The 72,089-nt window shown below is 37.9% G+C and overlaps 2 long non-coding RNA genes and 1 pseudogene across 2 annotated transcripts in view; 1 reads left to right on the top strand and 2 right to left on the bottom strand.

Annotated features, from left to right (window-relative positions):
* Window positions 1-2,202: 2,202 nt before the first annotated feature.
* LOC147378333 (large ribosomal subunit protein eL31 pseudogene) lies at window positions 2,203-3,292 on the bottom strand (annotated as a pseudogene).
* A 21,612-nt stretch (window positions 3,293-24,904) lies between these two features.
* On the top strand, window positions 24,905-58,397 carry LOC147378332 (uncharacterized). The gene is made up of 3 exons (XR_015146106.1): window positions 24,905-25,093; window positions 38,856-38,925; window positions 58,010-58,397. It is a non-coding gene; the product is annotated as an uncharacterized LOC147378332 (long non-coding RNA).
* An 8,734-nt stretch (window positions 58,398-67,131) lies between these two features.
* LOC147378331 (uncharacterized) overlaps window positions 67,132-72,089 on the bottom strand; it is a 7,006-nt gene continuing 2,048 nt past the window's right edge. The window contains exon 2 of the long non-coding RNA XR_015151908.1: window positions 67,132-72,089. This exon is cut by the window's right edge and continues 445 nt beyond it. This is a non-coding gene — a long non-coding RNA (uncharacterized LOC147378331).

The following is a 72,089-nucleotide window of genomic DNA, read 5'->3' as shown; positions in this document are numbered from 1 at the left end:
GCATTTGTATTTTGTCAAACTCTGACATGAGAGCTAAAGAAATGATTCAGTCACATTTACAAGCCTGGTCCATTTGTCTTAAACATGTAGAACTTGAGTCTGAAGTCAAATACCTTCAGGAACCAGTCACATAATGTAAATGAATAAATCAATATAAAGCAATAGACTGTGGACAGTACAAATGCCACCTAATGTCATTTAAATTTCAGCCAAATAAAACAGGTTTGAGGCCAAGGTAGGCTCTCACTAATCTGCTCTTCACTTTGCATTAATTTCTCCTCTTACTGATATTTTAGTACAAAAATCAGATGCCTATATACCAAACAGAAAGATCTTTGTTTTTATGATAAATAATTAATATCACATGCTATTAACACTGAATTAGTATATGCAATCTCCAAAATCTCCTTTTCTAAAATGTTCCAAAGTCTTATTTAGGACATACACTGACATTCCTGATGAACCCTCTTTCCATTCTCATTGGACTTTGTCAGCACAGTCTTGGAGCCTGGGACTTAACATATTACCACTAAGAGGTGTTGGTATGCATATTAGGAATATGTAATGAATCTTAATAGCATTAACTTATTATCCCAGAATGCTCAGTCATACTCATGCAGGTTTGCACTGGCGTACACATGCTCATAATTAAGGAAGGGATATTTCTTCACCCTGGTATCTGGGCTTCTCTGATAAGTTGTTATGCAGCTGGCATTCAGTGCAAATTGGAGTTTGCTGGCTTCTGATATCCGTACATGCACTCATCAGCAGATTACTTGTGTGGAGGCTGCCCATCTCTAACGCTATGCTGTCACATTTAGAATAAATAATAGAGTCTTGCTTTGAATTTATAAAATACTGAACTGTCTAGTTCAGACTCATAAAGTAAGCTTGGTGAATATGGTTTTCCTGTGTTAAAAAAAAATTACTGGACCTTGTAAAGTCTAGAAAATGAACACTATCATTTCATTATAACAGTGAGTACAGCTGAACAAAATTTGTCATAAAGTGCTTATAGGAACTAAAATACAGAAAAATTATTAATTAATGTGGTCCCTCTGGTCTGGACTAATGAAACCCTTTCTGAAAATGCTAAATATCCCCCATTAACAACTAGGGAATTAAATTTAAAATATCTTTTCAGACTTATTTTAAGCTACTAAGGCTTCATTATAAAAAGTGTCATTAACTCAGACTGATGACTTTAGTAGTATTCATTGATGATGAATGAAGAACTGTTGACAAGAAAGCAACAGGTTTCTGAATAAATGATAACACTGAGAGCAAAATTTTAGTAAATACAATTGAAGATTTTTTTGGTGAAATTTTAAATAAGCTGAGAGATCAAAACAGTTAGATTTCAGAATAAATATTAATAAAAATATGCACTACAAATTGGGTCAGAACAATGATAAACTCTAGACTGACTTTGTTAAAATAATCCTCATAATGGTTCAGCATGGAAATTTTTCTTTTTAGATGAGAAAACTGAGATTCGTAGATGCTGTTATTTACTCAGCTAATAAATGGTCAATTTATACTTTTATCTGCTGGACTCCTGAGTGTTTTCTTTATCACTATCCATAATCACTAGACTGTCTTGGTGGCAGGTTGAGAACAGAGTTAGGTTAACAGAGAAATGTGAAGCAAGGATCTTGAAGAGGACAGGATTTTTCAGACTACTGTTTACATGCTGCAGCTTAATGCTAAATGAAAACATGCTTTCAAATCTTTTTTTTATAAAAATAACTCTTGAGTTTTCAATGAGGCTCTTCTAAAACAATTTAGCTAAAACCAGAAAGTTGTTCAATACAAGTGAAGGCAGATGTTGAATTTACAATGCTAAGACACCTGTAAAACATACACACGTACTGCTGCTGCTGCTGTTGCTGCTGCTGCTAAGTCGCTTCAGTCGTGTCCGACTCTGTGCGACTGCATAGATGGCAGCCCACCAGGCTCCACCGTCCCTGGGATTCTCCAGGCAAGAACACTGGAGTGGGTTGCCATTTCCTTCTCCAATGCATGAAAGTGAAAAGTGAAAGTGAAGTCGCTCAGTCGTGTCCAACCCTCAGCGACCCCATGGACTGCAGCCCATCAGGCTCCTCCATCCATGGGATTTTTAGCAGATGTCAACTTTATCCCTAAGAACCAGTTTCTTTTTTCTTTTTTGGAGGTTCAATAACTTTATTGGACAATCAGCAGTTAGTTCTCATCCACATTAACTAAAGATTTTCTAAGGTGATGGCATGCTTCTAGGTAACCAAAGTGTAGGGCTTGTTTGGGGAATCTTTGTCTTCATTACATTTTCCGCACAACTGCACGAAGATCCGGTATGGGACATTCCTTATTCCTGTGGCCCAGATGCGTTTGTTGAACCTGGTGTTGATGCTCATATCGGTCTTCCCATCTCCTTCATGGCACATTTCCAGATTTCTTTGAGTGTCCTAGGGGCACACTTCTTGAAACCCACTCCATGGATGCACTTGTGAATATTGATAGTGTATTCTCTGGTCACCACCTCGCTGATGGTGGACCAGCACTGCTTCTTCTCACCACCCTTCTTTGCAGGAGCTGGGTTTGGAATGACAAGATCCACTTTTTAACCTTTTAGGAAAGAGATTCAGTTTCTATGAGTGGCCTTCTAATAAATTACCATCATGTAGCAATGGCACCCCACTCCAGTACTCTTGCCTGGAAAATCCCAGGGATGGAGGAGCCTGGTGGGCTGCAGTCCATGGGGTCGCTAGGAGTTGGACACGACTGAGTGACTTCACTTTCACTTTTCACTTTCATGATTGGAGAAGGAAATGGCAACCCACTCCAGTGTTCTTGCCTGGAGAATCCCAGGGACGGGGGAGCCTGGTGGGCTGCCGTCTATGGAGTCGCACAGAGTCGGACACGACTGAAGTGACTTAGCAGCAGCAGCAGCAGCAGCAACCATGTTTACTTTTAGTGTCTCCAACTACTAAGGGACAGTTCCCCCTACTCTGGTTTCAATACCATTTAAATAGACAGTGTCACTCTAGATTATTAACACATTTATGCTGGTGATTATAAATTTAAATATACATGTGCCAGATAAAGAAAAACAGGTAGAGGTTTGTGGGAAAACTTTTTTAGATGACACGTACTCTTAATACTTTTGGGATAATCCTATTGGGTGAATTTTGAATAGTAAAAGAGAGAAATTAGTATTTTCTGAAATGTAGAATTTTCAATGCTGCGTGTATTCAGATACCAAGGCAGATGGTCATTACCAAAAACTACCTTTAGTGTTGATAGTGCAGCTCATCTTTGTGTCTTGGCTATATTTGTTCTTTGTGCTCCATAACAAAATTACTGCACACTCAGTTGTTTAAAACAACACCCATTTATTAGCTCAGGGTCTCTTATGTCGGAAGCTCAGAATGGCAAAGCTGAGGGTTCTCACAAGGCCAAAATCAAGATATTGGGGGAACTGAGTTCTTATTTGGAGACTCGGGGGGTGGAAATCTCCTTCTAAGCTTATTTTGTTTGCAGAATTAAGCTACCCATGACTATTTGGCCCAAAGTCCCCACTGCCTTGCAAGTTGTCAGTTGAGGGCTGTTTTCAGTTTCTAGAGGATGCCCTTGGTCCTTTGCATGTGGCCCCCTTTCAGCTTCAAACCAGAAGCCTTGTTTCAACTTCTCATCCCTGAAATCCACCTCTCTTCCTCCTTTGCTACTCTCTACTCACAAGAGAAAACTCTGCTTTTAAAGGGATCATGTGATAAGGTTAGGTCTGCCTAGGTAATTTGATTTTCATTTTGATTATGTGTATGTATGTGTTCTCAGTCATCTCCAACTCTTTGTGACCCTGTGGACTATAGCCCATGAGGCTCCTCTGTCCATGGAGTTTTCCAGGCAAAATTATTGGAGTGGGTTGCCGTTTCTTTCTGCAAGGAATCTTACCAACCCAAGGATTAACCAAAGTCAATTTAGTGGTAATCTTAATCTGCAAAAATCCCTTTTGCCATTTTATTAGAGTTATTCAGGAATGAATAGGATATTGAATCCAAACATGGACCAAGCCACTTGAAACTTTGGTCCACCCCCTACGCTATCTAGCTCAAATGTTATCAGGAACCAAGTGGTCAGTCCTGAGCAGTGGTAGTGTAGAAAGGATCAGAAAAGGTTAACCAAAGGTGAACTCAATCTAATTACAAACTGCTCAGCCAAAATTCAACTTGACTTTTGAAAAAAAACAAAACAAAACTAAACTAAGTCATCATCTATGTGCTCTAATTGCCAAAGAGAGGAAAGAGCTTAAATTCTCTAGAAAATAAACAAAATAAAGTCCCCCCCCAATCGTATCTTAAGCCTCTATTATTTCTTTATTCACAATGCTTGGAATTCAGTTATATGAAACATACAAAGAAGCAGAAACAAGTGGCGCAAAATCAGAAGTAGTCAGTAAGAGCAGACCCACAGCACTTGGGAATCCCAGAAGAAAAAGAAAGTCATGTAAAGTACATTTCAATAAATAATAGTCTATTTTTTGAAAATTTAATTAAAAATATTGACCCACAAGTATCATAAGCTCAATAAATGCTTTTCATCAGATGAGCACCTTACACCATACACACAGAGGCATATGACTGTCAATCTGCTGAAATCCAAAACAATAGAGAAAAACACTGAAAGCAGCAGAAGAATAAGCACACATTACATATACAGGAACAATGATATAAATTTTGCCTAATTTGTTATCAGAAACAATGGAAGCCAGAAGATAATGGAATACCATTTCTGAAGCACTTAATGAAAAAGAATTGTCATGATAATTATGTGCATAGTTGAAATAATCATTTAAATATGAAGGCATGTTTTCAGATTAGCAGAAGTTGAGAGACTTGTTGGCAATAGACGCACATAGCAGACATGCTGAAAGAAGTTCTTTAGGCTAAAGGATCATGTAAATGCAGAAATTTGGATCTATAGGAAGGAATAAAGAGTGGTGGAAATAGTAAATATATGGGTAAATAAAGAATAATTAAATTAACAAGCAATTAAAGCAAAAACAATTTCAATTAATTTGGGTTATATAATTAATACTATATATGATGACAATAGCACAAAGGACAGGAAAGAGGTAAATTGAAATGTACTGTTACAAGTTTCTTATACTATATGTGAAGGGTATAATAATAAGTAAAGTTTGATTATTATGAGTTAAGGAAGCATAGGGCCAGCATGAGAGTATCCATTAAAACATTAAGACACTGAAGTATAGCTAGAGAACCAATAGAAGTGATAAAATCTATTAATAAAAAGTTATCCAAAGGAAGTAAAAGAAATAAGGGAAAAGAAACAAGAACAAACAAGGGGTATAGAAAACAAATATAGTGGTAGTCTTAAGCACAATTTAAGGTATCATAATTAAGAATCAATAATTTAAAACTTAATATTATATTCTATGTCAGTTCAGTTCAGTTCATTCACTCAGTCCTGTCCAACTCTTTGCGACCCCCTAAACTGTAGCATGCCAGGCCTCTCTGTCCATCACCAACTCCCAGACTTCACTTGAACCCCTGTCCATTGTGTTGGTGATGCCATCCAGCCGTTTCATCCTCCATTGTCCCCTTCTCCTCCTGCCCGCAATCTTTCCCAGCATCAGGGTCTTTTCAAATGAATTAGCTCTAAGTATTGGAGTTTCAGCTTCAACACCAGTCCTTCCAATGAACACCCAGGACTGATCTCCTTTCGGATGGACTGGTTGGATCTCCTTGCTGTCCAAGGGACTCTCAAGAGTCTTCTCCAGCACCACAGTTCAAAAACATCAATTCTTCGGCGCTCAGCTTTCTTCACAGTCCAACTCTCACATCCATACATGACCACTGGAAAAACCATAGCCTTGACTAGACGGACCTTTGTGGACAAAGTAATGTCTCTGCTTTTTCATATGCTATCTAGGTTGGTCATAACTTTCCTTCCAAGGAGTGAGTGTCTTTTAATTTCATTGCTGCAATCACTGCCTGCAGTGATTTTGGAGCCCAGAAAAAAAAAAAAAAAATCAGCCACTGTTTCCACTGTTTCCCCATCTATTTCCCATGAAGTGATGGGACCAGATGCCATGATCTTCGTTTTCTGAATGTTGAGCTTTAAGCCAACTTTTCACTTCCTCTTTCACTTTCATCAAGAGGCTCTTTAGTTCTTCACTTTCTGCCATAAGGGTGGTGTCATTTGCATATCTGAGGTTACTGATATTTCTCCTGGCAATCTTGATTCCAGCTTGTGCTTCCTCCAGCCCAGCATTTCTCGTGATGTACTCTGCATATAAGTTAAATAAGCAGGGTGACAATATACAGCCTTGACGTACTCCTTTTCCTATTTGGAACCAGTCTGTTGTTCCATGTCCAGTTCTAGCTGTTGCTTCCTGACCTGCATATTCTATGTAAATGATTTAAAAACTTAAAAGGCGCAGATTGTTGCTGCTGCTTCTAAGTCGCTTCAGTCGTGTCCGACTCTGTGCGACCCCACAGATGGCAGCCCACCAGGCTCCACCGTCCCTGGGATTCTCCAGGCAAGAACACTGGAGTGGGTTGCCATTTCCTTCTCCAATGCATGAAAGTGAAAAGTGAAAGTGAAGCCGCTAAGTCTTGTCCGACTCTCAGCGACCCCATGGACTGCAGCCCATCAGGCTAATTATTAGGATTAAAAAAGGCAAAACCCAATCCTTGCTGCCTACAAGGGATCACCTTAAGAGACAAGTAGTATCCTGTGAAATAAGTAGCATACTGTGAAATAATCATGAATCATAAAATCACAGGTGAAATTAGAAAATATTTTAAACAAAAGACCAAAATATCAAAATATGTGAGATGCATTTACAGCAAAGCTTTGAGGAAACATTATATCTCTAAATGCCTATATTAGAAAAGAAGAAAAATTCAAGTTACAAAGGTAATAAAAAGAGTAAATTAAACCCAAATAAGTAGAAAAAAGGGCATGACAATAAATGGGAAGTCAAATAGAGAAAAGGAAAAAAGAGAAAAATCAATAAATCTGAGTTAACTATTTGAATGGAATAATGAAATTGACAAATTTTTGCAAAGATGATGAGGAGCAAGAGAGTGAGGAAGAAGAGAGGAGATGAATTAACAGTATCAGTACTGAGAAATCCTGTAAATGTAACACATAATAATGAACTATTGTGAATAACTTTATGCAATGCTTAAATTCCTTGAAAAGCTCAACTTACATAACTGACACACACACAAAAATAAAATGTTGATAGCCCTACATTTGTGAAAGAAATTGAATCTCTAATTAAAAATTTGTCCCAAAGAGACCTCCAGGCTTAGATCCCTTCACAAGAATTCTTTCAAATATTTAAGGAAGAAATAATACAAATCTTACCCAAATTATCTCACAAACCATGGTAACAGGGGACAATTCTAACTTATTTTATGAAACTAGCATAAACTTGCTATCATAATCTTAATGACAAAGACACAACAAGTAAATAAAATTATAGACCAAAAATGGGTTATATTTTTAGATGTGAAGCATCATCAGTCAAGTAAGCAACTTTTATTCGTGGCAAGTAACGCTTCTGTGAAAGTCGGTGTTACTTGTCATTGCAGACAGCCATCTCATAACGGTGAATTCAGCTCAGTGGAAAGTCTTGTCTTCTTGGTCGATGGGTTGTCTCCCCCTAGACTGCTTTTGATGGGAAAATATGGCAAAAATTGAGTAGGCACTGGCAAGTTGAGCCTGTGTGTGTGTATGTGTCTGTGTGTATTTGTAGGAGTGTCATGGTTCTGAATATCTTATTTGAGATAAGTTGAATATAAGGATTGTGGTGAAGGATACAATCTTTCTTATGTAAAAAGGATTTGGTTTTGGACTGGGTTTATGTAAATGTTTATTGTTTGCTCACTATTACTAAAATACAGTAGCACCCAAAATCAAAAAAGTAAACTCTCTGTGATGTATGGGAAAATTTCAAAGATTGCAAAAAATTTGAATTAAATGCATTCTAAGCATATCCCTTCAAAAAAATAGAGTTTACTTTTTAGAGCAGTTTTTAAATTTTTAAAATTTTTTATTGAAGTATGGTTGATTTAAAATACTGTGTTAATTTTAGATGCACAGCAGTGTTTCAGTTATACATACATATATGTCTATTTTTTTCAGATTCTTTTCCTTGATAGGTTATTACAAAATATTGAGTATAGTTTCCTGTGCCATAGAGTGGGTCCTTGTTAGTTACAGCAGTTTTAAGTTCGTAGTAAAATTGAACAGAAAGTGCAGAATGCCCACATAGACCCTGACTCCATACATGTGTAGGCTCTCCAATTATCAAGATCCCTAACCAGAAGGGTTGGAGAAGGAAATGGCAACCCACTCCAGTGTTCTTGCCTGGAGAATCCCATGGATGGAGAAGCCTGGTAGGCTGCAGTCCATGGGGTCACACAGAAGCGACTTAGCAGCAGCAGCAGCAGCAACCAGAAGAGTACATTTGTTACAAGTGATGAACCTACATTAACACACCATTATCACCCAGAGTTCAGAGTTTACAATAGGATCCACTCTTGGTGTGTTGTATATTTTATGGATTTGGATAAATATATAATAACATGTATCCATCATTAAAGTATCATAAAGAATATTTTTACTGCCCTAAAAAGCCTTGTTCTCTGCCTGTTGTCTTCTAGGAGTTTTATAGTTTGATGTTTTACATTTAGGAGTGCTACTGTGAATGGTGTGTTTTAATAATTCTACTTGTTCATTGCTGGGACTGGTATATAGGAAAGAAATTTACTTTTGTGTATTAACTTTGTATCCTGCAACTTTGGTATAATTTCTTATTAGTTCCAGGAGGTTTATTGTTGTTGATTCTTTTGGATTTTCTACTTCGACAAGCATGTCATATGTGAGCAAAGACAGTTTTATTTCTTCCTTATCTGATCTGTATACCTTTTATTTACTTTCTTGTTATATTTCATTATCTAGGACTTTCAATACAATATTAAAAGGGAATGATGTGAGAGAACATCTTTGCCTTCATCCTCAGGTCTCAGACAGAGGGTTTCTAATAGATTCTCACTATTAGTATAACATTAGCTGTAGGTTTTCTGCAAATGTTCTTTATCAAATTGAAGAAGTTTTTTTTTTCTAATTTGCTGAGTGTTTTTATCATGACAGGGGTCAGATTTTTTCAAATGCTTTTTATGCATGTATTGATATGATCATTTGATTTTTCTTCTTCTTCTTTGATATGAGGAATTAACATTAGTTGATTTTCAAACATGCTACCAACCTGCATACCTGGATAAATGCCATTAATCATGATATATAATTCTTCTCATACATTGTTGGATTCGATTTGCTAATAGTTTGTTGAAAAGTTTTATGTCTGTTTTCATGAAAGATATTGGTCTGTAGCTTTCTTATTTTGTAATTTCTTTGTTTGGTTCTGATCACCTGATGTGAAGAACTGACTCATTTGAAAAGACCCTGATGCTGGGAAAGATTGCGGGCAGGAGGAGAAGGGGACAATGGAGGATGAGATGGTTGGATGGCATCACCGACTCAATGAACATGAGTTTGAGTAAACTCCGGGAGTTGGTGACAGACAGGGAGGCCTGGTGTACTACAGTCCATGGGGTGGCAAAGAGTCAGACACAACTGAGCAACTGAACTGACTGAATTTCTCTGGTTCGGTATTAAGGGTCGTTCCAGCTTATTTCACTTATATGCAGAGTACATCATGAGAAACGCTGGGCTGGAAGAAGCACAAGCTGAAATCAAGATTGCCGGGAGAAATATCAATAACCTCAGATATGCAGATGACACCACCCTTTGTAGAAAGTGAAGAGGAACTAAAAAGCCTCTTGATGAAAGTGAAAGAGAAGAGTGAAAAAGTTGGCTTAAAGCTCAACATTCAGAAAACGAAGATCATGGCATCTGGTCCCATCATTTCATGGGAAATAGATGGGGAAACAGTGAAAACAGTGTCAGACTTTATTTTTGGGGGCTCCAAAATCACTGCAGATGGTGATTGCAGCCATGAAATTAAAAGACGCTTACTCCTTGGGAGGAAAGTTATGTCCAACCTAGATAGCATATTCAAAAGCAGAGATATTACTTTGCCAACAAAGGTCCATCTAGTCAAGGCTGTGGTTTTTCCAGTAGTCATGTATGGATGTGAAAGTTGGACTGTGAAGAAAGCTGAGTGCTGAAGAATTGATGCTTTTGAACTGTGGTGTTGGAGAAGACTCTTGAGAGTCCCTTGGACTGCAAGGAGATCCAACCAGTCCATTCTAAAAGAGATCAGTCCTGGATGTTCTTTGGAAGGACTGATGCTAAAGCTGAAACTCCAATACTTGGGCCACCTCATGGGAAGAGTTGACTCATTGGAAAAGACTCTGATGCTGGGAGGGATTGGGGGCAAGAGGAGAAGGGGATGACAGAGGATGAGATGGCTGGATGGCATCACTGACTCAATGGACAAGAGTTTGGGTGCATTCTGGGAGTTGGTGATGGACAGGGAGGCCTGGTGTGCTGCAATTCATGGGGTTGCAAAAAGTCAGACACGACTGAGTGACTGAACTGAACTGAAGCCTCATAAAATGAGTTAGGAAGTATTGCCTCTGCTTCTATCATATCAAAGAGATTGTAGAAAATTGGTGTAATTTCTAACTTAAATGTTCAGTAGAATTCACTTATGAATTCATTTTTGGTCTGGTGTTTTCTGTTTTAGAAGGTTATTATTGATTCAATTTATTTAACGGATATAGACCTGTCACATTGTCTAATTCTTCTTGTGTGAGTTTTGGCAGACTGTGTTTTTTGTGGTATTGGCCCATTTCATGTAGGTTATCACATTTTCTCTTTAGGTAATGGTTATTTGTGTGTCTAGTGCAGTAATACTTATGGTTAATTGTTGATAATCCTCAATAACATCTTTAGGATGTGGGTATCAATAAACCAAACTTCCTATTCAGAAAAAATAGCTAAGAGAGTTTTCATAGACTGGGACTGCATATTATGATTATTTTGTAATCTCAATAGATACTAATCTTATCATTAGGTATGCACATTTATTCATACATTAGAATTTTGAGTAAGTATCTTGGAAAGGCCAAGCTCTATCTTAAGGTTCAGGGACTCTGGGTTAGGTACCATTGAGTTGGCATAATATATTAAACACAGGCTATTCACTTTAGGAAATTAGTGTTTTTACCTTTTGGCCAAATATATATCCATGGTTTTCAAGCAAGCTTGTTGCAGCTTTTCATGGATCAAACTGTTGTATCTCATATGTAGTCTTCTTTTCAAAAAAAGAAATATATATATATAGTATAAACAAATGGAAATGTTCTAATTTCAGACTATTGTATACTATATAATTGTGTTTTTTGAGCCATGGGCCAAAACCCACACATTGTTAAGTGGAGGATTTTTCCCTGAAGGGAATAATTGTTAGCCTGGAATCAGGGATTAAGGATCACAATGTTGGCCTTGCATTGAAGGGAGGAAAATCATTTACCTTCTCTTGAGGGTTTAGAAGCAGATTGGCCCAGATCTGAAGCCCTGAGATGCCTAGAACATTTGTACTGATGGAAGGTGAGGGTATGGGTGACGGAAGTTGTCAGCTGCTCTTTAGCACATGATACATACCATGCTGGAAACAGAGGAAGAGCTGTCTCGGAAGAGTCTCTAGAATGATCTGAGTCTGACAGGAGTTTAGGCTAATTTATTATCCTTGCACCTTTCATAAGGTCTTGTTGAAAAGTATAGCCCAGTCTCTCCTATGCCAAGAGAATGTTAGGAAAACACTAGTTTATATTTGGAGAGATTGATAATAGTATTGCATTGTTTTCCATCCTTTTATCTACTTTCAATATTGCCCACTGGTTATGCCCATTAAGTAGCATGGATCCCAGCAGAGAGCTCATGAGAGTCAATTGAGGCAAGGAGGTGGCAAGTTAAAAAGGCTGAATTGAAAAACCTGATGGACTTGTGAGAGGAGAGGCAGACAGCTGGGACAAAATTCAAAGGGGAAAATTTCAGGCATAAATTCAGAGAAGTCTTGTGGCTTGTAATTTGTATTATATGTGCAAATACACAAACCCAAAGATTATCAAAATGTACCATTGACACTCACAACACCATCACAGTGGTTTCTGCCTCATGAGTTGTTACCTGGATGGGTTGAGTTAGGACACGAGACAGTCTGCATTTAACTTTTCCTGTTGTCTCACTTTTGCTATCATTGTCCTTCTTTTTCTAAAGTATTATAATTTAAAAAATATGATTCATCATTTTCGTCCCATCTCTAGTTATCTAATTAAAGATTTTTAGAGAGAAAAGAAACACAAAAGAATTTAATTATTTATAACCAGTTTTTATTTCCTTTCTCTTCCTTTCTTCCTCCCTTCATCATCCCTTGTTCTCTCTCTTTCTCAGAAGAAAACTTAAGTTTATTAAACATCTGCCATACGCCTAGCTCCGTCACATACATTCAGTAGGTGCTGACAACAGATTACTGTAAGTAGCATAGTGCTTAAGGGCCTGCTAAATAGTCAGTTTGATTGGGTTGAAATCCAGGCTCCACCCTTATTAACCAGTGATAATTATGGTACAGATAATACTACATTTAAGTTTCATTTGAGCAAACAGAAAGACTACATGACTCCTTACAGTTAGAAGGTAACCTGTGAATGATTTTAGCCAATAAACTTTAGCAATAATTATATATATCACTTCTGAGTTGGGGGAGTTGTGTATTTAGTTTGCCTTCCCCGTGTTCTATACCCCTCAACCATCTCTACCTGCTGGCCGAGTGACACTAGTGTGAAACTGAAGGTACAGGAAAGCAGAGCCCCAGGAAGGAGGGAGCCTGGATCCCTGCAAAACACCTAGAACAAAGTTGCACAGGAGAGCTCCTTTAACCTTGGGTTAGAACTGGACCTTGTGTAAAGCCACTGAAGTTTTGAGATTATTTTACATCAATTAACACTGATTACTCTAGTACATTACCTCTGGCAAATTACTTAATATCTAAGCATCAATTTCTTCATCAGTAAAATGGAGATAAAATTAACACTTCACAGAGAGTCATTACAGATATTAAATGGAGTAAAGCAGCAATTGTCTGAGTTACAGTAATTTTGTAAAGCAGTAACTTTTATGTTCAATTTTACAAGTTAGGACACCAAAGCATAGACATATTTGGTAGGTTGTGTCATTGTTGCTTATTTAAGCAAACAGAAAATTATTTTATTGCTAGATATTTCAGTGGGTGAATCTGGCTGTCAGACATATCTGGATTCGGAGATATAAACAACGTTATAAGGAGCTCTCTATATTTCTTTTGATATACATCCTCAGCTCTACTTTCTTTCTTTTGAAAGAAATTAGAATTTCTTTCTAATTCTCATTAGAAAGAGAATTAGAATTCTGGCTTAATAGCAAAAAATGGCCACCATCAACTTAGCAATTACATCCACCAGGGAGAGTCTTTTTTTGACCTGGCCCTGTTCATATTCCAAACCCTGGACCTGTCACTACTTTGCAGAGGATGGCTTACAGGTATTGACCATTCTAGCCTTGAACCCAGTGACTGGCAGAGAAGCTTAGACTGTGTATTTTACAGCTTCACCAAGACTGCATGTTATCAGGATGGGAGGACTTCTCAAAGGAAAATGAAGACACTGTGACTCAGGAAAAGAGTAGAGGCAAAAGCAACAGATGACCACTGTAAAAGCTGGCAAAGGCCTGTGTATCACAACAAGAATATCAACCTAGGCTTGTGTGATTTTGAGACCAAGCTGCCACTAACAGACATTTTGGTTGGTGATAGACTAACTTGTAAATGTCCTGAACTTGTCTCCAGTACTCATTGCACTGTTAAACTTGAAAGGGCAGTACAAGACAGAGAGTTGAATTTTAGGTACTCAAACTGATACTTTTCCTGAAAGGATAGCTGCTTTGTCCTAAGTGTGCTCTAAAACTATAATTACAATAGTATTGATTTATTCATTGCCTCTTACTGTTTATGAAGTGAGGAATACAGATTATACATATTACTTTCCTAAGATTTTGCATCATCTTTAAGCACAGAAGATTAGTTTAACACCTTTGGCATATATTCCAAGTAACAGAATATACTCTAATTAGATCTGCAAAAGCTGTTACCTTGATTACCAGATATACTAGTTATCTTGTCTGTCATTGATCTTATAATTATAAGGGAGGATGTTGTTATTTTCAAATGATCTGGGCTAAATTCTGCCCTTGAGTTCAGGGGCTTTAATTGAGTCTCAGCTCAGTAGATGTTTACTGCTATTTCTGTGCACACAGCAATTAGCTGCATTTCTTTATCCTCAAGGCTTTAAAATTAAAATACTTTACAATCATACCAAATAGGCTCAAATCACCTAATCCCATCACCCTAACATAACAATTTAATTTTAAATCCATAAAAGGTAAGATGAAGAATTATATTCAGTCTTTAATTAAATTAGCTTAATTTTAATCCGTAGATATTATCTGTAGGTTTTTCTTAATGTGTATCACAGTTTGCATAGAGTGTTTTACATTGTTGATTGAAAAGATAATGGTCTTTTTTTTCACTTATATGGGATTTATAAAGAAGTGTATTTAACTCAGTTATGTTGTGTATTGCTTTCAGAACATATTACATATACAGTCCTTTTCTGTCGGAATAAACATATTTTACCATATCACCATACATCTTCAGGCTAGCAGATAAATGTTTTCCTCTTTGTAACACTCACAAGCCTTAGGACTTAGTTCACATTATTAAGTGCAATACATATCTTCCACCTCCTTTACAGAACAGGTGTGATGACTGGGCATTTAGAAGCCAGCAACCACAATAGCACACTATTCTTTAAATTCTTCAAACATCTCCCGAGCTCTACTTTCCTGGCCTGTTGACTTTTACCCAGACACTATCAACAAGCAACCCATTTTCAGGAAGGCCTCATTGTTTACACTGAGCTAGAAATCTGATTTGTTCAACTTTGATAACTTTTCCATATTGACTTAATGGATTTGATATGACCCCTTGGGTGACCGCAGCCATGAAATTAAAAGACGCTTACTCCTTGAAAGAAAAGTTATGACCAATCTAGATAGCATATTGAAAAGCAGAGACATTACTTTGCCAACAAAGATCCATCTAGTCAAGGCTATGGTTTTTCCAGTGGTCATGTATGGATGTGAGAGTTGGACTGTGAAGAAAGCTGAGTGCCGAAAAATTGATGCTTTTGAACTGTGGTGTTGGAGAAGACTCTGGAGAGTCCCTTGGACTGCAAGGAGATCCAACTAGTCCATTCTGAAGGAGATCAGCCCTGGGATTTCTTTGGAAGGAATGATGCTAAAGCTGAAACTCCAGTACTTTGGCCACCTCATGCGAAGAGTTGACTCATTGGAAAAGACTCTGATGCTGGGAGGGATTGCAGGCAGGAGGATAAGGGGATGACAGAGGATGAGATGACTGGATGGCATCACTGACTCAATGGACATGAGTCTGAGTGAACTCTGGGAGTTGGTGATGGACAGGGAGGCCTGGCATGCTGCGATTCATGGGGTCGCAAAGAGTCAGACACAACTGAGCGACTGAACTGAACAGAACTGAGCTTGGAATGACACAATACAAGTCTAAGTCTTTTTTATGCTACATTGTTAATGAGAAACAGTCATAAAAGTGCTTGCTTGTATGAGTAAAAACAATATCCTGAACAAGCTTGAGATGGAAGTTCAGTGGTTTGAAGCCCTGCCTCTACCACTTCCCCAACCCTTATCCCCCAGTGGTTTTTAGCAGACCAGTTAAATTTTTTAGCTTCAGTTTACTTAACTAGAAATTAAAGGCAGTAATATTAACTCTATCATCTAAAAGTTTATTTTTTATCTTAAGTTTATGGTTATATAATTTTCACACCCCAAATTTTCCCTCCAGAAGTGTAGTAAAGTCACATACTTGATACATCTCAAAAAACTCTCATGTGCTTTGAAACCAGTTCCCTCTACCAACTTCCAAGCCAGGCCTCAACAGTATGTGAACCATGAACCTCCAGATGCTCAAGCTGGATTTAGAAAAGGCAAAGGAACCAGAGATCAAATTGCCTACATCTGTTGGATCATTGAAAAAGCAAGAGAATTCCAGAAAAACATCTACTTCTGCTTTATTGACTATGCCAAGCCTTTGATTATGTGGATCACAACAAACTGTGGAAAATTTTTCATGAGATGGGAATACCAGGCCACATGACCTGCCTCCTAGAAATCTGTATGCAGGTCAAGAAGGAACAGTTAGAACTGGACATGGAACAACAGACTGGTTCCAAATCAGGAAAAGAGTACGTCAAGGCTGTATATTATCACCCTGCTTATTTAACTTATATGCAGAGTACATCATGTGAAATGCTGGACTGGATGAAGCATAAGCTGGAATCAAGAGTGCTGGGAAAATAGCAATAACCTTAGATATGCAGATGACACCACACTTATGGCAGAAAGCAAAGAAGAACTAAAGAGCCTCCTGATGAAAGTGAAGGAGGAGAGTGAAAAACTTGGCTTAAAACTCAACATTCAGAAAACTAAGATCATGATATCCGGTTCCATTACTTCATGGCAAATAGATGGAGAAATAATGGAAACAGTGACAGACTTTTTTTTGGGGGGGGGGGGGGCTCCAAAATCACTCCCGATGGTGACTGCAGCCATGAAATTAAAAGACGCTTAACTTACTCCTTGGAAGAAAAGTTATGACCAAGCTAGACAGCATATTAAAAAGCAGAGACATTACTTTGCCAACAAAGGTCTATCTAGTCAAAGTTATGGTTTTTCCAGTAGCCATGTATGGATATGAGACTTGGACTATAAAGAAAGCTGAGTGTCAAATAATTGATGCTTTTGAACTGTGGTGTAGGAGAAGACTCTTGAGAGTCCCTTGGACTGCAAGGAGATCCAAGCAGTCCATCCTAAAGGAAATCAGTCCTGAATATTCATTGGAAGGACTGATGTTGAAGCTGAAACTCCAATACTTTGGCCACCGGATGTGAAGAACTGACTCATTTGAAAAGACCTTGATGCTAGGAAAGATTGAAGGTGGGAGGAGAAGGAGACAACAGAGGATGAGATGGCTGGATGGCATCACCAACTCAATGGACAAGAGTTTGAGTAAACTCAAGGAAGCCTGGCGGGGAGGCCTGGCATGCTGCAATCCATGGGGTTGCAAAGAGTCGGACGTGACTGAGTGACTCAACTGAACTGAACGTGAATGTGAAGGTGTTCAGTCGTGTCCGACTCTTTGTGACTCCATGGACTGTAGCCTACCAGGCTGCTCCGCCCATGGGATTTTCCAGGCAAGAATACTGGAGTGGGTTGCCATTTCCTTCTCCAGGAGATCTTCCCAACCCAGGGATTGAACCCAGGTCTCCCACATTGTAGGCAGACGCTTTACCATCTGAGCCACCAAGGAAGTCCCTGAACTGAACTGAACCAACCTCCAGTCCCTGGCAATCACTTATCTGATTCTTGTCTTTATAGTTTTGTCTTCTTCAGATTGTCATCTAAATGTAACCATAGCGTATATAACTTTTGTATCTGGCTTCTGTCAGTGAAGTGCTTAGAGATTCTGTCACATGTCACACTGTTGCATGCACCTATAAATTGTTCCTCTTTATTGCAAAGTAGTATTCCATTATAGCCATGTACTATAATTTGTTTACTGATTCACCAGTTGATGGACTTTTGGGGTTGTTTACAGTTTGGGTGATAAACACTTGCATATAGGTTTCTGTAACTATATATATTATCATTTCTCTTGGTTAAATATCTAGGAGTGGAACTGCTGGGTTGTATGGCCAGTGTAATAAAGTGTCTAACTCCATTTTTGATGTTTGACCATAGATAACTTTAAGCCCCACCCCTCTCCCTTTCTTTTTCCACATCTGGGCAAGCCATAAAAAGCCCCAAATGCTCCCTCCCTTAGTGTCAATGGACAAGTTCAAACTACTCTGTAACCTCTACCTTGGTCTTCACCACAGTAAAGAACAAAGTCATGACTCCTTCAAACCATCTTGAACTGGCTTGGGAGCTTGCCTTGCTCTTCCCAGAAAGCCTCATTATGTGAGTAATAAACTTTTTCTTATTCTCCTGATGCATATGTGGCATCAATTGTCTTGACATCTGAACCAATTTTGAGAAGGGGGATTGATCCTGCCTTCAGCAAGACTACCATAAAATATTAAGCATGGGTTTAACTTTTAAATCCATACTCATATATTTCTTATAAAATATATTTTATATGAAAATGTCAACTCTCTTCTAAAATAGCTCTACCATTTTGTATTTCTACCACCAACTCACAAGGGTTCTAGTTATTCTGCAACTCTGCATCTTCACTAACATTTAGCATTTTCAGCCTTTATCAATTTAGTCATTCTGGTAAATATAGGTTTTTAATTTGCATTTTCCTAATGATTAATGATGCTGAACACTTTCCCCCATGTGCTTATTTGTAATCACTTGCAATTAGTATATTTTCTTTGGTTCAAAGTCTGTTCAAACCATTTGGCTCCTTTTAGCTTGATTGTTTCTTATCTTATTATTAGATTTTAAGAGTTTTTTGTGTATATATTTTGATATAAGTCCTTTATAAGATATATTTTGTAAATATTTATTCCCATATGTGGGTTTTTTTCATTTTATTAATGTCTTGCAAAGAACAGAAGTTGGTTATTTTGTCAAAATACAGTTTACCAGTATTTTCTTATGTAGTTTGTGCTTTTGTGTCATATCCAAGAAATATTTACCTAATCCAGACTTACAAAGATTTCTTCATTTGATTTTTCCCAGAAATTTTAATTTTTAGCTAATTTTATATGGTTCAAGATAATGGAGTAAAGATTGAGATTCCATTTGATATTGTTTCAGCTTTACAGATGGATATTCACTTGTCCAGTATTTGTTGGAAAAAGGTGTCTATTGCTTTTGAATTACCTCAGCACCCTTGCTGAAAATCAGTTGGCTGTGCATGTGTGGGTCCATTGCCAAACTCCGTTTTTCTCCATTGATACCATCCTTATGTCAATCCTCAGTTGCCTTGATATTTCGGTTTTATGAAGTCTTGAAATCAGACAGAATGAACTCTCTATCTTTAGTTTTCAAAAGGGTTTTAGTTACTTTAGATTCTTTGTATTTCCATATGAATTTTGGGTTCAGTTTGCAAATTTTTTAAGCTTTATTATATTGTATGACAAGGTATATATAAATAGTATATTCATTTTTAAAACACATTTATTGAGCTATGATTCATGTCATGTAATTCACCTGCTTAAAGTGTATGGCTCCTTTTTTCAGTATTTCACAGAGTTGTGCAAGAACTACCACAATTTTTTATTTTATTTATTATTATAATTTTATTTATTTTAATTGGAGGCTAATTACTTTACAATATTGTATTGGTTTTGCCATACATCGTCCAGTGTTGTCTCCTTTAAAAGAAACCCGATACTTGTAAGCAGTCACTCTAGCCCTTGTTGTTGTTTAGTCTGTAAGTCATATCCAACTCTGAGACCCCATGGATTCTACAACCCCATGGTTGTAGGCTTCTGTCTGTGGGATTTCTAAAGCAAGAATTCTGGAGTAAGTTGCCATTTTCCTCCTCCAGAGGCTCTTTCCAACCCAGGGATCAAACCCACGTCTCCTGTTTGGCAGGCAGATTGTTTACACTGAGCCACCTGGGAAGCCCACTCCATCCCTGCTGCTGCTGCTGCTGCTAAGTCGCTTCAGTCGTGTCTGACTCCGTGCGACCCCAGAGATGGCAGCCCACCAGGCTCCCCCGTCCCTGGGATTCTCCAGGCAAGAACACTGGAGTGGGTTGCCATTTCCTTCTCCAATGCATGAAAATGAAAAGTGAAAGGGAAGTCGCTCAGTTGTATCTGACTCTTAGCGACCCCATGGACTACAGCCTACCAGGCTCCTCCATCCATGGGATTTTCCAGGCAAGAGTACTGGAGTAGGGTGCCATTGCCTTCTCCGACAATTTAGATGGTGATTATTAAATACTGTCCTGGGGAGGATTAAAGGTACAGGCTCTGGAATCAGATTGATATTGACTAGAGCCCCAGTCTCTCCATGTATCAGCTATCTTACTTTAGAGACAATTTATTAAATGTCAATCAGCTTTAGTTTCCTCATATAAAAATGATAATAATGACCACCTCATAAAATTGTTACAAGGAATACATAAATATATGTTATTATATATACATATGTCTCCTGGAGGAGGACACAGAAACTCCCACTCAAGTATTCTTGCCTGGAGAATCCAGTGAATAGAGGAGCCTATGGGCTACAGTTCATAGGGTCACAAAGAGTCAGACACAAGTGAAGTGACTTAAGCACACATGCACACATATGTATATATATGCAGTTATTACTATGCTTGGCAAACATTTTATCACTAATACCAGTAGTTGTTATAATGGACATTTATGTGTAAGGAGCTTTATACATATCACTCCACTAGATTTCTAGAACAATCCTAAGAGAAACACACTGTAATTGATAAATAAGTGGTAGGTTTGTAGATATATCAACTGGGTAGGAGGATAGAGGCAGTGTTCCCTGTTACAAATATCTGCTTTTACTTAGGAGTTCATAGCTTAAATTTCCATATTGTGTTGTCTGTAAATTTAGGTCTTTAGGGCCTTTACTCTCTCTAAGAATTATTCTACCTGTGGCATTACTACAGGACTGCTAAGATGGGGATTACTGGCATTACTTACTCAAATAACATACCATTAAATGAGAGCAATCATTGATCTTCCTGGACAAATAGACATAAGCATAATCCTATGTACACATGTATTCTACATATACATATTAAATAGGTCAAGCCAAAATGTCAATTCAAGTCAATTCATGTGGGCTGAACTCCACTTAGTGCTGTGAGGTACATAGAAGAAATCTAAGTGCTGCTGATACTCTGTGCTGGCCAACCCAGCTCACATTTATTCTCAACTCTTTTTTTCCCTTGCCTCCTTCAAGTATAGGATCTGAAAGAAGCCAAATACTCCATAGCTTTATAGCCTTCCTTGCGGAGAGAAGGGACCATGCGACACACTTCTGGCCAAGGAGATATTACTAGTGGAGACTTTCTAAGAAATTTTTTCGTGAAAAAAAGAAGAGAGACTGCTAGAATAGATCCATTTTCTTCTCTGCAGTCATATTGCAACCATAAAGCTTCATGCATAAGAATGAAAGCCAGTATGCAAGACAAGAGAGGCTGCATGAAATAGACCTGATATTAGTAAAAGCAGCTGGATTTGTAGGCCATCCACTGGCTGTGTGGCTCCAGTATTCTCTTATATTTTTCAGCATCCTAGGGGGACGGACTATTCCCTACCTGGGAATCAAGATTCCTCTAACTTGCAGTCACAGAAGTATTCCGAACGTAGAGTAAGACAGGGAACATAAGAAATCAAGGATTCTCATATTTTCCAATAGCCCATGCAGTGGCAATGATGGAAATACAAATTGTGCAACATTTCCTCCAGAGGGGAAAAAGTCAACAGTAAGAAGAAATTATATTGAACGAAACTCATGTTTTCAATCTAATTGGAAGACAGAAAATTTTAAAAGTCCAAACTGACTCTAAATAGAAAAATATACATCTGAGCACAGTTAGCTATCTCCTTACACTTCTGCACTCCTGCTGCCAGCCTTCATAGAGAACAAGTACAGTTGGGTATCATCAAAAAATCCACAAACAGCAAGTGCTGGAGAGGGTATGGAGAAAAGGGAACCCTCTTGCACTGCTGATGGGAATGTAAGTTGATACAGTTACTATGGAAGACAGTATGGGGATTCCTTAAAAAACTAGGAATAAAATCACTATACTACCCAGCAATACTACTTCTAGGCATATACTCTGAGGAAACCAAAACTGAAAAAAAAAACACATGTACCCCAATGTTCATTGCAGCACTGTTTACAATAACTAGGACATGGAAGCAACCTAGATGCCCATCAACAGATGAATGGATAGAGAAGCCATAGTACATATATACAATGGAATACTACTCAGCCCTTAAAAAGAACACATTTCAGTCAGTTCTAATGAAGTGGATGAACCTAAAGCCTATTAAACAGAGTGAAGTAAGTCAGAAAGAGAAAAACAAATATCATATATTAAAGCATACATATAGAATCTAGAAAGATAGTACTGATGAATCTATTCACAGGGCAGCAATGGAGATGCAGACATAGAGAACAGACTTATGGACAAGGGTGGGGGAGAGGATGAAATGAATGGAGAGAGTAGCATGGAAGCAGATACACTAACATATTTAAAAGAGATAGCCAGTGGAAATTTGCTGTATGCCTCAGGGAACACAAACCTGGGCCCTGTAACAACCTAGAGCTGTGGGTAAGGGCGGGAGGTATGCATATGTACATCTCTGGCTAATTCATGTTGATGTATGGCAGAAATCAAACCAATATTTTAAAGCAATCATCAATAAATTAAAAATAAACATAATTTTTAAAAAGCTATATGGAAGAGATGAGATAGAAGTGTGCCCCAGGCTAAGATTGTTCTAAAGTCTTTACCACTAAGAGAAAGTTATCACCTAGGCTAAAAAATCATGCCATAGATCAAAGCACTGCTCACCGGGCAGGTACCTGACAGTGTCCCAGAAGGCGGCCAAGCCTTCTTAGTAAAGGAATACTTTACTAAAGGAATACTTTACATCGTCTCCAGGGGAGAGACGATGATATCATTGAGGGAGAAATACCTTCAGGAAAGAAGGTAGCAAAGGTAAAATGCAAGGGAGGTAGGTGGATTTAGATGCTGCAAAGGAAAAGGGAAGACAAAAAGGGCAAAAACTTGATTGCCACACTTCACTTCTCCACTCGGTGCTCTATCCAACCAAGGGCTTAACTCACCCGTTCAAAGAAAACGACCTTAAATTTGTGCTTCATGAATTAAAATCCAGCTATATGGTCTATACAAGAAACTCATGATCCCTAAAGGCAAAAATAAATAAATGAGAAAAAGATAAATGAGTACCAGCAAATGGGAAGAATGCAGAGATATTGGTGTCAGAGAAGTAGAATCAAAATATACAGCAACGACTGAAGTGACCTAGCAGCAGCAGCAGCAGCAGCAGAGTGATAAAGGATACGTTTTAATGTTAAAAGTACAATTCAAAGTAAAAACGCTAAACTTATGTAAACATAGTTATAAACATCAATGCACCTAAGAACAAAGAAATCACATTTATAAAGCAAATAGTAGAAGATGTGCAAAATCACATAGAAAGAAACACACTAGTAACAGGAGAATGTACACACAGCTAAGTAGGAGACAGATCAAATAAATAAAAAATAAATAAGAATTTAGAAAATCTAAATAATGCAATCAATGAGGCAAACTTTTTGGACATATATTGAACTTTACATGCAGGTTATAAAGAATGAACTTTCTTCTTGAGCACACATGAAGACATTTACAAACATTAATCATACCGTAATTAGAAAAGAAAAAACTCCAGAAAGTTCCATAAAGTAGAGATATTACAAAAATCATTCAATCACAGTGCAATAACCTATACACACTAATGCATTTTAAGAAATGTTTTCTTTTATTTAAAAATTTTAAAACTTTTGATAGAGTCAAAGTAGAAAGAAATACAAAAATTAAAGAATTTCTAAAAAGCAACAATGATGAAAGCACTACCTATTAGAATCTGTATATTAGCAATCACTGAAACTTTTTCTATATCTTTTCAATGTACATTAAAGAACTGAGATAAATGAATTAATATCTGGGAACAGAAATCTAGAAAGAATTAATTAAACCAGATAAAAGTAAAGGGAAAAATAATAAAAGTAGAAAATAATGAGATAGAGAGTAGTAAAACAATAAATCTGATAATAAATAATCTCTTGGCTTATTTTTAGTTAAAAATATAGATAAACCCTTGGCTAACTTAATCAAGAAAAAGTGAGGATGCACAGATATACAAAGTAAGAAATAATTAGGGGAAATAACTATTTATATAGAGGAAAGTTTAAAAAAATCATGAGAATGTTTTGCTGGCCTTCTCACAAATAAGCTTAAACATTAAATGAAGTGGATAATTTTAAAGGAGAAAAGTTTCTAAAATTAACCATATTAAAGATAGAACCTGGGCATATACCTGGACAGAACCTGAGCACATACCCAGACAAAACTATGGTTCAAAATGCTGTGAAAGATTTAAGGAGGGAGGAAAAGGCGATGACAGAGGATGAGATGGTTGGATGGCATCACCGACTCAATGGACATGAATTTGGGTGAACTCCGGGAGTTGGTGATGGACAAGGAGGCCTGGCGTGCTACAATCCATGGGGTCACAAACAGTCAGACACAACTGAGTGACTGAACTGAACTGATGATTCAAAAAGATACATACACCTCTATGTTCATAGCAGCAATATTTACAATAGCCAAGACATGTGTTATGTGTGTAAATCACTTCAGTCTTGTCCAACTCTGTGCAACCCTATGGACTGTAGCCCACCAGGCTCCTGTGTCCATGAGATTCTCTGGCAGGAATACCAGAGTGGGTTGCCATTCCCACCTCCGGGGGATCTGCCCAACCCAGGGATCAAGCCAGCATCTTTTACATTTCCTGCATTGGCAAGCAGGTTCTTTACCAGTAATGCCAGGTGGGAAGCCAGGACATGGGGACAACCTAAATATCTGTCAACAGATGAATGGATTGATAAGATGTGGTACATGTATACAATGACTCAGCCTAAAAAAGAATGAAATAATGCCGTTTGCAGCAACACGGATACAACTAGAGATTATCATACTAAGTAAGTTGGGCTTTCCTGGTGGCTCAGACAATAAAGAATCCACCTGAAGTGCAGGAGACCTGGATTTGATCCCTGGGTTGGGCAGATCCCCTGGAGGAGGGCGTGGCAATCCACTCCAGTATTTTTACCCAGAGACTCCCCATGGACAGAAGAGCCTGGTGGGTTACAATCCATGGTGTCACAAAGAGTCAGATGCGACTGAGCGACTAAGGATGCACAAGTAAGTCAGAAAGAGAAAGATACCATATGATATCATTTATATGTGAAATCTAAAATATGGTACAAATGAACCTATCTACAAAACAGACTCACAGACGTAAGGGACAGACTTGCAGTTGCCAAGGGGGAGCGGAGAAGATGAGGGATGGATTGGGAGTTTGGAGTTAGTAGATGCAAACTACTACATTTAGAATGGAAACAGCAAGGTCCTACTCTATAGCACAGAGAATTGTATCCAATCTCCTGGGATAAACCATGGAAAAGGAAGAAAAAAGGAGATCAATTTTCCTAGAGAAAATTATCAAGGAATGAGCATGCAAAAAGCTACCAAGCCTGGATGATTTTACTGTCATCCAGAAACTTCAAATATTTTTCCAGAGAATTAAAGATGAAAGAGATTGTTAAAGTACTTATGAAGAAAAGACAATATTGATGTAAAATCTGAAGCTGTTTAAAAAGAAATTAGAAAATGCTATTATTTATAAGTATGGAGGCGAAAGTTCCAAACAAAATATTAGTGAATGGATTTAACAACATGTTAAGAAAATAGTAAGCCATGATCAAGTGGGATTTCTTTCATAATTGCAAACTTGATTCAATATTAGAAGATCCATTAATATAATAAATCATATTGCTAGATATAAGGAAAAACCATACAATTACCTCCATAGAGGCTGAAAAAACGTCTTAGGTAGAGTTCAATGCTTGTCTTTTTGGTAGGGGCATGGGTTAGCAGTGAAGAAACTAAACACATATTCTAGGATTAGGCAAATAAAATATGCAGTGGATGATGGGAGCCAGGTTTTCTATTGACAGAGAAGGAAGTTACAGTATAGAAAGGACAGAATGAACTTTGTGAGGCTGTGTAGTAGTTGTAGGTATCAGTGTGAATTCATTGTTTTTAATAGATTCATTAGTGATTCTTAATTGAAGACAGTTTGCCCCCCAAAGGAAATCTGTCCATGTCTACAAACATTTGGTTTTTGAATCTGGGAGGTGGGGTATGGCATCCAGTGAGAGGCTAGGGGCACTGCTAAACATAGATAGCAGGTGCAAAGCACAGGACAGCACCTCCACCTCTCCCAGCAACAACTACATGATCCACTGTATTAATATCGAGAATGCAGAGGATGAAAACCCTGAGATAGATAGATAGAGGTAGATAAGCAAATATATCCTGATGTGCAAGTGTGGCTGAATGTGTAAATCTATTTCTTAGCTCTTTGTGCTGAGACTGCCTTAAAACAATGACCCACTGAGAGCCCAAATGTTACTTTCTAAATACTAACAGGAACCACAGCTCCTCAGTGAAGTGGCTGCTTCCTGGATAGGGCATAATAGGTTTGTCTTGTCTGTGTGTGTATGTATGTATGTATCAGAAAATAAGAAGATTCTCAAAGAATGAAGGTATGTCAAAAACACAGAGGGGCCAGCATGAAATGGTTCACTGAGGCCAAATCTGGGATTATTTGGCCATCAAAATAAATAGTGAGAGTAAAGAATTACAACTCATTGAACAAACTAAGAGCTCATGACTTCTGTATAGAAATATGTACATACATTCATATGTAACACTTACCTAAATGGAAAAGAAAGAAAAGCTCTTGCTTACACTAGAAAGTCAACCAATAAACATGATGGAATTAGCAAAATCATCATTGGAAATGTTCATAATAGTGCTTTATTCAGGCAGAAATCATCAGCTAGTGCTAATGCTAGGATATTTACATAGCCTCAAACTATGTTCCCACAAGATAGTTATTAGTTATAAAGGAAAAAAGTATTAATTTTACAACAAGGACCTGAAAGTCACCACCTTAAACAAGTGAGCAAAAAACAAACAAAAAAACCCCACCAGCACTGGGATAAATTGACATCATGTACCTCTTGATACATTGCACTGAGAAGAAAACAATTTCTATGATATTCCTGGCCCAACATGCATATATTGAGTTGAATCATAAGAAAACATCAGACAAACCCAAAATGAAGGCCATTCTACAATACAGTAAGATTGTACTCTCTAAAAAAATCCATGAATGAAAATGAAACCTTTCTGAGAAACTTTTTTAGATTAAAAGAGACTAAGAGATATTACATCTGAATGTAAGAACTGAGATTTTCTTTTGCTCTAAATTGCATTGTTGGTATAATTGGTAAACTGAATGAAGTTTATAGGGTATCTAATAGTATCAATGTTAATTTCCTGATATTAATGATTGTACTGTGACTCTGTAAGACAACTGTTTTAAGGTATGTACATTGAAATATTTAGGCATGAATACACCACCACCTGCAATTTACCCTTAAGCAGTTTTTAATGTATATATTAAGAGTTAGAGTGATAGAGCAAGTATGGTAAAATATCAACATTTAGAAAATCTGGAGAAGGGTACGTGGAAATTGTAATTCTAGAAAGTATTCTTGCAATCTTTCTGTAAGCCTGAATTTATATAAAAAATGAACAAAGATAGAAGTCTTGTTTTTCTGTCTAAAAGAATCTAAAAAATCCCTCTTTTTTTCTATGCATGAAAATAAATAACAAGTGAAATACTCATGCTTTATAAAATGATAAAATTAATATATTATCAATATCCAATTAATGCAAAGTAGCAATTTTAGAAATAATCTCCTTATAAAAGAATATTCATGTTATATCTTTGCCACTTTTAATGGCATCATTAAGGCCAGACTTTATTTATTGCTTAATATAGTTTCTATCCTCTTGACTCAACACATTTATTGTTTCATTTTATTCCACACTTTTCGGTGATAAGTATTGACATTGAGTCAAAATCTATGGGTTTTTCTTTGAAAACTCTGGACTATATTTTGAAAAATATATAAATTTTAGGACCAAGGAGGCAAATGGATTGCTTAGTTGTTAAATAATCTTAATGAGATGTCAACAGCAGAAAAATATTCTCAATCCTCAGCAAGGTCTTCAGGTAATGAAACATTGATTTTTTTTTAAACCTCTAAAGTCATTTTGCTTACTGTACAGGAATTAAATGAAAAATAGTTATTTGTTTCCAAGGGCAAAATCTATTTTCAGATAATTTAATAATTAAGATTATTTATAATTTTTCTGCCTTTATTAGCTACTTGTTTTGTTTGCACTGTTGCTTTTGTTTTTGCACTGTTGATTTTTTGAGTAAACATCTCAGGTTCATTTTTGAAGCAAGTCTCAGACCAAGACTGACCTGAATTAAATTGTTAGAGGGATTATACTTGTGAGGAAGCATCTGTATTTTAGCTTAAAATTGCTTCATGAACCAATAGACATGATGTAAGAATTTACTGTCCTAACTTATTTTTATTCTTTCATTTATTTAAATATTAGCGCAATTGAAATTACTTAGCCATTTGGGTCAAAGGTTTACAGTATTCATAAGAATTATTCAGAATCCAAAGTCTCTGTTCATCCAATTTGAATTCTTTAGTTCTACATTAAAACAGAGCAAAAATTTAAAAAATCTGTTATTAAGTTGAAAGAATAGTAGTTGTCCATTGGCTTCAAAATCATGTTAAATAAGAATTAACAGTCTATTTTGGGGAAATAGCAATGTGCTTCTGAGAGGTGCAGATGAGCCAAACCGGGGTGTTTTCAGAATGTCATGGAAGCTCTACTCTCCAGATATAGAAACAATTTCTAGAGTATTCAAACTTTGGAAACTACTACTTCAGAAAAGATGAGAAGCCATGTTTTTCTCAGAAAATACCATAAATGTAGACTATTTTCACCTATTCTGGTTTCCAAATGGAAGCATTTTTGTCTGCGTTTGAGGATGATTAAGCATGTTTTAAGATAGAGTGAATTTTGGCCTTGTTTTGGACTCCAGGAGAAGTCACAAATGTAGTCTTTTCAGCTAGTTTTGATCCTGGTTTTGACAGTGAAAACCCAATGGATCAGTTAACTATTGAATAGGAAGCTACTTCAAGATTTAGTGGCTTTCCACAAGAATCATCTATTAGTAAATGCTTCTCATGGCTATGGAAAAGATACAAAAGAGCAATCAGATCTACTCAGATCTTGTTGAGCGGTATAAGTCCCATGATCCAGTCCAAGGTCAAGGGACAGATCTGCAGAATCATAAGACTGAAAGTATGGATACTGGGATGGATGAAGAATTGAGTCCAATAATGCAACCTATACAAACATGAGGAAATATCTGATAGATTGTTTTAGAAACAGTTCCTATTCTGCATATTACTTCCTGTCAATGTTTTTTTTTTGTTTTTTTTTTTTTGATGATGAAAATAGTGTTGGCTCACCGAGTTACAAATATATCACCTTAGGAGGAGGACTAGCGTTTACAGAAATCATGAATGTCTTTTTCAGAACAATGGGTATCAGATCATTAATAACTGATACTAATTTGATGGCTAGATTTTAGGAGAGATTCAGTTTTTAATGTTCTTCAGAAGAAAGAATCTTATAACCCCTTTGCAGCAAAGAATATCAAGAAGTGATGAATTGGCAGGAAAACAGTCACTTCTAAACTATAGAAGTGGTAGGAAGCATGAGCTTCTAAGGAAGAATTTGCACAGCTGGATTCTGGTGATAAGACTGGTCCTCCCTCTGTTACAGTGGGACACAGGAACTGTCACCCCAAGGAAAACAGAAAGACAACCGCAAAGTGTCATCACCCAGAGGGCAGTCATTCTGATGGCTTGGATGTGGAGAAAGACCATTTTCAGGTTTAAGCATATTGCAAATGATTTTAGAGTTGTACACGTTTTGTTTTCCATTTGATAAAACATTGTAAGTGCCCGAGATGGTTTTTTGCATTTCTAGCAAATACGTCTAAATTCTTTTTATTGTGGAGATAGAAATCTTGTTTTTATGCTTCACTTGTCTGAATATGAACTGAATGCTTATAAGCTTATTATAGACACCCGAAGAGAGAGGGTTTACAGTGACAACACGTAAAGAATCTTAACAAAGGTGCTAATACAATGCAATGACAAACAGCACCCATTTCCAGCAGTGGTGCCGTAGTGATGGTGTGAGTTCACAGCATCTGACTGGTAACTGCCAACATGTTATCTGTCAAATCTTAGTCGCAGTTACAATTATTCAGAAGACATTGATTTTTCTCATGCTGACAGAAGCATTTATCACTTTAAGATATATCTTATCTAAGCACATATTATACTCTGATTGTATTGGAAATCAAGATCCCTAGAACCTGAGATCTAGTCTACCCTTCCAGTATTTACCTATATGACCTGTGACAAGTCCAGCTTTCAGCTCCTCATCTATTTAAGGAGGGGGTAGGAAAAGAGAAATTCTTAGATTACTTCCAGCTTCAATATTCACTAATACTACTGCGCTGGTTCAGTGTTCATGGGGCATTCCCACTTGTCCCACCCAGGATGTGTTTCATAGATCCTAGTGCTGCTTCAAATAATAGGTAAACCATGATAAAACCATGAGCCGTAGATGGGTTATACTGTCATGAAAAAGCCCATGAAACCAATACTTCAAATATTTGAAAAATATGATATATATATTTCTGTTTATGAGAAAAATACAAGGGAATTTTCTTATGGTCTTTGAACTAGTGTTTAATAAATGCAAAACACCCTCTTCAGTGACTGATCAGAAAGGGAAAGGAAGAAGAATTTGAAGATCAGCTGAATCATTTTCCTTCTTATTTTGGTGGATGAGAAAGGTAGCAGCTGTGTATTAGGACTTTGCTAAATTAGAGAAGAGTATCATTTTAACTGGTGTTTAGGGCTGGCACATATGAGTATGCACATTGTAGGCCAGACAGTCCAGAGGATGTGGTTAGCTCAGTTTCTGACATGAATGTCCTCACAGAGTTGAGTAGCCCAGAGCCTGTTTGACTGTGGAGTCCCTGCAGCACAATAGCTTCACATGGCATTTCTGTGTACATGACCTCACAAGAATCTACTGGAGTAGGATGAAAGCAGAGCCAGCTTCATGGGCATGTAACATGCAGTTGCAGAGGGTCTTGGGCTTACAAGGGCCCATATTGGTTTAATGCTCTGCTGTCACCATCTTTTTTTTTTTAATTAATTAATTTAATTGGAGGCTAATTACTTTACAATATTGTATTAGTTTTTGCCATACATCTACATGAATCAGCCATAGGTTTACATGTGTTCCCCATCCAGAACCCCCCTCCCTCCTCCCTACCCATCCCATCCCCCAGAGTTATCCCAGTGCACCAGCCCTGAGCACCCTGTCTCATGCATCGAACCTGGACTGGTGATCCACTTCACATATGATAATATATACGTTTCAATGTTACCCTCTCAAATTATCCCACCCTCGCCTTCTCCCAGAGTCCAAAAGACTGTTCTTTACATCTGTGCCTCTTTTGCTGTCTCTCATATAGGGTCATCAGCACCATCTTTCTAAATTCCATATATATGTGTTAGTATACTGTATTGGTGTTTTTCTTTCTGACTTACTTCACTCTGTATAATAGGCTCCAGTTTCATCAACCTCATTAGAACTGATTCAAATGTATTCTTTTTAATGGCTGAGTAATATTCCATTGTGTATATGTACCACAGCTTTCTTATCCATTCATCTGCCGATAGGCATCTAGATTGCTTCCATGTCCTGGCTATTGTAAACAGTGCTGTGATGAATATTGGGGTACACGTGTCTCTTTCAATTCTGGTTTCCTCAGTGTGTATGCCCAGCAGTGGGATTGCTGGGTCATATGGCAGTTCTATTTCCAGTTTTTTAAGGAATCTCCACACTGTTCTCCATAGTGGCTATACTAGTTTGCATTCCCACCAGCAGTGTAAGAGAGTTACTTTTTCTCCACACACTCGCCAGCACTTATTGTTACCATCTTGAAATTCTTAATTTTTAAGCAGGGAGCCCATCTTTTCATTTTTAACTTGGTACCAAACATTATGCAGCTAGTTCTGGATGGATGTGGGAGCAATTTTTTTAAAAAAGGACTATAATAGCAGGAATATAAAGAGGAAGGAAAGTTGCTTTTCAACTTCTGATATCCAAAAGAGATTTTTAAAGCATTATTTATTTATGTATTTTTGGCTGTGCTGGGTCTTCACTGTTGTGCGGGCTTTTCTCTAGTTGTGGTGCAGGCTTTTCACTGCAGGGGCTTCTCTTGTTGCAGTGGCTTCTCTTGTTGCAGTGGCTTGTGGACTTAGGGCATGTGGGCTTCAGTAGTTGCAGCCCATGGGCTCTGGCAGCTCAGAAGTTGTGGCATGCAAGCTTAGTGCTCCACAGCATGTGGGATCTTCCTGAACCAGGGATCGAACCCATGTCTCCTGCATTGACAGGTAGACTCTCCACTACTGAGCCACCAGGGAAGCCCCAAAGGAGCATTTTTACAGCAAGACTTGAAAGCCAGGATTTAAGACAGCAAACTAATTTTCTACTTTCTTTAGTAAATCAAAGGCCAAATTTGCAGGATTCAGATTATACAATTTCACCATAAACATAGAAGAAATGATCTCTTCACATATGAGCAAATGTCTATTGTCAACATTTTCAATTATTTTATTTTATTTTGCAGTGTAATCAGTAACTTATCTGGGCTAGATAATACCTTGTGTTTACCTTTGGCATAAATTTACATAGACTGATGTTCTGCCACCTGGCTTAGTTAAATTGATCCACAGATGTCAAACCAAATAGAAAATTTTCCTATGTGATTGTTATTCATATTCAAAAGATATGAGTAGCTATGTGTGTTTTGCATGAGTGTAAAATCCATTTCCCTGGTGGACTTGGACATTTTCCTTGATTATTACTATTTTTTTGATTCAAATAACCTAAAAGTGAGGACACTTAAGTTGATCATATTGAGTTGTATATTGTATACTAACATGGCCAGCTCAAATAGTCATAATCCAAAATGGATTTTAAAGCTGAAATTATTCACTTTATTTATATTTACCATTAAAACTCACAAGAAATGTGAATACTAAGAAATCTAATAGTCAATAGTTGTCACATTCCTAAAAAGGAGTTAGCTGTGATTATAATATTTGAATCTTTCCAGTTAGAAACTGAGTAGTACGTCTCTCATATTTTGAGGGAGAGAGGGGAGAGAGGGAAGCAGGGAGGGAGAAAGAATGGTGATAATTAGGTTAAGCAAGTTATTGACCCTAAACCTGTTGGTGACATGCCAGCCCTTGTGAGCGAGATGATTTCTTAGCCTCTGCATTGTTGACATACTGTCATGAGGATTGGGCAATTCTTTGCTGGGGGGAGTGCCCTCTGCATTGCAAGATGTTTGGCAGCATCCCTGTCTCTACCCTCTGGATGTTAGTAGCATACCTCCTCTTCAGGTGTGATAACCAAAAACGTCTCCAGATAGTGCCAAATCACCATCAGCTGAGAACCACTGGGCTAGACTGACCTGAGGAGGTCCTGAGGGGGCTGGTCTGCTTAACACACAAAAGGAGGACAAGTGGTCCTCCTGGCTCCTCTTTCCTAGACTGATACCTTGATTCTGTACTTGAATGTTGAAGAGGTAACCCAGAGAAAAGTGAATGTCTTCCCGTATGTTAGAACAGTTAAACTAGACTGCTTATCCCAGGGCCTTGCCCAGATATGCGCTTTTGTGTGTGGTTTTTGTTGGGGGGGCATAAGAAATTATTCCAAGCTGGGGGTAGCCCCAGTCTACCCATTCCTTCTTTATTTACATGAGAACAAGTAATACAGTAAATGACCATGGTCTCAAAGAGCACTGATCCACAAACACACTGAGTTAACACCACAGCAACTTGTTTTCAGCTTCATTAGTGATTTTTTTAAAGGTCTATCCCCTAGTATAATGGCTCTACCTACATCGCTATCCTTTCTTTGCAGAATGCCTGGTTCAGAATGTTTGGAAGGATTTGAGAACTCCTTAGACCTCAGGGTACCTGAGAACTTGGAGATATAGTCCCCACAAAGTGATAATTTTTTCCTAAGATTTAGAACAACCACAGCCAACACTTAATTGTGCCTAGTCACTTAGAAAATTTGAATTACTTTCCCCGCTTTCATCCATTTCAGGTCTTCAATAATTAGTTTGCCTGAAAATGAGTAGCAGATCATCCATTTTTGGGCCTGTTGAGACGTAAGAGCCCTGAATTTGATCCCTGGGTCAGGAAGATTCCCTGGAGAAGGGCATGGCAACCCACTCCAGTATTGTTGCCTGGAGAATCCCATGGACAGACGGAGTCTGGCAGGCTACAGTCCATCAGGTTGCAAAAAGTCAGACATGACTGAAGTGACTTAGCATACATTATTTACTGTTGGTTCTATGCTTCTCTGACATTTGGAAAATATACTGACCAGCTCATTTAAAAAATCTTCCTGACCCATGGAAAGAAGAAAGAAGGTATAGATCCTTTTAAGCTGTAGCATAAGAAAGTGTTCCATAAAGATAACATTGTTCTGTGATTTAATCTGTGAGTGGGAAATGGTTGTATACCACTTCTGTTATGGGGGAAGAATATGTATCTAAAATTACCTATTTTGCTGTGAGGTATTTGTATAATTGCTTCCATCCTACAAAGAAAAATACTTTCTAAATAGATAGTGCAGAGGAATGCACTGTAATTACTCAAATATTCCACGATCAGACTAAGGCATGCTATGTAATATGATTTGCTCCTAAGATTTTGTTGCTTCTAATTTTATTTATTTTCTTTGTAAGATAGATTATTTAAAAATAAAGTTTTACTGAATATCTACAGGCTAGGTTAACATATTCATTTCAAAACACAGAATAAGCTTCCTTGTGTGTTAAAAAGTACCTCTTTATTTTACATGTAAGGAAATGCAAACAGGGAAGTGGAGAGATTTACCTAAACTTGCAAGGTGAGCTTGGGAGCTTTCTGCGCCCGGTGGCCGGCTGACAGTCCATATGAATGCCTCTTCTGTTTTTAGTGTCATCACTTTGGCTGCTTTCTGGGAGCAGCATGTGGGGAGGCTGTGTCCCTTTCCTCTTCCCCTCTGACTGATAACACATTGAGGTATCCCTTAAATTTTATATTCTGTGTTTGATCCCTGCCCACAGTTAGGCTCACAGAACTGGAATGTCAGGAAGCTGAGAGACTGAAAGTTATTCAATGTGATGAAAGGATAACAACATTTTCATTTTGATAAGAAATGAAAACTATTACCCATCAGTGCTTTGACTTAGTATCTTTAGGGTACATTCAAAAAAAGAAAGAAGGAAACATTGCAAATTAGGAGTCTACAGTTTCTTTCCCTATTCTGGCATTTGTTACCTATGTGGTCTTAGTAAATCATTTATTCTGGACTTAATCTCCATTCTTCAGTCTTGTTTCCTCTGGAAAGAATCCTAAAACATCATGATCACCGTCAGCATGCCCATGACTAATAATCACTAGTGTTGGTGGGAGTATGGGAAAAAAGAGATTCTCACTCACTCTTGGTTGCACTATAAAAAAACCTTCTTAGAAAATCATCTGGCAAGGCTAATTAAAATGTAAAACATATACATCTCCCTGACCAGCAGCTCCATTTTCAACTACTCATTTACTAGATATAGAAAATATTTAAGTGTTTAAAGACATATCTGTAAGAAATTTATCACATGATTTTTGGAAACCAAGAACTGGAGGCAATCTGAAGAATCATCAATAACGGGATAATGGAACGAATTGGGTAATTCATATTCTGATGTGCTACACACATTTTAAAAAGGACAGAGATCTATATGAATTGACTTGGAAAGATCTCCATGATGCATTTATAAAGTAAAAAAAAAAAATTACAAAATGCAATATACTGTTACCTCATTTGATAATAAATCCTCATATGCATATATATATTATGCTTGTGATAAGCAAAGGAAAATATAGATAAATACATCCAAATTGGCAGTAGATAAATCAAAGAAAGAGAATACTGCTTTTCTCAAGATGTGTCTCTGTCCTGTTTGCATATGTACAAGAAGCATATTACTTTTAGTAAACAATATTTTTCCAACATTTTATCATGAAAAAATCTAAACATACAGCAAAGCTGAAATAATTTTGCAGTATGCAGCCATACATATATATTACTTGGATTCTATTCCATTCGCATTTTACTATACTTGCTTTATTATGCATCCATCCATTTATCCCTTTTTCTATCCATTCCTCATTCTACTATATTTTTACTTGATGCATTTCAAACTAAATTTCATACCTCAGTCCACTTTCTCCTACATACTCCACCTTTCAGAATAAATGACATTTTGATTGAAATTTAAATATAGTACATTTTTTTATTTTTATTTTTTTTAAGCTCATCTGGATCTCCCAGAGGCATCGGTGCTTTTATTTTTTTTTTGTTTGTTTTGGCACATCTTTATTTTTTTTTTTTTACATTTTTTTTTTCCTTGTTAATTTTCTGTTTAGTTGATCTATCCATAAGTGTGAGTGGGGTATTAAAGTCTCCCACTATTATTGTGTTATTGTTAATTTCTCCTTTCATACTTGTTAGGATTTGTCTTACATACTGCGGTGCTCCCATGTTGGGTGGATATATATTTATAATTGTTATATCTTCTTCTTGGATTGATCCTTTGATCATTATGTAGTGACCTTCTTTGTCTCTTTTCACAGCCTTTGTTTTAAAGTCTAATTTATCTGATACGAGTATTGTGACTCCTGCTTACTTTTGGTCCCAATTTGCATGGAAAATCTTTTTCCAGCCCTTCACTTTCAGTTATATATAGTTAAATATAGTACATTTTAAAGAAAGAGCTTTGATTGTAGCTTCACTCACTAAGCATCTTGGATTTCTTCTCCCTGCCCTCAACATAACAAATCTTCCAACATCTATAAAATTTAGGGTTGGTCCTGAGTTTTGAGGGCAGGATCTTAGAAATATTAGTGAAATTAATGTTCTTTCCTGCGTTCTTTGGGGATCTATAGACCAACATATCTCTTAGTAAATGCTTTTTGGAATTCAATGTAAATTGTCTGTACATCATGAAAATGTGAGCCGGAGATCCCCAGGGAGGTTTCAGGCTTTTGGAAACATAGAAGGTATACTGCTCAGAGTTCAGTTGTCAAGAATAGAATCCACTCTACCTAAGCATGCAGGGAGTTGTTACATGGTATTATATGATTTAGAGAATCACAGTTGGGGTGGGTACGGGGCACTGAAGAAAAGCTGCGTGATTTCAGGAAGCATTTAAAATCCACACAGTGGAACTGGGCCAGGGGAGGTGCTGCCTCTACTGTAATCAGAAACATTATTTCAGAATGAGAATTATGCCATCATGACTGCCTATTCCAGAAAGACACTTCAGCCTTTTCTAGTAGTCTGCCAAAGGAGGAAGCTACCTATAGAATCAGGAAATCATTGCTGTAGTTGTCCATTCCAGAACCAGGCTGCCTTTACCATAATCTGCACAATCAACACAGAAGTTCCTCACTTTGCTTGCTTCCTGAAATGAATCAGCAACCAAACTCTAAGATAATACCTGGAAGCTCACCATAAGGAAATCTAGGAAATGTTTTACGAACACTATTAGTTGACTGAAATAATCAATTTCCTTCTTTTTGAGTACATGGGTACATTCTGTTTTCCAAACTCCCCTGAAGTTATATGTGGCTCTATGTCAAAGTTCTTTCCTAGAAGATGCAGTAGAGGTAATATATACCTTAAGACAGTGGTCATGCCTCACCCCAAATTTTCCTCCTTCTTGTTGGCTGGAATCTGACCAAGATTCAACCATGTGGATGATGGTAGCGCCAGAGGATGTAGCGCTGCGTCACTGCCTTGAATTTCTGATGACTTTGTGGAGCAAAGTCCACTTAACCATTTTGGATGATTACAGGAGTGAGGAGGAAAAAAGAAACTTGAATCTTCTTTTCGTCACTGGATTATTGTTTGGTCTTTTGGTTATAACAGTCTCACCCTACCTCTGTATCTGCTGCTGCTGCTGCTGCTAAGTCTCTTCAGTCGTGTCCGACTGTGTGTGACCCCATAGACGGCAGCCCACCAGGTTCCCCTGTCCCTGGGATTCTCCAGGCAAGAACACTGGAGTGGGTTGCCATTTCCTTCTCCAATGCATGAAAGTGAAAAGTGAAAGTGAAGTCGCTCAATCGTGTCCGACTCTTCGAGACCCCATGGACTGCAGCCTGCCAGGCTCCTCTGCCCATGGGATTTTCCAGGCAAGTGTGCTGGAGAGGGGTGCAAACCAATCCCCAGTGCCCTCCTGAACAGGGTTCCTCTCCCTTCAAAACACACTATTGCTCTCCTCTTCTCTCCCTCGTCTCTCTCATCACTCAGAACCAAACACACCACACATACACATACACAAAAACAGAATCTATCTTGTTTGTTAGGACCTCTTATGTCATAAATGTTTAATAAATATTTGGTTAATTAATAAATAAATGAAAACATCTTCACTTTTGAGGACTACTGTGGGGACAGCTTATAATTTTGTCTTTGACATATTTCAATGAAAGGTGTGCTTTTAAACCTCGGAAAGGATTTCAACATATTGTAACGGGTTGAGGGCATTCTATCAGCAGAGAAGTATGCTTGAAGCATAGCAGTGTAACAGGGCTAAACATAGTTTGTGAGCTGGCTGTTGTGCACGGTGGGAAGGCTGAAAAGGGAGGTTTGGGTTGAGATTGGATTCAGATTGGGCAAGCTCTTGAAAGCTCTCCTGTGGCATTAGCAATTCTATTAGTCAAGAAAACATCAAAGGTTTGTTTTGTTTCCGTTTTTGATTTTTGCTCTCTCCTTCTACTAACATGCTTGGATCTACATTTTACAGAATGAAGTGCTGGCAGTGTGGAGGAGAAGACCGGAGAGAGGACAAGAGAGCCTGAGAGGGGAAAGGCCAGGTAAGGGACTGTTTGAATTTCCCAGGAAAGAAAAATGGATGTCTAACCTTGACAGAAGTCAAGATACACTTGAGGGATATTTTGGAGATAACATTAAAAGAACTGAGTGACTTATTGGATGATAAGTAAAGAGGATCTCTAGTTTCTAGATTCAGTTGATAGTGCTATTGACTTAAGACAGGAAATGTAAGCAGAAAAGTACATTGTGTTTGGGGTGGTGAAGTAATAAAATTTGTTTTTCTAACTATTGGAAATATTAAGGAGCTAGGTGGTAATACGGGTCTGGAATTCAAGAGACAGATTAAAGCACTGGTGACTTGAACTTGGAAGTCATGAGCAAACTCTGTGACATACTCTATTAGTATGTTCCAGGAGGTCATCTGTAAACATTTGCATCAGAGATCCTTGCTTCAGGATGCTTGTAAAAATGAAGATTCTTGAGCCTTATATATTGCAAATATATTCAATCAAATTCCCTGGAGGATGCGACCTGGAATCTGGTTTTCTAATTCATGATTATTCTAATGCATTAAAAATTTTGAGAACAAATAAAGGTGATAACTAAAGCATAATAGATAAGATTACCCAGGATAATTTACTGAGTAAAGAAGACAAATGGACAAAGTTATGGACAAGAATGGTACTGGAGTACAGAAACTGCAGAGTTTAAAAACTGTTTAAAGAGGACAAAAAATAAGAGATTCTTGAGAGTAAGTAGCAGTGAGAAGAGAAAAGTTTTATGGAGGTGAGGTGGTGATGGCTCCTGAGAGCTACATCAGGCTCTGTAAAGAAGCTGCCTAGAATGAGACAGAAAAAGAAGATACTGGCTTCATCAATTTGTTGGGCATCAGTGACCTGTGGGGCAGCAGTTTCAATAATCTGATGGGAGGGAATAACGTGACATCACTAAAGCATTGAAGGAACAAAGGATTCACAGACAGACTATTTTGAGACTATTTGCCTCTTCTAAGGAAACAGTACATATTGTTTAAAACTCAGTGTAATTTCTATTTCAAATTTTCATTTTTCTAAGGAAGAGAAAATATGATATTAGTTGGGGATTTCCCCCGTGCCTCTTTCTCCTAGAATGTGCGGCTTTCCACTCTGTGCTCAGGTGGGCCCAGGTAGATCATTGCTGAGATGTCTCTTGGCCCATCTTCAAGGCACCTTCCAACCTGACAGCTTTCTCTTTCCTCATGGGTCATATTCAAGTTGGGGGAGCCTGTGAGGAAGATGTGACCTGGTTTGTAGAGTTGTCCTGTAGAGACATTTTATCTTGGAGTAAGCCCTCTTTCTGGAATATTCTCGAGTATCATATGCACATCCTGCAGTTCTGTTGTATACCAGGGCTATCATGTGACACCTGTCAGACACCAGTCCTGGGGTGCCTGCTTCTTCCCTTGAAACCCTCTTCCTCCTCCCTAGATGACATTCCAAACATGTTACACATACAGTACACACACTATTTGCTTAATCCTCTTAAGTAATGTCAAAAGATCTTTACTATTGCTGGTAACTTACATTTAGCAAGAGTCACAGCTTGAGCCTAAACTCTATTTGAGGCTTATGAGTGTGAGTGCAACTATGAGGAGGTGAGAGAGACCTGCGTGCCTGGGGAAGAGCCAGGGTAAGGAGAGGAGCTCTTTGAAAGAGAAGGAAGTCCAAACATGATTTGTGGGGAGTATACAGGAATGATTCCAAGTGTGACTTGGTGTCTATTGGATGGTACCTGGCTTAACTCTCATTGTAGTTCTGCCAAGTCCTAGGGTGAAGGGGTGTAACAATAGAGTTAATGTAAATTAAAAGAGTCATTTCTGTAAACTCCCTGTAAGACATTGACATGCATATTGTCAACTGCATTCGGAATTGCTGGTCCCCGTAGGAAAAACGGTGGTACAGGCAGTAACAGATTGGCTATAATGATGGCAATGATGTTAAAGACAGGCACCTTTTTGTTACTGTCTTCTGTCTTTGATAATCTGCAACCTTTCTACAGATATGGATACTCTTAATCCTTGGACAATGGCAACCTTACAGCCTTTGGAAGGCAACAGTGGGGAGCGCTGGCATAGATGCCACTTTCTGCATCCTCAGAGGGCTTAGGTACCCCTCCTGTAGGCTACAGGAAGAAGGGATAAACAAGGTTGTATGCCCCATGACAGGCAGGAGGACTAGGTCTTGGAGCAGTGAGCAACCAGGAGGAGAATTTTGGAGGGATTTGATAGGGATGAAGCTCCCATGAAACAGGTCAGAAAGTAGTAATAGGGCTACCCTTCTGTATCAGTTATTAATTGGGCTTCCCTGGTGGCTCAAGACAGTAGAGAATCTGCCTGCAATGCTGGAGATCAGGGTTTGATTCCTGGGTCGGGAAGATCCCTTGGAGAAGGAACTGGCCACCCACTTCAGTATTCTTGCCTGGAGAGTACTATGGACAGAGTAGCCTGGCAGGCTACAGTCCATGGGTAACAAAGAGTTGGACACGTCTGAGCAGTTGAGCATGCATGCGCATGGGGAATAAACAGATTAGTTTATTCATTAGTCTATTTTTAAAAACTTATCTTAAATGCAATGAACAAAATAGATGAAATTGATGAAAAAAACAAGTTTAGAGACTTAAAAAACCTGGGGCAAAATTCTACACACAGCTGATGAGTCGTGGGATCATTTGTCCATTCATGCTGCTATCTTCCTGTTTGGGACAGAGAGAAAGATGCCAGGACAGAAAAAGGATTGTAATTATATACCAGTAATCGATGACAGGGTCTTGAAAAAACTGGGAGAGGATAAGATTAAGAGGGTAGTTTGAGGAATTAATTAAAGATATTTAGAAAATGGAATGTGAGAAACTCAAGCAGAAGTGTTTCAGGCAGAAGATGATGAACATATGGAATTAGATAAGAAAGCTAGCTGAAGTTTCAGCATACAAAGTAATTAAAGAAAGACATCTGGAACAGGTGAGAAATAAGAAAGCTGAGGAAGTAAAAGGTAGGTTTGAGATAAACTAGATATGCTGGTAAGGCCAGATGGTTTTTTTTTTCTCCTTTGCTTAACATATATTATGTCTTTCTTAACCACAATCCCCAAAATATTGCACATTTCAACATGTTGTATGTGTTTCTGAATATATCTAGGAACTACGTAAATTTATCTTCCAAAGCAAATGATTTAAAGATCCACATGATGTGTTTTCTATGGCTAACTAAGCCTATGTCTAGCTTCCCACAGAAGTCTAGAATGTATATCTCTGGTTACATATCTTGGGCTACAAAAATAACAACAGAAATGGCTACTTTTTTTTTTGATTTTTTTAAAATTTTATTTTATTTTTAAACTTTACATAATTGTATTAGTTTTGCCAAATATCAAAATGAATCCACCACAGGTATACATGTGTTCCCCATCCTGAACCCTCCTCCCTCCTCCCTCCCCATACCATCCCTCTGGGTCATCCCAGTACACTAGCCCCAAGCAACCAGTATCGTGTATCGAACCTGGACTGGCAACTCGTTTCATACATGATATTATACATGTTTCAATGCCATTCTCCCAAATCTTCCCACCCTCTCCCTCTGCAACAGAGTCCATAAGACTGTTCTATACATCAGTGTCTCTTTTGCTGTCTTGTACACAGGGTTATTGTTAGCATCTTTCTAAATTCCATATATATGCATTAGTATACTGTATTGGTGTTGTTCTTTCTGGCTTACTTCTCTTTGTATAATAGGCTCCAGTTTCATCCACCTCATTAGAACTGATTCAAATGTATTCTTTTTAATGGCTGAGTAATACTCCATTGTGTATATGTACCACTGCTTTCTTATCCATTCATCTGCTGATGGACGTCTAGGTTGCTTCCATGTCCTGGCTATTATAAACAGTGCTGCAATGAACATTGGGGTACACGTGTCTCTTTCCCTTCTGGTTTCCTCAGTGTGTATGCCCAGCAGTGGGATTGTTGGATCATAAGGCAGTTCTATTTCCAGTTTTTTAAGGAATCTCCACACTGTTCTCCATAGTGGCTGTACTAGTTTGCATTCCCACCAACAGTGTAAGAGGGTTCCCTTTTCTCCACACCCTCTCCAGCAGTTATTGCTTGTAGACTTTTGGATCGCAGCCATTCTGACTGGTGTGAAATGGTACCTCATAGTGGTTTTGATTTGCATTTCTCTGATAATGAGTGATGTTGAGCATTTTTTCATGTGTTTGTTAGCCATCTGTATGTCTTCTTTGGAGAAATGTCTATTTAGTTCTTTGGCCCAGAAATGGCTATTTAACATGGTTTTCCAGAGCAATAGAAAACAACATCCAGTAAAGGACTTCTACAAATGTCTTTCATCAGGATCTTCTCATGCTAAGAGATGAAACAAAGCAATTATGATGATGAAGATAGAGATGCATTATCCATTTGTTTCTTGTTGAACTGGAGGTAATCATATCTATGGATGATGAGAAGGTCTCACTTTACATGAATTCTTCTCATTTGTGTTTGAAGTGTAACTTCAGCTAGTGGAATGTCTTTGGTCATTGCCTGAACTATGGCGGTGCAGATGGCTGCTGATGCGGTGTGATGGGGGCAGGCACCAAAGAATGTCCTGCTTGCCCTCAAATATTTTTCACTCTGACTGGCTGGATTTGGGTATCACTGAGTGTTGTCATTTCCCAAAGGACAAGGGAAACAGTGAATGAATAGATTTTACAATAAAACAGATCCTTTTGCCTTGTTTAGGAATGTATTGTTTACTCATGGGGAATTGGGGGTATCAAATCTTGGTAATTTTTTTTTTTTGCAATGAATTCAGATCTTTATTTCATTAAAAAACTTTTTTGTTGACGTATAGTTGCATTACAGTATTGTGTCAGTTTCTACTATATAGCAGAGTGAATCAGCTATACGTATACATATATGCCCTCTTCCTTGGATTTCCTTCCCATTTAGGTTACCACAGAGCATTGAGTAGAGTTCCCTGTGCTACACAGTGGGTTCTCACTTGTTATCTATTTTATACATAATATCAATAGTGTGTATATGTCAATCCTAATCTCCCCATTAATCCCTCATGATACCAAATCTTTGGATGGGAACATTGTTTGGCTAAATTGTTTCTGGCACAAAAGACAGCAATGATACAGAATTGCTCTGGCCAGAGAAACAGCCTCCCAACAAAAGGATTTGTGGTGCTGAGCTCTGCCATTTCCAAGGTTTACTGATAAACTATGTATGGTACAGCTGGTCATGGCTCTGAGCAATCTGTCAATCTGTTGTCCTTGGGGCGGATTTTCAAGAAAAAAGATCTACTCAAAGTGCCTTTAATAAGGAGAGATGCCAGATTATTTGCTCTTTAATCTATGAAAGACCAGATATATTGAGAGATCTGAGAGGGTTTCACATTCACACTATTAGAGTCATTGATTTATTCAGTAAGTATTTATTGAACAACTATAAAGTGCCAGCATCTATGCTAGGTAATGGAAACATAAGGATAAATAAGGGGACACGCCAGTCTTTGAATATCTCAGAGTTTAATGGGAAAATGAGGACAATGCAAAACCCACCAAATTAAAAAAAATAAATAAATAAGGTCATCAGCAATTACGTAGACTACCTATACAAAGTATTGGGGAACACAGAATAGAGGATAACTAATTCTTCCTAGAAGTAATCAGGAAAGATTCAAATAAATTATATTTGATTTGAGTGAGTTTAATTTTTCAAAGGAGCAGAGAATTTAAGTATTCTAAGAAAGGGAGAAACAGCTTATTAAGATGGTAGTACTACTATGGGCTGAAGGTTTGTGTCATTCCCAAATTCATATGTGGAAATTCAAGTCTTTGGGAGTTAATTAGGCCATAAAGGTAGAACCTTGATGATGTGAGTACTGCCTTTATGAGAAAAGGCACAAGGAAGCTTTCTCTCTTTCTCTCTCTGCCATGTGAAGACAAAACAAGAAGATGACCAACTACAAACCGGGAAATGCTCTCACATATACCAACTCTGTGAGTGCCTTAATCTTACACATCTTATTCTCCAGACCCATGAGAAATAAATATCTATTGTATAAGTCACTTGGTCTGTGATCTTTTTATAGCAACACAAGCTGACTAAGTACTCACTAACTCATCAGAATAAATGTAAATCATAGTGATTAGCTGTCACTGAACAAAAGCTGAGAGATGGTCACCCTCAACAGATAAATTTCACTGGGCTGGAACATGAAGAATTTTCTAGGGGGAGGGATCCAGCATTAATGGAAGTCCCGAACATTATGAAGTCACTGGAAAAGCTGGTGGGTGAGGAACTGGCATGGAATAAAGGATGCGGACAGAAAGGGGAAGGCCAATAGGAATAAATTTTTCCTTCTTAATAATTTTACTGAGGATCAGCCCTAATCAATTTTATCCCACCAGAGCCCATGTATCCAAATCAAGATGACACTGAAAATATGGAAAATTTAAAATCAATGCCCATGACTGTAATAAAGAGCTGAACTCAGCTTGCACCATAGAGGGTGTCAAGATCTAACTCCAGGCCTTTTAAATTCTGTAAAGTGATGAGCTATGAAAGCATACTGTGCCTGCTCCAGAATGTCAAGTAACTATTATGAAAGTCAGAGCATACTCCTATAACTCCAGGTTTTCCTAGTTTTTGAACCCAAATATCTATCTGTCTATATATATATGTATTTAATTTTTGCTTCCTTTAGGTTTTTGGATTGTATCTGCCTTATATATGAAAAAAGTCACAATGAGGTCATAGAGATTTTGTTTTATAAAAGCAGCCACTGACTATGAACAAGCTCTCAGAGAAAGTCTAAACAGTAACACAATTGTGAGGGTGTCATGAGGCATCGTAAAAATATGCCCCCAAGTCTCTACATTTTAAAAGTGATGTTTAGAGGCCAAAAGCAATACTGCATTTCTTAGAATCAACACTATTGCTAACAGCTTCCTTAAGATAATACATAGGTCTGAAAATTTTTATTAAAAAAATTTTAACATGAGAATTTGCCTCAGTTCAGTCAGTCAGTTCAGTCGCTCAGTCGTGTCCGACTCTTTGCGACCCCATGAATCGCAGCACGCCAGGCCTCCCTGTCCATCACCAACTCCCGGAGTTCACTCAGACTCACATCCATCGAGTCAGTGATGCCATCCAGCCATCTCATCCTCTGTCATCCCCTTCTCCTCCTGCCCCCAATCCCTCCCAGCATCAGAGTCTTTTCCAATGAGTCAACTCTTCGCATGAGGTGGCCAAAGTACTGGAGTTTCAGCTTCAGCATCATTCCTTCCAAAGAAATCCCAGGGCTGAACTCCTTCAGAATGGACTGGTTGGGTCTCTTTGCAGTCCAAGGGACTCTCAAGAGTCTTCTCCAACACCACACTTCAAAAGCATCAATTCTTTGGCGCTCAGCTTTCTTCACAGTCCAACTCTCACATCCATACATGACCACTGGAAAAACCATAGCCTTGACTAGACGGACCTTTGTTGGCTAAGTAATGTCTCTGCTTTTCAATATGCTATCTAGGTTGGTCATAACTTTTCTTCCAAGGAGTAAGCGTCTTTTAATTTCATGGCTGCAGTCAACATCTGCAGTGATTTTGGAGTCCCCAAAAATAAACTCTGACACTGTTTCCCCATCTATTTCCCATGAAGTCATGGGACCAGATGCCATGATCTTAGTTTTCTGAATGTTGAGCTTTAAGCCAACTTTTTCACTCTCCACTTTCACTTTCATCAAGAGGCTTTCTAGTTCCTCTTCACTTTCTGCCATAAGGGTGGTGTCATCTGCATATCTGAGGTTATTGATATTTCTCCTGGCAATCTTGATTCCAGCTTGTGCTTCTTGTAGCCCAGCGTTTCTCATGATGTACTCTGCATATAAGTTAAATAAACAGGGTGACAATATACAGCCTTGACATCCTCTTTTTCCTATTTGGAACCAGTCTGTTGTTCCATGTCCAGTTCTAACTGTTGTTTCCTCACCTGCATATAGGTTTCTCAAGAGGCAGGTCAGGTGGTCTGGTATTCCATCTCTTGAAGAAAATTCCACAGTTTATTGTGATCCACACAGTCAAAGGCTTTTGCATAGTCAATAAAGCAGAAATAGGTGTTTTTCTGGAACTCTCTTGCTTTTTCCATGATTCAGCAGATGTTGGCAATTTGATTTCTGGTTCCTCTGCCTTTTCTAAAGCCAGCTTGAACATCTGGAAATTCATGGTTCATGTATTGTCAAAGCCTGGCTTGGAGAATTGTGAGCATTACTTTACTAGCGTGTGAGATGAGTGCAATTGTGCGGTAGTTTGAGCATTCTTTGGCATTGCCTTTCTTTGGGATTGGGATGAAAACTGACCTTTTCCAGTCCTGTGGCCACTGCTGAGTTTTCCAAATTTGCTGGCATATTGAGTGCAGCACTTTCACAGCATCATCTTTCAGGATTTGAAATAGCTCAACTGGAATTCCATCACCTCCGCTAGCTTTGTTCATAGCTAGTGGAAAGTAAATGAAACTATAAAACAGTAGTGTCACTAGGGGTAAAGAGATTCTTCTGGTAGACAGCCATCCTTCTTGTTTGGAGCAGCAGACAATCTATATCACAGAGTATTGTGCTTTCTGAACAATAGAATTTCTATTGGATTGACCAAAAATTTGTTTGGGATTTTCCATAAGATCTAATGAATTTTTTTGTCAACCCAATAAATACCTTGGAATAAAGGAAAACTTTGACCTAGTTATCATGGAATCAATCTTAGTTTCTGGTGAAGGAATATCTCACTTTATTTAGGACTCTGAGAAGGAAGGAGTTTCCCCTGGACCTTAGAAGTTATACCATAAAGGCCAGGCACTTTTCTCTAATCCTTGCAACAATCCCATTGTGTAAGAGAGGATACTGAGGTTCTGAGCGCAGAAATGATTTGGCAGAAGTGGACTTGAATCCACCTCTGTCTGCCTCTGTTGCTTCCTTACCCCATCCTGTGACTTCCCTGTGAAGACTCCCCATTCTGTTTAAAATATGACCTGGCCAGATGTTTTTCATGCAGAACCCTGATGATCACTCAGACCCAATTTTGAGGAGTTGGGAGACAGAACTTGAGGAGTGACAACCACCTTCTCCCATGTGATTTAGGACTGTGACAGATTCTTGAGGCATATGTCAATATGGGATATGTTTGAAATGCTTTACATACATTAGCTTGATTAATCTTCACCCAATCCTATGTGGTAGGCACTATTAGTATCATTCCCATTTTAAAGATCATTTGCCCAAGATCACACAACTAGTCTTTGGTGAAGGTGGCATTTGAAGCCAGGTAATCTGACCAACCTAGATAGCATATTAAAAAAACAGAGATTTTTTTTGCCAACAAAGGTCCGTCTAGTCAAGGCTATGGTTTTTCCAGTGGTATTTATGGATGTGAGAGTTGGACTGTGAAGAAAGCTGAGCATCAAAGAATTGATGCTTTTGAACCGTGGTGCTGGAGAAGACTCCTGCGAGTCCCTTGGACTTCAAGGAGATCCAACCAGTCCATTCTAAAGGAGATCAGTCCTGGGTGTTCATTGGAAGGACTGATGTTGAGGCTGAAACTCCAGTACTTTGGCCACCTCATGCAAAGAGTTGACTCATTGGAAAAGACTCTGATGCTGGGAGGGATTGGGGGCAGGAGGAGAAGGGGACGACAGAGGATGAGATGGCTGGATGGCATCACAGACTCAATGCACATGAGTTTGGGTGAACTCTGGGAGTTGGTGATGGACCGGGAGGCCTGGCGTGCTGCGATTCATGGGGTCACAAAGAGTCGGACACAACTGAGCAACTGAACTGAACTGAACTGAACTGAATCTGATTTGGAAGCATATACTTTTCGCCATCAGGCAGTATGTACATACATATATAGAGGTAATGCGTTTCTGTTTCTTTCTCCTATAGATAGATGTCTAACCAGTTCTCAGTAATCCAGAGATTGGTTGTCTCTTTTATGGATTATAGCATTATTTCATTTTCCCATATTTTTTATCTCATGAAAATTTCATCAGAGTATATATTATTTAGACACATTGGGGAAATTTAAGACCATTGATTTATCAAATAGCCAATGAGCACCAACTCTGTCCAAGACGTTATTCTAGAAAATAACCAAAAAATAAAAAATGTGGTATCAGAATCTCTGACCTTATTATTATCTCAAGGGAAGATTAGATTTAAGAGGTAAAACAAGAGAAACAGCATAAAAATTATATATACAGTTTAGGGTGGATCAATTAAGTGATCACACCTTTTTGCTGAGATGAGCAGAAGGGCTTCTAGGAGGTTTGATGTGTCAGAAGAGTTTGGGTAGCAGGGCTGACTGGCTTCTCTGTTTTATAGCCACACTGTCACACCCTCAGTTTCTCTTTCCTCCCTTTTAAAGTGCTCTGGTAATTCTGGGTGTTCAGAATATCTTTTTTGGGTAATTATCAAAGTTGCAATTTTATATGAATCTATAGTATTTGATTAATATCTATCTTACCCACTGGTTTACAAACTCCTTACGGGCAGAGGTTATGCTGCTTTTGCTCATGTTTGAATTTCCACTGTCTAGCCTGACACATAATAGGTGGTATTGAATAAACACTGGGTGAGCCAGTAGAGCCAGGGTTTTAAGTAGGGAGAGAAGTCATGTGAACAAAGGCAAGATGGCAGTACGATAATGGGTTCACTAAAGGAAGGGTTTACAGGGAGCCAAAGCTGGGAAATACATTGAGATCATGCTAAGGAGGGCCTGGGATGCCAGAATGAAATGGCTATATTAAGTTGGAAAGCTCTTGGAGAAAAACCATCAGAGTAGCAATATGAACATAGCTGAACACTTATCGGGAGTGGTGTAGAGGACAAATTAACAGGGAACATCAGTAAGGCTCCTAGAAGGGCCTGTATCCAAAAGCTTGGTCCTTCCTCCCACTATGTCTGTATTAGACAGGGTTCTCTAAGAAGCAGAACAAAGAAGATGGGTATACATATAGACACACACACACACACACATATATATGTATATATGTTATATAAATATAGATAGATTGATAATTCCTTATAATGAATTGGCTAACATGTTTATATAGGTAAGAAGTTTCACAGTCTGTGGTCTGAAAGCTGGAGACTCAGGAAATCCAAATCTAAAGACCTGAGAACTAAAGAAGTCAGTATTTTTTTTTTAAATTTATTTATTTTAATTGGAGGCTAATTACTTCACAATATGGTGCTGGTTTTGCCATACATCCACATGAGGTCAGTATTTAAATCTCAGTATGAGAGCTGAGAGGAGACACACAGGAAGCACTTTCCTCCGCCGTTTGTTCTATTTGAGCCCGCAGTGGATTGGTTGATACGTACCCACACTGGGGAGGGTGGTCTGCTTTACTGAGCCCTCTGGTATAAATGCTAAACTCATCCAGAAACCCCCTCATAGACACATCCAGAAGTAATTAATCTGGCAGGTCAAGATGAAAAGAGCCTCAAATTCTGCAGGCAGATAAAGAGATTGGAAGCCTTAGAAAGTATTGCTAAATTTGATCACAGTAAAAGATATCTGTGTGGAGCAGAAACCAGATGGTAAAGGGTTAAGGAGTGGAAACCAAGGCCTCAGAGGCCATATATGCAGACTAATTTTCAAGAATTTTGACAATGACAAAAAGAGGATGCTATGGTAATTGCTTGATGGGTCAACCCTATAGAGGGAAAGATTTTAAAATAGAGACGATCTGAACATATTCTAAGTACAGGGGATGGGACTACAGAGATGAAAAAAAAAAATCAAAATATATGCTATGAAAGAGAGAATTATTCATGAAGAATTGCTTTAGAATTGGTATTAAAGCAGTAGGATGAGGACCAATATTCATAATTAAGGTAGAGTTGATTCTTACTCTGAATCAGAAGACATGAGATAAAATTGATGGAAGATGCAGAAAGAAGTTTCCAGAGGAGAAAAGCAATATGAAAATGTCTGCACTGAGCTATCTCATTCTTATCAGTAACAATAAGAACCAAAACCATTTTTCATAATAAAAAGAAACACATTCAACACTATGAAATATAGAGGGCTGAATGCTCGTGTTAACCGTGTCTTATTTTCTGTGTTCTGATGCTTTAACGTTAAGACCCTTGCTGACCCTGCAGGAACTGCTTTTTCCTGGGTTCGGGTTCGCTAATTCTTAGGTGAACAACTTGCCAGTGAGTGTGCTTTTCAAATGCAACTCAGCCAAATCAGAGCCCACATCCCCAACTACCTCCTCTCCTTTGGGTTCAAATACTCCGGGATCATTATCCACCTGCCCTAATTACCTGTGGGGCAGATACCAGACAACTAGGAACAGCTCCTGTGCCCCAGAGCCCATTGAAATTATTCAAACTAGCCAGTCCTAAAGCTGCTTACCTTGCCTCACCCATTGCTTACTATGGAAGCCATAGAAGAAGTTCTTGCTCACATTTTGCTCCCTCCCTCTGCCTCCTTGACTGATCCTAATGTTTCCCCATGTGGCCCCTCCGTGGTGTACGCACCTCTTCACTTGGAAACTGTGATCAGCAAGCTATCTTTTTAGTGGCAATCATCTGTTGATCCATTGGCTTACCATACGTAAATAATAACAAAACCAATAAAAACAATACCTTATGATTGTGGACCTTACACTTCATACTTCATTCATAAAGCAGGTAGACTTAGAAAGTAGTTTTCAAAAGAGTAAGGAATAATTATTCTTCAATTTAAGTTTTATATTAAACACTATTTTATATCATTATGGACATCTTCTTTGTGGATATTTATGGTTTTTAGGATAATCATAACTAATGTCAATTTATGATGAAACTTAGACATGCATTTTTAAATATAAAAATCAAGGCATGTGCCAAATTTGAAAATATCCACATAACCCATGAATCACAGTTCTGAGGTTTATAAAGAGAGGAGCTGAACTCATAGTAATAAGGAAGCTGGATGTGACTGTCTGCATTAAATAGGACATCATCTCCACAAATCCCCTCTGTGTACATCTCTGTGGATAGAGTCAGCAACTGAGCGGCGAGGCTATCAGTGGGCCTCTCAAATGAGAGTAACATCCTTTCTGTCCATTTCCATTTGCTCTTAATTCGGGGCACCAATCCTATTTTGGAAACAATCTTCATTTTGATGGGCTCAAACACAAACTCAAGTGTTGATTCTGAGTAAGGGTCAAAGAATGTCACTTTTCTGTTGCATCTGACATTGTCAACTAGTTCCCTTAAGAAGAAAGACCTGAACCAGCAGTGTAAGATGTAAGCACACATCAAGTAATGAGCTTTAGACTGAGCTGACCCATTACTTACTGTTCTGCAAATGTTAATAATAGTGATGTAACCAAACTGTTTATACAGTCAGCCTGTTATATTAAATTACATGTATTCACTGTCTCCCCTGAGTAGCTTTGTCATAATGAGTGGCGACTTTTATAAATTATATAATGACTAGTTACTTTAAAATATTGTAACAGTTGCAAAAGGTTATCATCAAAGTTCTAATTGGAAGGTTGATGGTTCACAGGGTGACTAAACTTCTAGCAAGATTACAGATTGAAGCTATATTGGGTGCAATAGTGTCTGAACCTACCACTTTAGCTTCACTCTTGACTTTTATAATTCTGATTATTTTGATATTGCTTAACAGAGCTGCTATTTCACTTACCTGAACGTTCTAAAGGATGGATGCCACAAAGCAATTAATTTAGAACTCAAATGCATTGAGAGAAGCATTGTCTTTTGTTTTCATTTTTTAGTATTACTATCATGTTTTGATTGTTTATAAAAACACTCATCTCATCTACAGGAAACCCAATAAATTTGAATAAAAAGGAAGTTTTACAAAGGCAGCTGTGAAGGTATTTAATGCTGTAGTTGTAGTGTTGAATCTTTACTATTAAGAAAAAAACAATTTACAAGTTTCTCCAATTGAACATATGTACCAAGTTAATAAGATTTCCTGTGTAACTCATAAAGTGAGCTTTAGAGAAGTGTTTGGTTAGGCTTCTGAAAAGGCTATCATCTTAAATGTCCATTATTTCTTTGATTTTTGAAATCTTCTTACACTTGTAAATGTATGAAAACTACACAATTACATTATATATTTAAACTATATAGAGACTTGCAATTAATATATATAGTTATATTAATAATGCAAATATTTGTATATCATATGTAATATATATTATTAGTTTATTTATATTAATACATATATTAATAATGCAAGTCTTTTTCTTTAAGTTTTTTAAAAAAGTATTTATTTATTTAGCTGTTTGCCTGGTCTTAGTTATGACCCTCGGGATCTTCGATTTTCATTGCAGCATGTAAGATCTTTAGTTGCAGCATGCAAACTCTTACATGTGGCACATGGGATCTAGTTCTCTGACCAGGAATTGAATCCTGGGTCCCCTGCACTGGGAGCTCAGAGTCTCAGCCACCAGACCACCAAGGAAGTCCCTAAACTCTATTTTTTCAAAGTTATCTTCTGTTTTTGAAAATTCTATATAGCCTCTGTGATAAAATTGTAGCTTTATTTACCTGCTAATGCCTTCTGCTCTTCTGAGCATGAAGACCCCATGGTCCTTGAGAGTGCGGTCATGTGTTTTCACAAGCATAATTCAGAAAGGACCTTTGTCGCTCAAGAAAATCTAGATCATGAGCTAAATAATCAAGGCTTAATTTTATTAATACCTAGGTTGTTTAACTACAGAAAATGGTTTTTCCTCTGGTTTGTTGATATATCAGCCTCTAGAAATAAAAGAGTAAATACGCATAGCAAAAATGGAATGTCCTTGACATTTAAACTCATTTGTTATTCAGTCATTTGTTTACCAAATAAATTTTAGCAAATAGGGCAATAACACCAGAATGAGAATTTGGGTACTGTTGTTTATGGGCAGAAACAAAGAAAACCTTTAAGAAGTAAACAGACTAACACATTCGTAGATTTCTTTTACTGGAAAAACATCATATTGGATAAGAGAGAGTAAGGAGTCTCTGTCGGGGTAGGAGGGTCACTGAAGGAGTGACATCCTGACCCTTTGGAAGTACCTTATTTCTCTCAAACTGTTTTGAGAATTAAAATAGGCAAGTGTACTTTTCCTTTTCAATAAGTGACACCCTAAGTCGGGGGTCTGCAGACTTCTTTCTGAAGTGGGCTGGATAGCAAATATGTTGCCACGGCACAGTCCTCCCACTGCAGAGAGAAAGCAACCAGGGACAATACGTAACGAAGTGTGTGACTCTCTTCCAATAAGACTTTACTTTTGAACTCTGAAATTTGAATATTATATTAGCTTCATGTGCCACAAAATATAATACTTCTTTTGATTTTTCTTTCAACCATTTTAAAACACAGTTGTTCTTAGCTCACTGCTGTACTAACACAAGAGTTCTGGATCTGACCCTTGGGCAGTAGTTTGTTGACCCCTGTCTTAAATAATAATCTTATTAAAAATCTCATATACATATACTTTAATATACTTACGCATTCTAACTTTTTTTTGCCAGAAAATTAAAACTTAAATTATAATTCTGTGTTCACTAAACACAATTCTTGTAAACATGTCCAACTCTCAGCCCAAATAAAGACTATAATCTTATCACATCTGTGACAGAAGCCCAGACAAAGAATCCCCCAAGTCCTGAGTTTCTCTATATTACACTCAAGCTTTCCTTAGTCTCATTTGTAACCTTTTCATTCACTGGAGACAATGTGGTACAGGGCCATAACCTCTTTACTCCTCCTTTCTCTCTTTCTGTGTCCACTCTCTTTCCTTACTTACATCAATTTTAGGCTACATAGGACAAAAGGAATTTTAATTTGCTACAATACAGCAAGAGGGAAAATAGCAGAGGGAAGGAAACTAATGAGGCTAGGAAGGTGAGAGATGAAAAGAAAAGGTGAAAGAGAGAAGCACAAAAATGAGGTGGTTTTTCATAAGTCAGCAAAGGATGTGTAAAGAGAGGTGGAATACTGTTTTTAGCCCTTTTCTTTGCCACTTCTCCTCCTCTTCCTGTTTCTCCTGCTTCACCCCCAACTCATTCATTTGCCCTCAGGTGCGAGCTTGGCCCTGTGTCTTGCATGTGTGCTGCTGCTACTGCTAGGTCACTTGAGTCGTATCCGACTCTGTGCGACCCCACAGATGGCAGCCCACCAGGCTCCTCCGTCCCTGGGATTCTCCAGGCAAGAGTACTGGGAGTGGGGTGCCATCTTACCTGATTCTTTCACTCCTACTTCTTCTTTTATCATTTACTTCACAGCAGTGACCTTGGGCTCATCATCTTGAATGTGTTGCTACAACTTGCCTTTCACCTCTCTGCTTCCAGCCTCTCCAGGTAACCACCCTACAGGCCGTACCCCCTGGCCTCTGTGGGTGTGACCAGGCTCTGCAGAGCAGCATCAGGCTCTACTGAGTGCAGGCCTCCTGCTTCCTGGAGCATTGTGGCAGCAGCGTGAATTGTCCCCTCTTGCATTTGCATTAAGAAATGATACAACTGGATTTGTACGTTTACACAGCAGATAATTATTCTGGCTCCTTTCATTTGTTTTTTAAATACAGAATTTAGCTTTTATCATTCTTTTCCATATACTTGTTGACTTGTCTGATATATTGGGGAACATGTGTACACTTGTGGTACCACTGTAAAATTCGAATTCCAATTCATGGGTTTGGTTACACTCATTTTTTTCTAATAAATGGATTCACTAATGAAAAGCATTAAAATTATTTCATTGTAAAATTTTTAGGTGTTGGGTAACATTTCACTTGGAGAAGGCGATGGCACCCCACTCCAGTACTCTTGCCTGGAAAATGCTATGGACGGAGGAGCCCGGTAGGCTGCAGTCCATGGGGTCGCTCAGAGTCGGACAGGACTGAGCGACTTCACTTTCACTTTTCACCTTCATGCATCGGAGAAGGAAATGGCAACCCACTCAAGTATTCTTGCCTGGAGAATCCCAGGGACAGGGGATCCTGGTGGGCTCCCTTCTATGGGGTCGCAAAGAGTTGGACATGACTGAAGCTACTTAGCAGCAGCAGCAGCAAACATGGTTAGATTATACAAGTGTATCAGTCATAATTTGATCAAAGAAGCAGAACCATTTGGAGATACACGTAAAGTAAGGGATTTGACCTTTCCCAATTATGAAAGCTGGTTAAATACTCATTCTATACATTATTTTTGTGTCTAGTGCTGGAGTTTGAAGACCTATCAAGCTCAATATAATCTCTGACCCTCAATTTCCTCATTTGTTAAATAAAAATCATACTTACCTAGTAGAGTTTTTAAGTATTGAAATCAGTGTTAAGCAAAATAGTGTAATAATATGCTTTATTGTAGTTCTTAGTTTGCAGGAGGAACTCAATGTATTTCACCAATAATTATTATTAATAATTATGATTATTACCTTTTTAGTACCAACACTTACTAGCTATGTACAAAGTATATAGCTTTTCTTAGACTCAGGTTCTCACCTATAAAACAAAGCCATTAATACTTAATTCAAATTGCATTGTGAGAATTACATGAGAAAGTAAATCCAAAAGCAAAGTCTTACATAAAGACAGAACTCACTGAAACTCTTCAATTCTCCTAATTCTAAGACTGCTTTAGTTTCATTAGCAGCCCTGCCATGTCATTATCTTGTCTTGAGCTTGTCATCATTTAAATCCTTGGAACTTCTTTAATCTGTGTGATTAAATATCTCTGCCATTCTACGCTCAAATTTTTTTGTTTATCCAGCTCAATACATGATTTGACATTTATCTTTATTTTCTTTCAATGCAATAAATGTCTACCCCACATCTCAGAATGCCCAGAGTTTTTTCAAATGTGGTTCTGGGTCCAGTAGATTATTTTTCCTTACCAATTCATCTAAGATATTAGGTTGAGCCTTGTAAAATTGCTGTTTTTGTAGGTCAAAATGGTCACACATGGGCAGTTGTATATGGTTCAGCCTAATATTTATTACAAAGTTGAATAGAATGGAACCAAGGACATGATTGTGAACTAACTCTTTATTAGTAGTCTTGACCTTTTATGGGTCATGAATCTCTTTGAGAATCTAATAGAAGCTATTAAATTTTTTTTCTGGATACACACACACTTCTTAATACCATCATTTTATTGCATTGGATATTCATTTCCTTTAGGGAGAGACATAATATAAAACACATTTTTAAAAAGGTTTCTCTTATTCTCAACTTTAATGTGAAAATGTTTATTGCTTTGAAATCATAGTAATATAAATTGTGTATAAAACCAAAAATGTAAACCTTAATCAAGTTCAGCTTTTAATTTCAATGGGAAAGCAGCTATTTTCTGGCTTGGATAAGAAGTCAAGAGTGTGGAGTGAACTTACATGGCTCTGTGAAAATCTTTTGGCAATCAATTTTGAGTTTTCATTTCTGTGCCTACAAATGCTGGAAACTCCTACTGACAAATGTCTGTTATACCAAAAAGAAAAAGAATCAGAACTCCCACTTTGGGATTTTGCTAGATGAGAATAGGTTTGTTTCAAGGAATTTCTGAGGTCTTCAGGTAGAATTTATATCATACCACATCGTATACTTTGAAGTCAAGGAGTTGAATTTTCATAAGTCCTGCCAGTCAGCACAGTAATGATTATAACTGTGTATGACTGAATATCTCATTTTCAGGTCATCTGAGGAGAAGTAACCTTTCAGAAAATTCTGTGGTGTTTCCAAATGTTGGTAGATACTGGTTTTCTTTTAAAAATGACAGAACTGTGTTATTTTTTATTTCAACTTACAGAACTACTTTCTCCAGCAAATGAAAGTTTTCAGTTTATCTCTGATCTTTTGTTCCAGAGTCTCTGGTTGAAAGTGCTCATATATTTAAAGCAGTATCTCTAATGCTGACTCTAGGGATTTAATGAAAAGGTTGATGCAAAAGTAATTGCGGTTTTTGGATTGTTGAAACTTGCCATTTGATAATTGGAATACATTCTTAAATAAATGCAGTTATATTATACATCATTTTAATGTTCTTTTCTCACTCCATGTTTTTTTGACTTGCTGTTTATTTTATATGTGTTTTAGACTAAGGAAATGACAAAACGTAAATTCAAGCGATTTACTTATTCAAGTTCAAAATGGGTCGTAAAGCAGTGGAGACAACTAGCAGCATCAACAATGCATTTGGTCCAGGAACTGCTAGGGAATGTCCAGTGCAGTAGTGGTTCAAGAAGTTTTTCAAAGGAGATGAGAGGCTTGAAGATGAGGAGTGCAGTGGCTGGCCATCGGAAGTTGACGATGATGAGTTGAGAGCAGTCATCGAAGCTGGTCTTCTTACAGTTTACAAGAAGTTGCTGAAGAACTCAACGATGACCATTCTACAGTCGTTTAGCATTTGAAGCAAATTGTAAAGGTGAAAAAGCTCAATAAGTGAGTGCCTCATGAGCTGATTGAAAATAAAGAAAAAATTTGTCTTTTTGAAGTGTCGCCTTCTCTTATTCTACACAACAATGAACAATTTCTTAATTGGATTGTGACATGTGACAAAAAAGTGGATTTTATATGACACTGGCGATGATAAACTCAGTGGTTTTGCCTCATCTACCATGTTCACCTGACCTCTTGCCAGCTGATTACCACTTCTTTGAGCATCTCTGCAACTTTTTGCAGGGAAAACTTTTCCACGACCACCAGGAGACAGAAAACACTTTCTAAGAATTCATTGAATCCCGAATTTTTATGCTACCAGAATAAACAAACTTGTTTCTCATTGGTAGTAATGTGTTGATTGTAATGTTCCTATTTTGATTAATAAAGATGTATTTGAGCCTAGTTATAATGATTTAAAATTCATGGTCTGAAACCAAAATTAGCTTTGCATCAACCTAATAATATTCCTGAATGGCTGAAAATATTGAGCCATTTCAGAATGGCATCCTCCATAACAAATGGTTCTGAGTGAATTTCTTCTGAGAAACCATTACATTCAGCGGGGATGGTTCTGTCCAGAGTTAACCTGTCTTGTTTTAAAGTCTCTTTCTTTTATATCAAATGAAGGAACTCCATATTCTGCTCCTCTATCTTGGAAAAACTTCTTGGCAAGATGGTTTAGGTCCTCAGTCATGATGAGAATGTCTTTCACAGCAGTCACCAGATGTTTCAGGCTGTTGATGCCCACTCACATGAATGCATTTTCATATGCAACACTAGGTTCATAAGTATAGGTGGAATTGATCTCATCATTACCTTTTTTATCAAACTGCATGATAATTGTTGCTTGAAGATCCTTAAGGACAAGGATCCTGCAGAAGTGGCATTTCCCACAGAGAAAGAAGACCAGCATTACCTACTTTCTCAAGCCACAGGAGTTGTATAATTATTATGTGGTTTATTATAGTACTTGAAAGATGAACAGTCATAAGCATGTTCCAAGTAAAACTCTCTAATTGATAAGACATAATGTTTTATTATTAATAACAAGTTAATCTGCAAACACTTGCATTAACTGTCTTAATATTATTGTTATAAATCATCATGATTATTGGTTAAAATATGATAACTACAGCAACTTTGCTCAAAATTTAGCTTTCAAATCCCCCAAGTAAATGGCGCTTAGCCAATCCATCCCCCAGTTGGCTAAACCTTCACCTAGAGATTTCTTCCATTCTACATTCATTTTTATTTATGATCCCAACTAACATTATGGTTATATGTTTTGCTCCAATTTTTTTTTCCCATAGGCCCTGGTAATCTTAATGTGGTTATTATTTCCATCTGGTTTTTACCTTTGTTGAACATCTTCCATTGTAGAATTTATTCTCTTCCCTGACTTCTTCCTCCTACAAGCTGAAGTATATTGTTAATGCCCTTCCAACAATCCCAAAGGGAGCAGTGGTCAAGGCTTCTACCTGGTCAGCTCTCTATAGTACACTTTTTATAAGATGCTCTGGATATGGATCTCAATTCTCAAGTTTAGAGATGTCCTCAGAAACAACATTTGATGTATAGCACTATTAATTATTCCCACACTAGTAGAGATGTTTCTGTTTAAAAATGATTCTCTCCCATTCTGCATTTTTTACCCATAATGCCTACTGCAAAGTGTTACATAAGATGGTATTCAGTTATTGGTATCTAGAATTTAATTTTAGTGGTTTAAACTATTTACTTGGTGAGTAGCTTATGAAAATTACAAAAAAAGAAGTATCTTACATTCTGTTACTTCCTATCACCTATGCAATCATCTTTATACATCATTCAAATTGGTCATCATATTTCTTTTTTCTCTCTTTCCTGCAAATATGACTTTGAAGCTTTTGTAATCAAATTAGTGATCTCCTGGAATCACAATTTCTTTAAACTTTTTGAAGTGATCTTGGACCCTTTGCAGGGACCAAATTCAGTGATTGTAAGAATATAATTTTCAAGTTTCAAGCCATGGAATATTTAGTTCCCCTTATATTTAATATATAAAATATATAAAAGTGAAAGTTTTCTAGCTGAAGAGTGCTGTGGGTGGGGATGGGAGATGGGGAGCCTTCTTCTATTAATAATAATAATAATAACATAATAAGCAACACTTCTGTGACCCCAGATCCCCTGCAGAGGACAGCTTGACAACCAGTTTTACAAGACATGTGCAAATTAATCAAAATCTTTCCTTTTTATAGCAGTTTCTTTCCTCTCTGGATGCTTATTGAATACTCACCATTTACAAAACATTATGCTTTGCACTAGTAGCCTACTCTCATTTCCAAAGCGTTATCTTTATATTGAAAGAGTACATGAAAACACAAACATCCTCAAAAATCACTAGGGATCTATTCTGGGCAACTTTCGGTGGTTACATTCTTTCCAATATCAATAAGTACACACACAAACCAGTTTTTCCTTTCTAAAGATTATGGATCTGAACCACTGAGATGGGGGCTTGGCATGTAATATCGTGGATGTGATTGCCACAGAAGAAAGCTTGACTTCTTTTGCTGTATTTCCAAGACCCCAAACGAGAGGACTTGGTGTGCCTTGCACACACCACATCTCCACACCTCTGCCCCTGTGTTCATGCTGCCTGCTCTACCCACTCTAAATGAGCTGCTGTAACTTCTGTCTCTTAAGTCTTTTCAGCCCAGTCTGCTCAAAATAATTGTTTCCTCTTCTGTGCCACAAACTGTACATCTCTTCTAAAACCACACATTAATCCTTTTATTGCCATTATTTTGATATATGTTACATCCGTCTTCCTACAAGATGGTAAATGCCCCCCAGGACGAAGAAGAATTTGTGGGAGATTTAAGGTCCAGGTTAGCAGATGGGGACAAGACCTGGCGAATTTGTACCACAATTGTTAATGGAACATGCTGAAGAGGTCAAGAGATATTTGGATTTCATTTATTTTACAAAAAAAAATAAAAAATGCAAAGCTTTTTTTTAGAAAAATTATTTTTAATTGGAGGGTAATTGCTTTAGTTTTTTTTTTTTTTTTACTTTTTATTTTGTATTGGGATATAGCCAATTAACAGTATTGTGATAGTTTCAGGTGAACAGCTAAGGGACTCAGCTGTATATATACATGTATCCATTCTCCCCCAAACTCTCTCCCATCTTGGCTGCCACATAACACTGAGCAGAGTTCCATGTGATATACAGTAGTTCCTTGTTGGTTATTTATTTTAAATATAGCAGTGTGTGCATGTTGATCCCAAACTCCCTGACTATCCCTTCCCCACAGCAACCATAAGTTCATTCTCTTAAGTCTGTGGGTCTCTTTCTGTAAAACAAAAAAAAAAGTTTTAAATGAAAAGATCCATTAAGGAGAGGGTGACTGATAGAGTTTGATGGAGTTGAATATACATGCTGTGTATACATTAAATGTTTATGTGTCTGTATTTCTCCTCTTCTTGAGGAATAAAGAGATTTTGCCAAAAGGGCAAAACCGGCTAATAAAAAATGAAAAATTCATAGAGAATAGAAACAGAATAGATTGGGTATTCAGAAGAAAGCAGATGACTCTTTTTTTTTTCCAGTTTTAACTAAGATTGCCTACCTTGGTGAGATCTATTTCATATTAGCAGTTTGCCCAACTCTAAAAAAAAATTACAGATTGGCAGGAAGGAAGAAAACATGCTTTGGCCGCAAAATTGAAAATAGTTGTTCTAAAACTATGAAAATAGTGAGACCATAAGGATGACTATAAGCAGATGTCTCTGGAAAAACTGTAAAACCCACAAAAATTCTAATTTCCTGCTATCATGAACACTCCCCTTTGGTTTTTGTAGACTGTCTGCTGTAGATGGCCAGGTGGACTTGAGGAAATGGCTAACATGTATATAGACTTTCAATTTCTCTAAGTACACGTATTTGGGAGCTAGTGAATGTCTGGATCATCTCTAAACCATCTTTCACTCAATAATTTTTTGGATCAAGTTGAGCCAGTATCTGCAATCCATAGCCATGTAAGTTATTTCTGGCCCTGAAATTTTATTGAACTCTGTGAATCATTTCACATTTCATAGTGAAACATCAACTTATTATTACATTATTCTTCTCTTTGATTCAATCATTTTAGACACATTTGGAAGGGATGAACTCAAGTCAGTGTTAGTCATGCTCTTAGGAGACCATTCTGACAAAATACAATCATAGAAAGATGTCAGAGCCAGCCAGTAAGACCATCTGGGCTTTCACATTTTTAAGACTCAAATCTTTAGATTTGTGAATCACAGCAGTAAATTTCAAGCCAGTTGAACTGGGCCTGGGAAAAAATGGCCTGTGTCTGGGTCACATTTTTCTTCTTTTTTAAATTTATACTTTAAGCTACAAATACTTATGTTGGAATATTCTTCCCTAAAGTAACTCTTGTTTATAGCTATACTGTATTTGATATTTGCACAATTAAGGCTGATGTTATTTAAACTTTGAAGGAATAAATAACAATATAAGTGTGCACTAGTAAATTTTGGTGGAATTCCAATTCTAATGGTCAGCAGTTCTTCTTGGAGTTTATCTTGCTCCTTGGGCATATAAGAGTAAGACAGCAACTTTGGTGCCCAGGTACTCAGTTTGAATTCAAGGTAGTACACAGAACTATAGATGAGAGGGTGTGGGCATGCATCTTCAAGGAACCACCTTACTTTATGTACTTACTATTCAATAACAAGACACTTGTTGTTGTTTAGTCGCTCAGTCTTGTCCAACTCTTTGTGACCCCATGGACTGTAGTCTACCAGGCTCCTCTGTCCATGGGATTTCCCAGGCAAGAATCCTGGAGCAGGTTGCCATTTCCTTCTCTAGGGGAGCTTCTTGATCCAGGGATGGAACCCGTGTCTCCTGCATTGGCAGGCAAATTCTTTACCATTGAGCCATCAGGGAAGCCCAGGATATTATAGCAAGTATTATTAGATGCTTTCCAAACAGCCACCTTTCATTCTTTTTTTGCTGATGCTATCTCAGTTCTGCTGTATTCCACTATTTACTCAGAAAAGGCAAGGAGAGCTGACTTTATTCTGAGATTTCTGGGCAATACCACACTCATCCCTGAGGTCATTCCTCTTGACAGTGATTGGATTGCCTCAGTCCTGGTATGCAATCAGCCAGTGTTGTGGAAAATCAGACCATGGACTAAGAATTTAGAATTAGACCTTATTGTTTATTAAGAATTCATTGTCAGAAGGAGAAAAAGAAGTGTTAAGCCAGCCAGTTAGTGGATGCCCACAAAGCCCTACTTTTGTAAGACAGCAAAATTATAGACTTTCTTTTCTAGACAGGTACAAGCTAAGACCTCTGCTAAGAATTACCTTGTGGCCAGTGTGGGGAATATGCTTTGTGGTGCTCAGGAAGGAGAAAGCATAAATTCATGGCAGGAAAAATGGGGGCATAACTTGTAGTGATAATCAAGAAAACTTTCAAATAGTATTTAAATAATGTGATTATAAATGTGAAGGGGGTACCGTTGGTCCAGTAAGATGTTAAGATTATTTTGTTGAGATTTTAACTTTTGTTTCTCCAGCTAGCAGCCTATAGTAATAGCTGATTATGGGGAATCTGGTTTTTTTTCATAGTAGGAGCTTCTAGAAAACTCCAGTTTTGAAAAGAAACCCAAGAAGACATTTCTTTTCTCTTTTTTGGCTATATGTTATTGTTTCCTCATGGCATACTTATGCCCTTGAGGTCAACTGGTTTTTGACAAAATGGGAATGCTAAAAATGAGAGAACTAAGAGAAAGATTTCTGGTTGTTGATGATGTCCTTGAGCGATGAATTAATCAGCCTTAGAGTCATTCTGCCTCAAGATATCCTGCTCTGTTGGATAGTAAAAGTACCTTAATTGCTTAAGCCACTATGAATAGAAATTTCTCTAATTTACATCAAAGACTTCCTAACCAATGCATTATTTTAAATTTTGTCTCTATAATGGGAATAACAATACTTAGCATAATGCCTGGTATGTAGAAAATATGGATCAAATAACATTTTATCTATTCACTTTAATTGTAACTATACACTTTAACTTGGAGAAAGAAATGGCAATCCACTCCAATATTCTTGCCTGGAAAATCCCATGGATGGAGGAGCCTGGAGGGCTCCAGTCCATGGGGTCATGAAGAGTTGGACACAACTGAGCAACTAACACTATACACTTTAACTATATACTTTAATTATAACTAAACTTTTCAGTGGGTAAATTATTTTCTGCAGGAGCAGGAAAGCCTGCGGAATTGTAGTAAAGAAACATTTACAGTGAGTCAGTGCTTCCTTCATATTAGACAAATGATTCAAAGAATGTATGGTTTAGGATGTTAATATTCATAAACATTCAAGATTCCCAAGGTTCCAGTAGTGAATAATGGTTTAAACAAGTTTGTGGCAGAACTGCTCAGAGCCTAGACTATACTTACATATCCTTCAAATTTCCAAAAGGAAGTATAATAAGCTGCATTTCCCCTATTTTAAAGTCAGAATATTTCATAAAACTGATACCATAGAAAGAAAAACTACTAGTTTTCTTTAGTGAGGAGAATAAACAATATCTAAAGGCTGTAGCATCTGTACCCTTGAAGATTATTGAAATACATGTTTAGTGGTTCAGACAATAAAGAATCTGCCTGCAATGCAGGAAACCGGGTTTGATCCCTGGATTGGGAAGATCCCCTGGAGAAGAAAATGGCAACCCACTCCAGTATTCTTGCCTGGAGAGTGGGGTACAGTCCACAGGGTCACAAAGAGTCTGACATGACTGAGTGACTAACACTTCACTTCACATGTTAATAACAGCACCCTGTTTTGCTGCCCCAGTTTCTTCTTTGCTGTTATCTATTGGGACAGGAGGCTTCTGGGAAAAGTACACATGTCTGTTCATAATGCAGAGAGTGGGAAAAATCATCATGGCTTTTAGGAAACTCCAGTTTCAGGATGAAAGAGAAGAACTAGAAACTAACTGGCTATAACTTAATTGGAAATAGGACTTGGGAGAATTTTGTTTGGTTCTGGAATTTAATACTTCACATTTGTCCTTTTTGTTTGTTTATATTTTCTTGTGTTAAAGGATCTATTTTCTTGTGTTAAAGTCAGTGATGATGTAGATGCTGAAACACTGTGCTGAGGTCTGCAGCCAGTTGTGAGAAAGGCAGAAATCAAGGGATAGGGCATGTGAGAGCAACTTTGAGGTGGACAGAGAACAGTAGAAAAGTAGGAAAAGAAAAGAGACAGGCATCGCCCAAGGTGCTTCTCAGTAGAGCCGCTGTGTGGTTCCTGGAAGAGAAGGTGTGATGATATTTTTGGGAATATCAGTTACAATACAAGTGAGAGTTAAAGGTGGAACACTAGATACCCAGGAACACAAGAGGGACATAGAAGCTGTGCCCAGAGTGTACTTCAAGAATTATCATGTACACTCTCTAGGTCCATCCACAGCTCTATAACTGACCCAGTTTTGTTCCTTTTTTATGGCTGAGTAATATTCCATTTATATGTACCACATCTTTTTTGTCCATTCCTCTGTTGATGGACATAGCACAGGGACCTCTAATTAATGGACTGTGGTGATCTGAATGGAAAAGAAGTCCAAAAGGGAGGGGATATATGTATACATATAGTTGATTCATTCTGCTGTTACAGTAGAAACTGACACAACATTATAAAGTACATATACTCCAATAAAAATTAGTTTTAGAAAAAAAGTTATCATGGAGTACTGTAGGAACCTGCATCATCAAGGAGAGGGCCTGTTAAGACAGAGTCCACCAAAACTAGTGGTGTGTCTGGTGGAGGACATTCTAAGAGGTTGGTACCTCTAAGCATATGTGTGTGTATGTTAGTTGCTCAGTCGTGTCCAACTATTTGTGACCCCATGGACTGTAGCCCATCAGGCTCTTCTTTTCAAGCAAGAATACTGGAGTGGGTAGCCATTCCCTTCTACAGGGGATCCTCCCAACCCAAATCAAACCTAGGTCTCCTGCATTGCAAGCAGATTCTTTGCCATCTGAGCCACCAGGGAAGCCTGTCTCCAAGCATTTCTGTTGCTAATAATTGTGTGACTGTGTCAGGGTAAATCTTCATCCTTTCTGGATCTTAGCTTCTTCATTTGTGAATGGACTGTTGCCAGGACCCCTTCCAACACCTAATAGTCTGTGATACCCCTACTTGTCTTAAGACAGCAGTCGGCAAGGTGATTATGGGGGGGAAAAAAAGACAAATGACTATAGGAACACAATTACAAAAACTATCATGGAGACAGAAAGATATATTTGTTCCTATTCAGACTAAGGTTGCACACTAATAATGGAAGCAAGAAATGATTTTGAGGCTGCCGTATGTTTGATGAAGCAATTTGGGGCTGTGCAAAGATACTTTGCTCTAGAGTAGAATTAGAAGTTACTACTTATGAGGGTGTTTTAGCGTATTTTTTGTTTGTTTGGACAAGGCAACATTGGAATTTTAAGATGTCACTTCATTCACCTTCTGGTTCTTATCATAGGATAAAAAAACATAGATATTGGTCAATTCTGGGAGAAAGGAAGAAAATCAATATAGGTGACTATCTTTGACAAATTACATAGCTTTAGATTATTGGGGTGTGGCAACCAGGAGTTGAGAGGATAGATGGAAGGAAGATTACCCTATTTGTCTGTAAGAAGGAAATATGGGTGTAGAGCAAATGTCTCTGCTGGTGCCCTTCCCTGGGATCTCCTCTGAAACTCCTCACTGAGGTTTCCATAGAATTTCTTTTCTTTATTTTTTTCTTTTAAATTGTAGTAAGAACATTTAACATGAAATCTACCCTTTTAACAAATTTTTGGGTGAACAATTCTGTCCTGTTAACTATTGGCACAGTGTTTTCAATACATCTCTAGGACATACTTGCTTAACCGGAACTTTAGAGCTATTGGTTAGCAAATATCAGGCTCCACTTCCCAATCGCCCCAGGCTACCACTGTTCTACTCTACTTCTTTGTGGGTTTTTGGTTTGTTTTTTTTGTTTATTTGCCAGGGAGGGAGTGTTAAACTTTTAATTCATTCTTTGCTCCAATTCTTTCTTTCATGACATTTTCAGTTATAGGAGCCACTGTACTTATTTGGGGCCAGGTTTAAGGCCACCTGCTGCTGAAACGTTCTGGATTGAATCAGTTCCTTTAAAGCTTCTCCAAGTCCTCTAGACCTTCCCAAATCTCATCAGCAGCTCTTACAGTTGTTTGTCCAACTTCCTTTCCGACCTTTTCCCCACATTCTACCCTGAAGACCAGTAAGTCCACTTGGGACCTTTTGAATTCGTGAATTATCATTTCTGTGCTTTTTCTTAGATTTTCTCCAGGCCAAGAGTGCCTTACCCTTCATCACCACCTTACTTCTTATGCTATCTTCAGCTGGTGCGTGGGCTCATAGGACGAGAGTTAACTGAATGCTGTCCACTGAGCTCAGAATAGACTATGCAAACCCTCACTAACTCTATCCTGTTTATCTGGTGTGTGCTCTAGTGATCTGCCCTGAAAGTGTGTTCCGTGGAGAACAGTGTCCTTTCCTTTCCCTAGAGCACAGCTTAAGGCCGGATGCTAGACAGGTGTACAGCAGGGGATGCTCGGTTGAAGGCTCGGTGCTGTTTTGTATTGCCTCACCCTTATGCCAAATACTATTCTGGTTCAAACACTGTATCCCACATTTAGCCTGGTAGCCCTTATGGATGGAAACCAAGACTCATAGCCTATAAATGGATAGCATTTGATTCATGACTTTCATAATGAATGGTTAACAAATATTAATTCTCTTTGAAAACTATCCCTCCCGTTATCCTTGTTTTTTCAACTTTATTGAAGTATAATTGACAAATTGTTAGATATCTAAAGTATACAATGTGATGAATTATATGCATGTACGTTGTGAAAGGATTCGCTACCCCCATCAAGTTCATTAACACATGGATCACCTCATACATATACCTTTCCATATTTACTTTTTTTTTCTTTTGGTAAGAATGTTTCAGTTCTACTCTCTTAGCCAATTTCAGTTATCAGTAGTGTTATTAAATGTAGTCACCATGTTATACATTAGATCCTCAGTCCTTATTCATATTATAACTTAAAGTTTATGCCCTTTTACCAAAGGGCACAACCTCTCCCTATTTCATCTGCCCTGAATCCCCTGGCAACCACTACTCTACTCTGTTTTTATGAGTTCAATTTTTTTAAGATTCCATATAAAAGTGATAACTATGCAGTATTTGTGTTCCCTTGATCTGGTTTATTTCCCCTAGCATAATGCCCTCCAGGTTTATTCATGTTATTGCAAACGACAAGATTTCTTTCTTTTTAAAGACTGAACAATAAATATCCCATTGTCTATACATGCCACATTTCCTTTATTCATTTATCTGTCAATGGATACTTAGGTTGTTTCTATACCTTCACTGTTGTGAACAATGCTGCTATGAACATGGGAGCACAGATATCTTTTTGAGATCATGGTTTGAAATCATGGTTTTGTTATATATCCATGGTTTTATATATATATGTATGTATGTATATATATATATGTATATATATACACACACACACACACATATCCTTTGGATATTTACCAAGGAATCAGATTGTTGGGTCATAAGGTAATTCTACTTTTTTTTTTTAATTTAAATTTATTTATTTTAATTAGAGGCTAATTACTTTACAATATTGTATTGGTTTTGATTGTTTGAGGAACCTCATACTGTTTTCCACGGTGGCTACACCAGTTTACATTCCCACCAACAATGCACAAGGGTTCCTTTTGAATCGCTCTTCATTGACACTCCTATCTGTTATCTTTTTTGATAGTAGACATACTAACAGGTGTGAGTTGATGTCTCATTGTGATTTTGATTTGTATTTTCCCTGGTTATTAGTAATGTTGAGCACATTTTCATGTACCTGTTGACTGTTTGTATATTTTTTTTTTGAAAAAAATATTTGTTCAGGTCCTTTGCCCATTTTAAAACTGGGTTATTTGGTTATTTTGATACTGAGTTGTATGTGTTTCTTGTATATTTTGGATATTAACCTTATCAGATGTGTGGTTTGCAAATATCTTTCTTCCATTTCCTAGGCTGCCTTTTCATTTTATTGATGGCTTCCTTTGCTGTGCAGAAGCCTTTTAGTTTGATATAATTCTACTTTTTTTTTTTTTTTTGCTTTTGTTGCCTTTGTATGTATTTTTATAACTCTGGATACCTCATGTAAGTGGAGGTATCCACTTGCCTTTGTATGTATTTTTATAACTCTGGATACCTCATGTAAGTGGAGGTATCCACTTGCTGTGCAACTTGCTGTTGCACACTGCAAGATTCGCTTCCTTTTTAAGGCTGAATAAGTACATTATATGTATACACATTTTCTTTATTCATTTTTCTTTTGATGGACATTAGCTTGTTTCCACATGTTGATTATTATGCATAATGCTGCACTAAACATTTGTTTACTGGATGACAGGGATGAACCAGGGAGCCATACCTTCACTTTCCTGCCTGTCACACTGTTGCTCAAAGCCATTAGCACAAAGGGCATCCTTTTTCATGGAGCTGCTAGTACAATTCAAATAGAGACCCTGGTCTTGCTCCCTGTGTAATGTTTTGTTCTAAGTCCTTAATGCAAGTGAGAGTTTTTTAAAAAATGATTTACTTCATGCTTTGTACTCTCAGCAACAACCTTCACCCCCAAGTTAAACAAATTTTTAAAAAGAACTATGTGATTGTCCAACCCCAGCCTCAGCTCAACCCAGTTAATGAAATCCAGACTTTGTTTTGAACACCAACAAATGAGGTCTGGGGATCAACCAGCCAGAAGCTATAGATCTGACTCAAGAGACTGATTTTGATGGGAACATAACGGTTTGGACTGCTCTGTGAATGCTCTGGCTTCCTCTGCATCGAAGACTTGCTACAGTCAAGGCACAGAAAATATTTGGCCTAATGTGTTGCCGAATGTGTGAGCATTTAGTCTCTGGTAATATGGGCAGGAGGAGAAGGGGACGACAGAGGATGAGATGGCTGGATGGCATCACCGACTCGATGGACATGAGTTTGAGTAAACTCCAGGAGTTGGTGATGGACAGGGAGGCCTGGCGTGCTGCGACTCATGGGGTCGCAAAGAGTCGGACACGACTGAGCGACTGAACTGAACTGAACTGAATATGACTGTAATTTAAGGGAAAGTGTTTAGCTTTGTTGGCCAAACGAATTAACTCAAGAACAGTCCAAGTTCATATCATTCCAGGAGCAGCTAAGGTTGAAATTAGATGAATGGAAATTTCAGTTTAATTTAAGGGAGCACTTTCTAACACTAGAACTTTGTGGAGATGGAATAGATATTGTTTTCACAATTTTCTTTTCCCCACTGGAGGACTTCCCATGGGCTCCTGGAGGACTGAGAACCAGAAGTTTGGGCTATATTCCCTAAGGGTGGACTTAACTAGTGACTCGCAGGTGTGGGAGTATGACAGCAGCTTTGACTTGGGTGAAGACTAGTAGAGGCGGAATACACAGTCCATAGTTTCCTGCAAGATCAGGATGAAGGTAGCCTTTGGGAAACTTTGTCTGAGTTCACCCCCTTGCATGGCTTCCTTCTCTTTCCTGTCCTGCTTTCCCCACTCCTTTTTCTGTTCCCAGGGTGGCTTCCCCTGGAAGCACTTTGTTAATAAATCACTTAAACTGGAATCATACTCACAGGTTTGCTTCTGGGAAGTCAACTGAGATAATCCATCTCCTAAAAAACTTCAGGTCTGAGCACTGATAAATAGATTTCATGAAAAAACTTGAAGCTGAATACTTATGGACACATCTATCAGAAGAATTAAAAAAAAAAATAGAAAGGAAGGAAAAGAAAGAAAATGTTTATGGTTCTACTCAGTGGGGTACAGACATGAAACATTTTTTTTTTTATCTAATCACTGCTTTCAACTGTGTTCTATCAAATCCCTTTTCTTTTCCCTTAGTAATATTTTGGATAGTTGTCAATGCTCAGTCTAGTTGAAAAATGAATCTCAAGCTTGATTTAAAATGCATCTCTTCTCCTACCTCCAGGACAGGATTCACTTGTGATAGTGACTGCTTGCAGAGTGTGTGTGCCAGTGGACTCTTCTCAAATACATCTTGCACCATTTTCTACAAAATGTAGATCTTTCTTTGTTGATGGTATTAAGGAGGAGATTGAGAGAAAATAGTGAGCATCTCCAGACTTACCTAACTCCAGGTGTGGGCCTCATTCTGTTGGTAGCCATCTCCTCTCTGACTAGCCATGACCAGGTGTTAGGGCTTGACGCCAGCCAGATCATGCTGGCTCCTGTTGGCACAAGGGTGGGTTCCTTGCAATTCATTGCAAGGTTTCCAACTGTATAGCTCCCCATGGGTAAGCTGGCTTTCATGTTGTCTCTTTTTCTGCTCCATTTCCTGCCCCCTAGAAGTATACTGCAGTAATTCCTACTCCTAGATCCCAGGTGGGATGTCAACATGCTGGTTATACCCATGAGAATTTTATCTGTTTCCCCCCTAATTCTCTTCTCTTGTTCACATAGTATAGATCAGAGTAAATTAGCAAGTTTACTAACTAAGCAGACATCTAAATGTAAATGAAGATGCAGCATCCATTTTTGAAGGCATCTTACAGTCTCCATGAGAGATTGTCTTGGAATCTCTATGCCCAGGC

The sequence above is a fragment of the Bos grunniens genome, chromosome 2, assembly GCF_055505025.1.
Source record: "Bos grunniens cultivar Pamir isolate PY7600 chromosome 2, Bosgru_T2T1.0, whole genome shotgun sequence".
Taxonomy (NCBI): domain Eukaryota; kingdom Metazoa; phylum Chordata; class Mammalia; order Artiodactyla; family Bovidae; genus Bos; species Bos grunniens.
The sequence above is the reverse complement of the archived record's forward strand: the minus strand, read 5'-3'. Positions and strand labels throughout refer to the sequence as shown.